This window comes from Leptonotus elevatus, chromosome 1 (assembly GCF_054856555.1).
Source record: "Leptonotus elevatus isolate MCC_2025b chromosome 1, RoL_Lele_1.0, whole genome shotgun sequence".
Classification (NCBI taxonomy): Eukaryota; Metazoa; Chordata; class Actinopteri; order Syngnathiformes; family Syngnathidae; genus Leptonotus; species Leptonotus elevatus.
In genome coordinates this window covers 50,699,734-50,771,578 of record NC_141239.1, presented here as the reverse complement: position 1 = coordinate 50,771,578, position 71,845 = coordinate 50,699,734, and the positions used below count along the sequence as shown (strand labels likewise).

General features: G+C 39.9%; 4 protein-coding genes and 1 non-coding gene across 9 annotated transcripts; 1 reads left to right on the top strand and 4 right to left on the bottom strand.

Moving 5' to 3' along the window:
* Window positions 1-13,806: 13,806 nt before the first annotated feature.
* Window positions 13,807-15,159, bottom strand: foxd7 (forkhead box D7). Of its 2 annotated transcripts, none has more exons than XM_086080905.1 (2): window positions 14,957-15,159; window positions 13,807-14,868 (listed from the first exon to the last, which is right to left on the bottom strand). In XM_086080905.1, the coding sequence occupies exon 2, from the start codon at window positions 14,853-14,855 to the stop codon at window positions 13,920-13,922; it is 936 nt and encodes a 311-aa protein (XP_085937031.1). In that variant the 5' UTR covers window positions 14,856-14,868; window positions 14,957-15,159; the 3' UTR covers window positions 13,807-13,919. The 2 variants fall into 2 exon arrangements, with proteins under 2 accessions (XP_085937031.1, XP_085937022.1); XM_086080896.1 differs by having other exon boundaries at window positions 14,990-15,159.
* Window positions 15,160-51,477: 36,318 nt separating this feature from the next.
* s1pr5a (sphingosine-1-phosphate receptor 5a) lies at window positions 51,478-55,412 on the top strand. The gene is made up of 3 exons (XM_086067879.1): window positions 51,478-51,610; window positions 51,733-51,943; window positions 52,552-55,412. The coding sequence occupies exon 3, from the start codon at window positions 52,812-52,814 to the stop codon at window positions 54,015-54,017; it is 1,206 nt and encodes a 401-aa protein (XP_085924005.1). The 5' UTR covers window positions 51,478-51,610; window positions 51,733-51,943; window positions 52,552-52,811; the 3' UTR covers window positions 54,018-55,412.
* Window positions 55,413-55,485: 73 nt separating this feature from the next.
* Window positions 55,486-60,096, bottom strand: spc24 (SPC24 component of NDC80 kinetochore complex). 4 transcript variants are annotated; one of them, XM_086079683.1, is made up of 7 exons: window positions 59,951-60,096; window positions 58,200-58,358; window positions 57,844-57,988; window positions 57,573-57,677; window positions 57,384-57,460; window positions 57,214-57,316; window positions 55,486-56,065 (listed from the first exon to the last, which is right to left on the bottom strand). In XM_086079683.1, exons 1-7 carry the CDS (start codon window positions 60,057-60,059, stop codon window positions 56,023-56,025), a joined length of 741 nt encoding a protein of 246 aa, XP_085935809.1. In that variant the 5' UTR covers window positions 60,060-60,096; the 3' UTR covers window positions 55,486-56,022. The 4 variants fall into 4 exon arrangements, with proteins under 4 accessions (XP_085935809.1, XP_085935811.1, XP_085935812.1 ...); XM_086079685.1 differs by lacking the exon at window positions 59,951-60,096 and adding an exon at window positions 59,356-59,644; XM_086079686.1 differs by lacking the exon at window positions 59,951-60,096 and adding an exon at window positions 59,329-59,348.
* Window positions 60,097-61,125: 1,029 nt separating this feature from the next.
* Window positions 61,126-71,386, bottom strand: kri1 (KRI1 homolog). The gene is made up of 18 exons (XM_086067867.1): window positions 71,213-71,386; window positions 71,005-71,081; window positions 70,822-70,924; window positions 70,615-70,714; window positions 70,474-70,531; window positions 70,350-70,399; window positions 70,132-70,228; window positions 69,041-69,118; window positions 67,807-67,922; window positions 67,251-67,479; window positions 66,667-66,837; window positions 65,766-65,841; window positions 65,192-65,298; window positions 64,122-64,281; window positions 63,906-64,036; window positions 62,359-62,423; window positions 61,948-62,043; window positions 61,126-61,864 (listed from the first exon to the last, which is right to left on the bottom strand). The coding sequence occupies exons 1-18, from the start codon at window positions 71,295-71,297 to the stop codon at window positions 61,312-61,314; spliced, it is 2,352 nt and encodes a 783-aa protein (XP_085923993.1). The 5' UTR covers window positions 71,298-71,386; the 3' UTR covers window positions 61,126-61,311.
* Window positions 62,497-62,594, bottom strand: LOC147184306 (Z30 small nucleolar RNA). Its single transcript, XR_015093562.1, has one exon. It is a non-coding gene; the product is annotated as a Z30 small nucleolar RNA (small nucleolar RNA).
* Window positions 71,387-71,845: the final 459 nt, after the last annotated feature.

Sequence of the window (71,845 nt, the reverse complement as noted above, 5' to 3'; positions counted from 1 at the left end):
TGTGAGTGTTTTCTTCCACAGGTCAGTCTGTTAAAGCGTGTGTTATTTTTCCAGGGTGGAGAGATCAGCTGCAATGTAGCCAAGTAGGACCTGAGGTCATCCTGGCACTGAGAGTTCACATCTGTTCAAATAAATCCTCCACTGTGCTATAAGCAGTAAAAACACTCTCGCACAAGCACTGTCAACCCACACAACCACACATGCAAGAAATGGTGGAATGTAGCGCATTTACTTAATATAAGATCATTAAAATCATTTAAACACCGCTATACTTGTATTCATCCACAAAGGCTTAGATGATTGAAAATTCGCATGGCATAATGTTAAAACTGAGAAGAATATATTAAGGTGACAAAACCAAGAAACAATTGGGAAACGTGATGGCTAAAAGAATAAAAGCAGAAAAAAAAATCAAACAATTAAAAATGAATTGGACCATTGGGAAACAACAGTAAGTTGTTCAAGAAATTTAAACTGCGATAAACATCAATTTGTTTAATTAAAGGACATATGTTAAAACACAAATTGGCAAGATTTAACAACCCTGAACAGCAGCATTACAAAATAGCACAATGAACATTAGAATGATCAAACAGTGATGTCACCTGGTCAATAACATGACATCATCATTGTGTCATATTTTGTATGTGTGTTTTTTTCTTCTCCATGTTATGTCTTGTTTTCTTCTGGTTAGTCTCGTTAGGGTTTTGTGTCCACCTGTTCTTGTCAGCCCTTATGTCTACCAATCAGCTGGTGTCTTGTCCAGGTGTTCCTCGTCTTGTCAATTTGTTTGTATTCATGCTGCATTCAAGGAAGGTGGGAAGTCGGTTTTATCCCACTCAGATTTTGCCGTTGCAACCTCAAAGCGTCCTAGACAGTTTTAAAGAACAAAGATAGCTGATTCCAATAGATTGTTTTGCGCTGGTTCACGCAGTCAGTACAAATCACGCTGCGTTACATGAAGCTATTTATTTCAAATGTCTACATTAATATCCTAATAAAAAAGGGAACAAATAGGTTTATAATCATGAAAATTATGTTTTGACATTCACGGCCAGGCTCTCAATGGGGATCACCATTGTTGATTGAAACAGATTTAAGCCGGTTGGTGATGTTGGGATCCACCCCCCCCCCCCCCCCGCCTTCACAACTCAGATCTCTGAGTTCAACAGGGCACTTCCTGCTATGATGTTGGAAAAATATAATTTCCTACTGTCCTCGAATGCAGCATTATTCCCCTGCTTCCTTTCTGTCAATGTTTGGTCATTGCTTCTGCTGGTGTTCCTGTCAGTTCCCATTTGAGTCCATTCTCGTTTTTTGGTTTGCTACTTTTACGTCTTGTTTTTTAGACTTCTATCAATTTGCTGTTTTTGTTTTCATGGTTGCCTTTTTGCTCAAATTATTATTTTTTTTTTTAAAGAAAATAAATATATTTAGTTTTAAGTTCATTCTAAAATCCTGCCTTGCTTCCCTATTGTTTTTAAAAATAACATGATAAAAAACACGAAAGGAAACACATACCCTTTACCCTGTAAAATAGTAATAGCAAGGACAATTTTTTTTTAAATTGTTCTACGTTCTATTCATTTTGCTTATTAGTCAAAAAGCAATAAAAACATACCCCACCCCACAAAATAAAAAAAATCAGAGGAAGTGAATAGCACCAAGATAATATTTCACCTTGCACTTTTTTCCTCCCCACATTCCTGACTTTGGCACCTGTCATCCGTGTGTTTTTTATTTCCCCTTTTTACAAGCTCAGGCTGCTGTTGCAGAGGACACGGCACACGGGAGAAGAGAAATTTACAGAGCGTGTCCTCCCCAGGCCGTGCAGTGTTCACAGGGATCAAATACTCCCAAGGTGCAATATGTGTGAATGTGTCTTTATTACTCCAGCTCCTCTGATGAGAGCACCACCAGAGCTGCCGCCGCAGTCTTTTTACGGAGCTCGCCAACTCGGAGTGCCCTCGGAGCAGCACTTTATGGCTCCCTGTTGGAAAACTCAAAGGAGACAAGAGGAAAAATAATAGAAATGTCAAGATTTTTGGTAGGCTTCTGCTCTGTGAACAAGGGCGGCTGATAGAGGAGCTTGAAATGTCGGCTGCAACATTAGACACAATGTTGCTCCATTTACTGCAGCCCCTGACCTTCAGCTGGCTGGAACACGTTAGTGAAATGCTCAATAGAGGTGAAACAGATGAAGGTGAGAATCGCGGGGGTGAACTTTCCCCCCTTCACACAAGCAAGCCCACTGATGCGAGCCCCTTCCTCTGCAGGAGTCCTGAAGATAAACACAGCGACTTTCACTTCTTCCCTCGAACCTGAGTTCAGCCCTCCTTTCACCCTCCGCACTCCTCTTCGTGGCTTCCTCTCTCCGTCCAGATGTTTGGCCCGGCAGCAGCAGCAGGCGGACGCAGAGGACCTGGGGCCATGCAGTAGGGATCTCCAGCGTGGACTGGAATGCGGACCCTCGATCCATCTCCATCAGCAGAGATGCGTTTGTTTGACTTGTGATGTGATTGTGTTTTTTCTTCCCCACACCTGCAGCTTCCTCTGAACTATGCCCCCCAGCTCTCACCCTTCACCAGCACAAACCATTTTCTCCTATTTGGACTCTCGCTGATCGATTGATTTAGTTTGGAGTAGTACCAATCCTGCTGCTACTACTCATGTTTTCCATTCTCCTGTTGTGTTGCTTTATGGCCAAAGGGTCGAGGAAGGACTTTTTTTCAGCGAGGCATTTTAATCCAGTCATGTTTTGAAATGAAACAGGCGTGCTACATGCGCTGACAGCTTTGCTCTTTTCCTGCTATTCGCTGTCATTTGCGCTGTGATTGACTGCCGGGCTGCGGCGCAGTCACATGGTTATCGCAGGCCACTCTTGACGAATTTGCATAAAATAATAAACCACCTCAGGCTTGTGTTATGATGTCTTGGTCAAAACTTTGCGGTTTCATGCAGTCTCTCTTTTGAATGCATCATAGAGCAAAGCCACTCTCATTCGGCAACTTCGGCAACTTGTAAAAGCCGGTTTGCTGTTCATCGCCGCTACGCGCCGTCCTTATCGGCCTTCTTTGCACACATGGTGGGCTGAAAGTCTCTCAAGCTGTTCCAGAGGTCTGACAACAAGCATGTTTATTTACTGACTTCATTTGGCTTTTACAGCTCCCTCGAGTGATACCAGTTAATGTTGAACTGCTCATTGCTCGTGGCTGTTCTTTCACTTGAAAGAAAAAAAAATGCTCTTAAATATTTAAACACTCAGGTAATGATGTGCTGTGGTGGAAGTGAAAAAACATGTGGGAGGAAAAAACTTCCCTTTCTACTGATTCCCTTTCTTCTCCCCTGGGTAGAAAGAGAAGCACCGAGGTATGAGTGTGAGTAAAGCTCTGTTAATCAAAATGAATGAGCACCTCTTAAGATTCTCTTGTTGACAGCAATCACTCACCATAGAATTTCTCCCTAGTAGACAACAAACTTCCAGATGCTCTCCAGCAGATTGTTGATCTAGTTGCATCTAGTCAGCAGAAAATGAAAGGGAGAAAAAAAACTGACTTCAAGATGACCTTTGTACCACGTATAATTGTTTTGTTTTTTTGAGAAAAAAAACTCGCAAATTTGCCACTTTGCCACTTTATAAAGGGGCAAATTTACAAGTTTTTTTCTCGCAAATTTGCGACTTTATAAAATGATACATTTGCGAGTTTATAAGTTGGCAAATTTGCCATTTTATAAACTCGCACATTTACGCGTTTTTTTCTCACAAATTTGCAACTTTATTAAGTGGCAAATTTGCCACTTAATAAAGTAGCAAATTTGCAACTTTATTAAGTGGCAAATTTGCAAGAAAAAAACTCAAAAACCTACGAGAAATACACGTAGCGTGCTACTCGACTGTTTGTGCCAAAACTTTTTGGTCGGTTTCCAAATAAGCAGATAGTAATTGCTTTAGCATAGATTAGCCATATTATGTTAAGCATTCGCTCTTTGAAGCGTTGTGTACGGCCACTGAAAGACGCCTCGCTTTGCAAAGGGTCCACACACGGACGATCAAGCATTTAAGTTAATTTCTTCAAATGTATATTTACTTGTACATTTATGTTTCCAGAATTATTATATACACGTTAATACATTTTTTTTTTTTGTAGAAGTTTCTAAGTTGATGTGTCGAATCTGCTGCTCTCCGTCATTCACTAGCATTTACCTAAAGTATGCTAGCATCTGATTGGTTAGTGTTAGTCAGTTGATCAGGAAGTGTTGTCACTCTGGCTGCGGTGAATGACGAGTAAAGTTTTAATTTGAGAATGAATCCGTCTCCATCCTGCCTTTTTATTTTATAAACAGTGTCCCATTAACCACCAACGAATCCTCACATGAATAGACTATAGCTACGCTACGTGTATTTCTCGCTAATCTGCCACTATATAAACTCGCAAAATAGCCACTTTATAAAGTTGCAAATTGCGAGAAAAAAACTCGGAAATTTAAAATAGTTTTTTTCTCTGAATATTGCCGCCGCCCTCTAAAAAAATATATTTATACGTGGCCCTAATACGCCGCCAACAGAACACATTTTTTTAACTTAAATTTACCTGTAAGATTTTGAAAAATAAGAAAATAATACTAGGCCCATATCAACCACTGCGGTCTTGAAAATAGTATTTTCAGACTAAAAACAAGTAATGTTGACTTTTTTCAAGCTGTAATAAATAAACAATTTTCTTAAAATACGTTAATTCTTTTTTTACGCTTGGATAACTTAGCCTTAGTGTCAAGCAGGGAGGTAGCAGGTCCCATTTTCTTTGTCATGACCCAGCCAGGAATTGAACCCACAACCTCCAAGTCTGAGGGTAGGCACTCTACCACTAGACCACTAAGCTGGTACTGACACAAGGAAAAATGCTTAGTAAATATAACGAAATGAACCATATTGCACTCGTCTGATTCCATTTATCTTATTACTAGATTATGCTAAATCTTAAAATAAAAAAAAAATAAAAATGAAACCCCAGTTCAGGGCCTTTGATGTTAGTTAGTTGTCATCTTAAAATGTGTGAAATGCTTGTTTTAATCCTCACAGTACTTAAAACTGGCTGTTAACACTCAATGCCAAAACTGCTTGATCAAATAAGATAATTAAGTAATAAGTATCTTAAAATAAGCACAATGAGCTTGCCTGACAATTTCATTTTAAGTAAAAATAACTTGTCAAATCAAAATAAGCAAATTTAGGTTAAATTTAAGAAATTATATATTACTTACTTACAGTGTAAACTATTCATCTAAACTTTTTCTGTATGTCATCTGCATATATCAAACGCTGAGTGAAGTAGGTCAGATACATAATAAGATGCTGAGGTATATGAACTAAGGTCAAAGCTATTTGAAACTCGATGATTATACATTGAATAAACAACCACATTTTCTCAAAACGAGGCCAGAGGTGAGGTAAGGTGCTTATTTAAGTGGGCAACTTGATTTATTTGAGCAGAGGCCTCGACTGAGGAAATGTGGTATCATTGTTGAAAGGGACTTCAAGTGGGCACCTCCAAAAATTATGAAATGCGAATGATAGAAACAAGAAACAATATGTCGACAAGTCATGTCTGGACCCGAGTAATGCCACTGCTGGGTGAAGACAGTCCAATAACAGAGTTATTAAATTCATTGTTTACATTTATAAGTGCTGTACTTGCACATTATTCGCTTGTGCTCACGGGCTTTCTCTAATTAACTCACTAACGTAATCTTATGAGGCAATCCAAACACAGATAAACTATGCATTATTTTGGCTAGGATCGTCTGATTAGATCTGATTAGATTAAACCTTACATGTGCTGACGTGCAATAGAAAAGCAATGAGAGTTGTAAACCCTTTTCATTCTGAGGCTGGTCAGGTTTTGTCTATTCCTTATGGTGTTTTTCTCTAATTTAATTTGGGCCCACTGTCTCTCTCTCTCTCTTTCTCTCTCTCTCCTCTCTTCACTGTTATTCCGGCTGGGTTGCACAGCACGCATTCAACACAGCAGCTTTTTCAAATTTGAGGCTTGCGTCGCTGGGCCAAAAACCACAAATTACCCCCCTCTAGCAGCAGAGAATTAGGAACAATTTTGTGTTAGCTATAAAAAAAAAAGGAAAAAAAAGGAGTGAGGGAGAGAGAAGTGAGGGGAAAATATAGCTTCCAACAGGGACCACCAACAGAGGCAACATGGGATGAAGAGGCCGACTGTTTGGGTGGCAGGGCGGTGCTAGAAAAGCGCCTTCAATCAATCCTATCATATCACATCTACATAGAACGCCACGGCCATTATCAAACACAAAGGCTTGAATGAGCGGATTTATGTTGCTGTTACAGGATGCTTGCACGCCTGTTAACTTTACACTTGCCTGCCTCCCTGCTAACCCCCGGCAACTGAAAGCATCATATCCACAAGCGACATGAGGTGACAATCTGGAATTTCGTTCTCTCTTTCAAACAGGGCGGCAATTTTGATTGACCTCCATATGCGGTTGGTCCTTAAATCTGAACATCAATGTTAAAAGGCTCTTTTTCTTGTTTCTTACAACGCGTGAGGTTTGGCAAGCCCACCTAATCGACAGTACTTCCATTGAGCCGATCCATGTTTTTCCCATTCTGGCACTCTTTCCGCTACACCACTTTCAAAACTATACAACCATACGTTATTGAGGGGAGAAAAGCCAAATGTCATCGTAGAGAGATAATTTGCAGACATGAATAGAGAAAGGGGAGGTTGGCCGTTAACTAGGTACTAATGTCCCCACATCGCCATGACCGTGACTAATGCAGCAGGTAGACCACTTTGTCTTCCTTTGAGATCCGTCAGAAGGTGCAAGCTGTAGCTGGTCAGGGTTCGTGACTCCCATTAGGCCGTACACTGTACAAGTGGAACAACAGCCAGTGTCGTTATACTCTGACCTCACTCTGACACATGTTGATTGTGCTTCCTGTTGCACTTTTGATTAAATGACAGAGTTTAACTTTTTGTTTGTGGGGCTAATGGCTGTTATTTAGTGAAATAAGTGCTTTAGGGGCTGCAGTGTGGGTGACATCACATTCTCACTGCCTTTGATCAGGTGAAGGTCGGGTGGCAAATGTTTCTTGCCGGCTGTTGCCGAGAATGGTGGTTTTCAGAGCGCCACTGCCAGCATGAGGAAGCACTTGTCTCCGTATGAAACTTCCCTCGCAATGATGATTGAATTTTACGACAGAGTTTGAGAATTAGTCCCAAATTGACTTTAGATATACATATGTGTGGTCTAGTCACGTGAGGTTTTGGAATTTGGACCCAACAGCAAGCAGGACACAAAAGAGCATTTGAAGAAGAAGAAAAAGAAGAAAGCTTGACGAAGAAATCTCGATGTTCTGACAAAAGTGTCACTGAGCAACTCCAGCTAGGGCCGAGGGCAATTATATATATGACGGAATTAAGGCCTATATGACAAATACAGGACCATAACAACTGACGACATCACAAAGACCAACAAACCAAAACACAGTCACAACAGGTATATCTATAAATAGATTCACTATTTTCTTCTAAGTTGGCCCATAATACGTTATTATTAATTAGATTGCCTGTAAATATTTATAATTTAAATGCTAAACGAGCTTTTGCCATTGTTCAAGTAGGCTAATTCCCAAGTGAACTGTATTCACCAGATAATAATAACAGCTTTTTGTATAGTGAGTTTCAAGAGATCCAAGACATGCCTAAATCATGGGTGCCTAAATCTGGTCCTTGAAAGACCCTATCCAGCCTGTTTTTCATGTTTCCCTCTTCCGACAGCTCATCAGCAATCTCTGCAGAATCGTGATTTAAAATAATAATAATAATAATCCTGATTGTTTGATACATGTTTGTTGGATGATGGAGACATGAAAATCCGGCTGGATAGGGGCTCTTGAGGACTGGATTTGGGCACCCCTGATTCTAAATATAATGAAGCACAGCAATACATTATCAGCACACTTGGTTGAAAATAAGTACACAGTCCATTTGACGTCGCTGGTTGCTACAACAGCAGTCAACAGTCACTGATGAAAACTGATTGAGTTTTCCACAGGAGATTTGAGCGATTTCTAAAGAAGAAGATCTATCCGCAATATAACCTTGAATGCAATTGTGTTTACTGGAGCGCCGCATTTCCTTTGGGGATTGGCTCGCACACTCAAACCGCACTTTGAGGGTAGGAATATAATGTCGAAGAGGTTTATTTGGAAATTATTGAATTATACTGCATACCAAGTATTTCAAGATGTCATGGACAAATGATTCTTTTCCAATGAAGTGCGTCTTTTCATTTCAGCAGACCATTTACTTGCTTTTTTCTTGAACTCCTTACATGTCTTTTTTTCCACACTTGCCTCCTTTATTGGCTTTTATTGTCCCCTCTAACCCCGTGCTTCAGATCTCCCCTCTCTCGAGTTGCTCCCACTCCCTCTGCGCGCGTGGCTGAGGTGTGAGATCATTCTCCTTCTGGGTGGCTTTCCTGTTATATGTCACTGTCATGTGTTGGCACTGACACTTGAGGGGGGTCCCCTTTTCCCAAAACACGCCACACACTGCTTCACCACCCCGAGCACAATCAATTCCCGGGCATGAGACTGCAGAGCGGCACACCGGCGGAATGGCGCGTTTTAATGGGCTTGGCAGGTTAACACATAGACTGGTGAAAGAGGGAAAGCAGAGGGGGGCAGTAATGAAAGGGGGTCGGGGAATTATAATTGAATAACTCCTGAGAGAATGGCTCAAGTGATTTTCTATGGCAAGCGTGAGTCTTGTGGAGGTTCAGCTTGCATCTGCCTGAGTGGAAATGTGAGGGATTTATTGATGATAACTGCAAAACCACAACACTTTGGATTCACTAAACTCTGATCCTACAAATTCACTTCATGAAACCCTAAACCAAATGTAAACGTTTCAGCCGCAGCGGGATCCTCACATGATAAATATTTGAGCATAACTGATTCCAAATGACACAATTCAACCTCTCGGAAACAATACAGACGCAATGTTTTTCTTACATTGACTCGACTTCCAGGAGTATCCCACAATGCATCACTCTCCCTTTTGACTCAAACCTGTGGAAGCTCAGAGGAGGGAAGGCGGCGACGGCGGCGGTGGTGAGCGCTCCACCAATGAGTTTATTCTGCCTGTTTGGGTTGGCAGAGGCTGGCAGCCTGGTATGGACGCGCAGCTCACTGTGAATGGGACCACGTCGACTCACTTTTCCCTCGGGAACCACCTCCACGTCACTGGGAGGATCACACAGAAATGGGAGCGTCCACGTGGAAGTGGGGGAATCACTGAGGAATCATACATAAAACAGTGGCATTCTTCAAAGAAATGTGTCATTAATGTAAAACATCAATGTACGGGTTCAAAACATTCTTCTCTGGGCCTTAAAGAACACAACAAACATTCAATTATAATAACCCAAATATGATATTTTTTAAGCACTGTTGTTTGCCTGCTTGATGACCAATATTTTATCAAAACTTAAACATATAAATAAACATGACATTCTGTTTAACATTGCGTTTATGGAATATGAGTTAAGCAGCAAAATCTACTCGTTTTTATCCATGTCAGAGGTCGGCCATTTTTCTACTTGCTGTCGACTGAGAATGACATCACAGTTGCTTATGGCTCAGATAAACGACCAATCGCGGCTCAGCTTCAGAAAAGAGGTGAGCCGAGATTGGGCGTTAACTGAGCCTTTAGGCACTGTGGTGTCATCTTCAGTCGACAGCAAGTGACAAAATGGCTGCCCCTGAGATGGCTAAAAACTGGTGGATGAACCCACAATATTAACTCATTCACTGCCATTGACGGCTATAGACGTCAACAATTTATTTTAAGTATTTCTATTAATTTAACATTTTTCCCCCCACTTTTGTTATAAAAAATGTTACTGTACATTTAGAACAGATATAAAATTTGTAATTAACCGTGAGTTAACTAGTGAAGTCATGCGATTAATTATGATTACAAATTTTAATTGCCTGACGCCCCAAATTTTTAATAATGTTTTCTTCTTTTTTTTAAATTCATTCACTACCATTGACAGCTATAGACGTCAAACATTTATTTTAACTATTTCTATTAGTTTAACATTTTTTTCCACTTTTGTTAACAAGAGTATGAAAATCTAGAATTTTTTTATTGTACATTTAGAACAGATATAAAATTTGTGATTAATCGTGAGTTAACTAGTGAAGTCATGTGATTAATTACAATTAAAAATGTCGGCCCTAATTATTATTATTTATTTTTTTAAAGGAATTTATGGCAGTGAATGAGTTAATCAGAACATCCTGTCTCGACTAGTGTGGGCAAATACAACATATTAAAAAAATGTTTTTGCTTGACTTTCCCTTTAAAAGGAAACATCAGCAGCTTTGTGAAGTTAACATAATAGTTTGTTTTCTATTCACAAAATGATTATTAAAGGCAAATGAAAAGGGAAACCATTTGAACAGTCTGAAATATTATGTTTAAAAAATATTTCAAATGTTTTGTTATTGCGTAGACACACCATGATCAGCAGAAAATGCTTAAAGTTGTGTTTGTAATTAAGCTGCTGAAACATCACTCACACTTATATTGTTTCTAACCTTTATTACTGTCCTTGGTACTAATTATTCTCCACACTTTTTTGATGTGTAACTCCCACCTAAATCAGTATTACACTTGATTATTCAATTACATACAATGTCACAGATACTTCCATAACCACAATAGTGCGGTGGTTAAAGCACATAATTAGCTTGTGGACCGTCGGGGTTTGATTTTGGAGTGCATTGTCGTGCAACTTCTATTTTATATGATAATCAATGTCCAATTATTTAAAGCTGCTCAATGTAACAATTTGCATTCCACATGCATTCAAATATTATCATCCAGCATTTATTAGTATTCACCTTTCAGCATTCAGACGCAATTTCTCTAGAAATTGCACATTGTCTCGTTTTATTTAATATTCTCAGCCGTACCATGACATCAACTAGCCTGAAGCTGAGCTGCAATGTCTTTGTTTACACACTTACCATGTGGCTAGTGGACGAGGCAGTTACACTTTTTGTCCCTTCCCAACAATAATAAATCTCCCTATCATATTTCATAGCCTGTACGTATGCATTTGTAATTAACATTTTTACGGCCGGTTCTTGAAAAATTATAGTAAACTTTAATGGATCACATAAAATGACATATAGGCTCGTGTCCTTTGACTTGATACACAGTTGTGCTTTGAACACAACTGCAAAGCTGTACAAAAGCGTCACTTATTGACACAAAAATGTTTAGAATCGTCACAAAAATTCGCTCATTTTCTACTCATGTCAACTTCAACCTCTGAAAATATCAAAACAATTGCCACAGTATTTTGGATTTTATGGGCTTTAGGCTTTTGTCTCACCATGCAATACGCTCATAAGTTTACATAGGGGTGTGTAAACTTATGCAGCAGCAGAACTGTATATTGTTGAAATTCATGACACTTGAGCTGGAGAGCCGGCTGCCTTTTGACGATAATGTCATTATGTTACATTTGGCTAACTGAATATAAAAAGCTCAGCTCTCAATGCAATCCTTCACCAGTTCCACTACAACTTGAAATGCATGGTTATCAACAATGCACAACAGCCTTCTTTAGACAACCACAAAAAAATATTCTCTCTGAAGTTGTACACCACCTAAAGCGATATTATTAGATGAATCCCTTGTTAGCTATTTACATCTATTGGACTTGTGTAGCTAATATTGCAGCTGTATAATGAAAACAAGCTAAAGCTAAATACAGTTTTGAAAACCTGACTCAACCCCCCCCCCCCCCACACACACACACACTCATAAGCCTTGTGTGCCTCGCTTGCTTATTTTATCAGGTGCACCGGCCTCTCTCCCTCCAAACAACAACTCCCATTCCCCTCCCCAGCTGCCAATCAGTCATTGCAACAGTCTTTCGTCTCTTTCCACCACAGCAACCAGCTCATCATCTACGGAAAAAGCCATTCCATGTTTGAGTCATTAATATTAAGATCAGCTGATCACTTGATCACTTGATCTGTCCCAATGCCTGAAAATGATGAGTGACATTTGCTTCCTTTAGTCACCACGTTTGACATGACATTTGCGTCTGACAAGTTTGATCTATGACTCGAAAGACACACATTCTAATCGAAACAACATTAGGCGGTGAATTTATTAGACCTTAAATTTCCAATCAGCAACATTTTGGTTGCAGAAGTGGTTGATGTTAATCGTATAATGGATGCACATAAACCACAGTTCTTCCTTGGCTGTTAAGCATTAACACTACATTAGAAGATATTTGGAAATGACACAAAGAAAAAAATCCCACGAGTATTAAAAACAGATTGGATTAACCTCAATTTAAAACGGTGGTGAAATACAGGAGCACTAACTAAGATATGGAGCCAATGTCCCTTTGGATTATGGGCTCTTTTAATTTATTTTTATTTTTTTTTTAGATACATTTTCAGTCACAGAGGCCTACGCAAAAAAAATAAAAAATTAATGAGGCATTGAAAAGGAGATGAGGATAAAAGAATATTCAGTCTTCTTTCAGAGGCGGGTGGGTTCATAACTCTCCATCAGGTAACAATCTGTTTTATTACTTGTTACAGCTCCGCACAGGGTTCTAAATTCTACTCAACGACTATTATTGGATGTAAAGTGTGAATCATTAGCCCTGTCCAAGATGTTCAGTGTGGCGATCTGTCTAAACAGACTCAGTCCAGCATTAAATAAATATTCCAGTGCTTCAAAATCGATGTTTATTTATAACTCTGCTCCATGTACGGACCTAAATGAACTAAAAATAATAAATGAGCTCGAATGAGCTGTAATCATGAATGTATACAGTACCTGTATGTGTATATACACATGAGAGGAAATGCTGCGTTTATTTTTATAGGACATGTTTATTCATTTAAGCACGCATGCATCATTGGTTAAATTGTGCTGAGTCCAACAAATTGATAATATTTGTATTTTATGTGTAATTGCATTGTATATTAAATTATGGCGCAACTACAAAGTTATTGTGATTTTGCTAATTTCCATTTGATTTGCCCTGGAAATGTTTGCTTATAAATGACATGGGTCAACACAACAATTATGCATTAAAAATAAAATAAAATACAAGAATGAATAACGTTATAATCATTGCATTTTCACAGTTCAAAATTTTGAAGGTACCTTTTCCTTTCCCCTTTCATTTTAGGCCTATCACAAAAGAACACTGTGTCATATTTTTCTGTGCTGTACCTCTATAATTTCATCATAATTTCGGTACTATCATAAATATCTGTACCTTGATCTTTTTCGACTTATCATGTGAGTGTGTTAGACCGACATAAAGTCAAGCAGCTTCATTTTCATTTTAGCAAAAATAAATATCCCTTAATAATCTAAAGGGTAGCATCAGATCATCCAACGTGCATGATGCAAAATTTTAACGTCTGTAAAAATAAATCAATAAATCGAATCATTACAACTAATTGGTTAATTTTGCAGACAGTCTATAACACATTCAAATCACATTTAAAGGAGATCATTTGCTTTAAATCGGTGCTGTCAGCTTGCCATAGTTACCAATTTTCTGACTAAAAACTATCTATAAATGCATAATTTATTTTAACATTTGTAACAAAAAATACAAAGGAATTCAATTTTTTTTAAATATTCTTTTTTATTTATTTCCATGAAAACCTGTCAATTAAACATCCGTCTTATAAAGAAAAGAAGAAGGGGTAGATGCATCATGTAGGCTGTTACAAGTATAAAAAAATAAAACGACATTTTTATGGATTGTCGAAAATGTCTTTGTTACCTGAGAAAATTCAAAGTCCTGTATGCGCACCCAAGAGTCTATTCATTGTCACGGTCCCCGACGTGTTTAGCTGCCGGCTCAGGAGTTCCACGCTGAGTGTGTAACTTGTGATACTCCTGGTGTAAGGTGACCAGGTGAGGCGAGGACACAGCTGCAGGGTGGAAAAGCGCCGGGGATGTGAAAGCGGTCCCGGGAGTCATCGGGTAGGCGGTGCAGTGAGCCGCCGAGAAGGCTTCGATGGCTGGTTGGGACTGCAGGAAGGCCTTGGCTGTGATGGCACTCCGGGAGAAGAAGCTCGAAAGAGCCGGTAGGATGCTGCTGACAGGTGGGATGGGTGCGTGATGGTGGTGTTGATGCATGTAAGGGTAAATATCCAGAGTGGGAAGCTGGAGGGCGGGTGTCCCCAGTCCGTAGTGCCCATGGGGGAAGGCGTGTAGTGCACCGGGCTGCACGTGATGGTGCTCCTTGTAGCGGAAATGTTGCCGCTTGAAGCGCTTCCTCCTGCGCAAAAAGCTGCCGTTCTCAAACATATCAGAGGAGTTCGGATCGAGGGTCCAATAGTTGCCCTTCCCGGGGTTGCCAGGCTCTCTGGGCATCTTTATAAAGCAGTCGTTGAGCGACAAGTTGTGCCGTATTGAGTTCTGCCAAGCGGGGAACTTCTCGCGGTAATAGACGAAGCGGTGGCTGATAAAGTCGCAGATCTCGCTGAGGGTGAGGCGTTTTTTGGGACTCTGCAGGATGGCCATGGTGATGAGGGCGATGTACGAGTACGGAGGCTTCACCGACGCGGGACCTTTCGTTTTAGCGGGACTCGCTTGCGGAGGGCTGCACGAGCCGGAGTCGCGCTCCTCCCTGTGAGGTGTCACAACATCCGCGGTGCGCTCTGGTTCGAGCGGCTCCCCGGCGTTATCTCGGAGTCCTTCTCCCACCACGTCGATAACAATATCCTCCATGATATCCGAGCCTAATGTCATAGTAGATATCCACCTGCAAACGGATGGTAACAAAGTGACATGCAGCTTTAAAAAAAACAACAACAACAAAAAACAACCAGAGACGTCCGATTTTTACGCACGACTCATCTCCATTCACAAAAAGGAGAGCGCACCATCTCTGAGATCCTCACAAGCTCCACAAACTCCTAAACCCCATTCCAAACGTTCTGCCTATAAAAAGGGGGAATACATGTGCGTAAAAGTGCGTGCGCCCTCTGAATGTGTCCGGCAACATCTGTAGTCCGCTGCAGGCTCTCCGTCGCGTCGGGTGCTGGAGATGATGTCACGCTTCAGGCCAAGGAAGATGATTCTGACCAATGAAAAGAACGCAAAGGTATAACAAGGATGCCTGGACCAGTTAGAAAGAAGCACTCGCATCATTTGTCCTTCCATGCCAAATGGCTGTTTGCGTCATTGGTTCATTCAGAAAAGCAGCCCAAAACAAGGGGGAAACATTACATATTTTTTTCAAATCCCATATTGGCATCAAAAACAGATTTCGTTTTCTCCAACTTCCCTTCCGACTAAATGAAGTTTGTCATACACCGACTAGGGACAACTTGAGCTACAATTTTCCATGATAGACCTATAGGCCTATACGTAAATATTATGATCTTCAGTACCGTTAACTTAAAAAAAAGAAATATAATAATAATAATAATCATCATCATCACAATAATCATCATAATAATAATCATCATCATAATAATAAAATACTTAACAGTGTAGCTTTCTCCATCCCTGAGTTTCGTATTTTTTTATAATGCATAGATAGATGATCGATAAATAGATAGATAGAAAGAGAGAGAGAGAGAGACAGACAGACAGACAGAGTGGGCCGTGGTTTTAATGAAACAATATGAAAAATGCCTATACGTGGAAATAAACAGAAATAGGCCTATAAAAGAACACCATATTTCTTTCTATATTACAAAAAAAATAACCTGCACCGGCTTTGTCTTACTGTAGCCTATTGTGTGAAAAGTTTAACAGCCTGCATCTTCAGCATGTCCATTTCAACGCAAACGTAAGGGTTTGTGTGCTCATCAATTTAGGCACATCAAGTGATTTTTATTTATTTATTAAATATATAATTTAAGAATGAAGCCGTGCTTGGAGTGTTAAAAAAAAGTCTGCAGGTTTTTAATCTTCACTGCAGTGCAAATGGTGAGATTTGAAGGCTTGCGCAATAATTTTTTTGCGCCAAATTGTGTAAGTACTCAGTCAACTTATCGGGTTTAATAAAGGGCGACTGAAACAGAGTGCCTGAGTTGAGAGAAAAGTGGTAGATTTGCACCAGCTCTGACATAAAAGTGCACCCGGCAGAGGCGGGCGCTTTTTTGGTATATTGTAGGAGGCCTCTGGTTGTTTGGGTTTAATGATGGAAGCCTTTGTTGGGATTCTCACATTTCCTGCCTCTAATCGTATTGATACCTCAGGGCAGAAAAGGGACCGGGTCCGGGCTGGGTGGGCTATTCAAGACCAGCTAAGCTGTAGATGATTTCCAAAATTCATCACGCATGTCTGTAGATTGTAACCAGGCCCTCGGTGCACTTTTGTGCTTTCAATATGAAGCAGCGGACCCCTAAAAATAAAACAAAAGCTCCTCAATAATGTGGCATCTAAATTCCGAAGGCAAATTTACTTCTTCTTTAAAAAAAAAAAAAATTCTGATAATTTTCAATTAATGTCTGACTGAACTGGCTTTTATTTTTCAAACATGCTTTTCAAAATTAGGATGTGCATACGCAGTGCCAGAGATGCTTATGAACGTAAGAGTGTTTAGACTGCAGGGAGAACGCACTGGATTATAATGAGGCTCTACCGTGGTGAGGTTGAAGCAATTATAATATGGATGGTTATGGGCCACTTCAGTTGAAATGTTTTTTGTTTTGTTTTAGTCTTTTTTTTCTTTTCTTTTTTTACTTCAAGCTTAAATCCGTCCGCGAGATTTGGAGAGTACAATACAAAGCGCATTTATCATCATCAGTCGTTGAATTTGCTTGAAAGAGCTACGTGAGGTTATTTTCAGACACAATTAAGCGGATGATAATACAAATATGAAATTAAATTAAAATATGAAAATGCGTGGGCATATGGAAAACGAAATGTATGCTTTGTAATAATGCCTTGTATTCCATTTCCAATTATTTCACATTATTATCAGTGATACAAATATAAAAATGATATTTATGCCTACTTATAATCGAATTCTTCAATAATTACTGACAGATTGTTGGGTAGATGTCACGTTCCGTCAACCTGTTGACGCCAGCGCAGATACTGGCGAGCAAATATCGACACCTTGTGGCGAAAAAGGCACTTGTCTCCTTTTGAAGGCGATCACTTGAGTTTAAATAAGAAGCCTAACAACGACATATAGTTATTAAAGTATTGCTCTCTAAATGTATGTTTTAGTAGGTTCGGATAATGGAGAACACATGTTTCACGTCATTGATTTTCAATTCCTGTGATGATGATGATGATGATGGTGATGAAGAAACTTGATGTCTTGCATCGAACGAGTGCTCACTCACTTCATCTGGCATCATTTGCTGGAGTGACGTAACAATATTATATTATTAATAGCCTACTGTGTTATTCTATACCATACTAAAGAGCGTTGAAATGTTTGCAATAGTTGTTTTTCATTTCCTTTTCTTTTCTATTTTTCTTTCTTTTTTTGTGGTTGGGGCAAATGTACAACATCAATATAAAGGTATTTGGGTAATCAAATGTTAGCAATAACTCTCAATTTGATGCAGTGTATTTCTTCACCACTTCAAACTACAAGTGCAATAATGACATCTGTCAGAATGAGTTATACTGAGCATTGCTACATTTATTAAGAATATTTTTTTTTCCAGTGGAACCTTCTCTTTTTTTCCCTTGGAGTTGAATTTTTCTCAGGTGGCTGGTGGGTGAATATTTGACTGACAATCCTCTGGATATTCACTAGAGGGAGCTTTAACACCAAAAATCGTGTTTTATGTTTTAATTCTGGCGTAGAGACACACGATCATTTGTTTATATCAAACGATTTCCAAAACCACAATATTGTCTTGTGTATACACTTGAGAACTTGTAAAACGATGATCAAATTAACATTTACAGCAAATTGCATCGGTCACACTTGAGGGGTTTAGACTCAAGAATGCTAGCTGGATCATGATTCATGCTGGAAGACCTTTGTTATGTTATTTCCTTGTCATGAACAAGGCCAATGAATAATAAATAATACAATTTTAGACCACTCAGAGCAATACACTCACGTGTACACTTGAGGTCACTACTAAAACTTTCCACTTACAGTTTTTTTGGTTGTTGTTTTTTTTGCAGCCCCAGATGGTTATTTTTTCCTCGATGACTGTGCTGTGTGATGCATATGTCATACAATCATGAACAAAGGAGCAATTCAATAAAACTAATCCCTTGTCAAGAGTTTGTTTATTGATGTATCCCTTGGGAAATTGAATAAGTTGCAAGTTTGTGTGATGTTAGTGAGTGGGTGTATTTGGACAAAGAGGTAGTGAATAAACGCACTGCGGCCAAATTCAGCAAGCTTTCCAAAGTTTTTAATGTGAGAAATCTCAGAGGGCAGTGGGAAACAGACCACCTTGGATAGAGGATACCCCTAAAACATACGAAAGCCTAACTTCAATATTTGGATACGATTTTATTGTGCCATTTTGTTGGTACAATAAAAAAGTAACATAGTCACACAAACTATTTTTTGTCAAGGTGTAACAACATGAGGGCAAAAACACAATAAATCATTCCCTGACATCTGACACAAGTGTTGTGGTCACATGCTTTGGCCCCCACCCCCTGGACCAACTGGTCCCTGAATACACTGGGGTCATGACCCCTTAGGTCTCTGGTGTGTATTTAGACTTCAGACTGCTACTCTCAACTCCAGGTCTTCTCTCAACACGGGCCCCCCTCATGATCCGTCACAACTCCGTAACAAAAAGAAACCTGTTTATTTTTCTTAAGACCTGGAAACTGTTTTTTAATGTGGGCGCTACTTTGGACTAGTGGATAATTGGCCCTTCAATGACATCATGGAAAACTAATGGAAGCAACTGGACATCCGTTTTGTCACAGAAACCTCTTTCTTGAGCTTCCTTGGGGCTCCCCACGACAATAAATCTCACACGCTTGTGACACCGGGCCAACCAAGTGATCCTTGTAACACCTTCAGCTGTGACGTTAAACCCATTCCACGGGCGATTCCCTCTGGACGTGGGCAAAAGCTGACAGCTACATTCCTGCACACACAAACATACTGTCACAAATCCACCTGGTCTAATTTGTTAACATTCTGCCTGTCGGCCCCGTTGTCCATGAGGCAGCTGCCATCCGCAGACAATATTCACAGCAATAATTTAAACCTGTATATGGGAACTGGGTAGCTTTAATGAGATTGTGGTAAGAATTGTGTCTAAAAAGCTACCACACTGGTTTTTGTCAGTGATGTCTCCCAGACGTCTTTTTGTTGGAATGTGACAGTTTGTCCCTGTGATGACATTTGGGCCCAGTTTTAATTCTACTCTGCGGTGAATTTATGACAAGCCTAATGTGCTCTGCCAAAGTCTCTTTCACAGAAGAAGGTGCACATTACATGCATCATGTAAAGCAACTCAAACAGACAGGAGCATACACTTGTCAAGCTTGCTTTCAATGTGGTAAAAAGCTTCAAACCCATAACCACAAATCTGAATTAATATATGCACGAAGCATTTGGGAATTTGCCTGACCATGCCGTGTGTTATATTCATATACACATAAACGGGTCCGCCATATAAAATGTCTCACGCAAATGCACGTCGGACCCAAATCAAAATGCCTTACTCTTAAATATAGGGTACATGTCAAGCATTACACTGGATTTCCTGCTTTGTTGTGTCATGAACCACAAACCACATACTGCAGCTTCACTCAAACTAAACATCTTTGTTCAGATGATATTTAACACCTAAAAAAAGCACAAGTACGAGTGTTCATGTGGAACTAAGAGTAGTGCAAGTCAACGCAAAAATTGTATTTACATTAATATATGGTATGCGTAGCCCCACTAGTCTAACTATGGAATATGAATAATATTGTGTTTGTGGAATATGAATTTATTTTTTATCCACCTCAGGCGGCGGCCATTTTGCCACTTGCTGTCGACTAAAAGTGACATCACAGTTGCTCAAGGCTCAGGTAACGACCAATCACGGCTCTTGGCTTCAGAATAACAGCTGAGCCGTGATTGGTCGTTACCTATGTAACACGCAATCACGGCTCAGCAACCGTGATGGCATTTTCAGTTGACAGCAAGTGGCAAAATGGCCGACCCCTGAGATGGATGAAAAAAGGTGAAATTTTCTGCTTAACTCATATTCTACAAATGCACTCGTGAGGCTGCATAGAGCAATTTTTGGGTGACTTACCCTTTATCATAATGTCCTTAAAAAAAAAATCCTTGTATTAATGAGATCATATAACACCCAACATTAAGTACAAGCCCGTTATAATATGATAATGTCTCATAGTTTCAATGATAAGTAACATTTGATCAAATAAAAAAAGCCTGTAGTTAATGTATTATGTAGTATTGATTTATTTCCTATAATTTAATTTAGCAGGGCATACAAGAAAAATGGAAAATTACATTTTTTTTATTTAAAAGTGTGTCAAAAACCTTTGTCATGTAACACAGCGTTCACAGCACCCATTGATGACCTCACTGACTTCTGAAACACTGAAAAAGCCGCACATCATTTCTTGCGAAAACAAAGTCGGAGCAGGTGTGCGTGTTGGGGTGGTTTAAGTTGTCATAAATGAATGTTGCTGACATTCTTTATTACAAACCAGCTGATCACGGACCTGCTTTAGGACATGCAGGTTGTCACCTGCTCACTCAGGACCCCACAAGTGTTCATCCAGCCCTGGAGGGCACACATTGAAACGTGCATTTGCCCCAACTGTTGACTGCTGTAAATGCTGGAGTCATGCAAATGTTAGGACCTCTAAAACCTGAACAGGATATTAAAAACTTTTTTGTGACAAATCTGCCTGAAGCCACAAGTCATTTGCACTCACCGTAATCTCAGTCAGATACTGTAGCAAAAGGAAAACAGGTTCTAACATGTTGGCACCTTGGCTCAGCATTAATACCCCTGGGACATTTTCAACTGTCATTTGCACAATGAACAAAAAAGGCCAGTCGGAGCAGTTTATTGAAAGTAGGCTTTAGCGACATAATGCTTAGCTACCCGCGCGTGTGGGAAAACGACAAACTCGAGCATGAAAATGACCAAAGACATTCCAGTTATGAGCAGCATGAACACGAGGCCGCAATATCAGTGCTTATTGTTATCTATTTAACTTAGCGAGGAGCCAAGAAAAACATAAATGAAAGGAAAGAACTCTTATCTTTGGTGTCTTTCCCAGCTGTGGAAGCATCTGGCGCGCCAACAGTTTCCTATTTTTCTTTTGGATCCGCTCAATTAAAATCAAGTTAACCTTGTTCACACATTGCAAGACATATTGCTAGCATATGGACCGAGCGCTTCTGATTTTTGATCATTTATAGAGCACATATCCAAAGTAATAGTAAGCAACTATGTGTTGCATCATCGCAAGTGCTACCTCCTGAGTGGCACTTACAAAGTATTTGGAATAACATTCAGACAATAGAAAAATATTTAGTGGGGCAAAAATTAAGCATAAGCTGGTCGGCATTGTTTTTAAGTGGAACAGACAATACAATAACATTCCATGCACTAATCAGTGTGTGTTGGCCTACCGATTGCATTCACGCTCACATCGAAGTACACAGTGAAGACAATCATCATCAAGTGGAGGAAATATGGCAGTGACATTACCAAGAAAAAGAAGAAGAAAAATGGTCACGGAGACTGCTAACAGCAAGAATCTTCAGGAATTTCCGGCAAGTACTGGCTGTTTATTACATGTGACAACAATCTCCTGTCTTACTCATAAGCCTGTTACAATGAAAGACATCAAAACCAACAACATTTTTGCAAAAACACACGTGAAATTTCCAAAGTGCAAGTCCAATGAAATCAAGGTTGAACTTTTCGGCCATAATTTGAAAATGCTACACTACTCATCATAAACAAAATAACACCATACCTAAAGTTTAGCACGGTGATGGCAGCGTCATGCTTCGGGGCTGGGGAGGGGGTGAGGAACAGTTAGCAGTTCAGTTTTAGCACAAACCCTTCAGGCTTCTGCTCCAAAGCAAAACCAATATCAGGAAAAGCCTATGTGAACATTCCAAACTTTATCTGGTGGGAATCAGAAGCACCTTAAATGGTGGCAGGTGTGTAATGACTCCCATTTAACATGTGTTTGTCAAAGTTAAAGCGTTAACTCATTGATTAATCATGAAAAAATATTGCACTAACCATGTATTAATGCAGATTAATCACACCTTTAATTTTGACCGCAGATGGTTACATTTAAGGTAGCGCATGTTGGGTTTGGGCAATAAACATAACTACATGCATTAAAATAAAGCGTTTAAATAAATATCTATGTATGACATTAAGAATATTTGTTCTTTTTTTTTTTTTTTAAAGAAAAAAAAATGTGTTAATGTCAAAAATATTGGGCTCAATTAAATTACGCAAAGTAATTAAATGACTAGAAAAAGAGGAGGATGAGTGCATTCAGTGGATCCAAACATGTTGAAGACGTCCTCTTAACATTAAATGTAGAAAGAACACATAACAGGGGCTCTTTAAATTTGGCTTGCAAAAAAATGTTGACGAAAAAGCCTTTTTAAAAAGGTAATATTAAAGCTTTTTCTACATCATGCATACTCCACCAATGCCCAAATGAGTACGAAGAGACCTGACCGTTTTACTCTGACTGCACCTATCAGCTTTTAACTTCCCTTTATAGTAGTGTGCGCACCCGCACACTCCACAGTATCTTTGGGCAGGGGAGGGGCGGAGTTTTTCTGACCTCATTTGAAGTCATGTCTTCGATTTGTCAACTGTGGCTGTCGCTTTAAGATCGTGCACGAACGAGCCCGACACAAATGCTGCAGTTACGCTTTGGGCCAGAGGTGACAGTCGTGAGTAAAAAAAAACAAAAAGTGACAAACTGCACAAAGATCCTTTAAATGATTCATCATGATTCAACAAAATTTTAAAATGTGATCAATCTGATTTGAAATTCATCGTTTGACAGCTTTACTGTAGTTTGAACAGGATTACTGAATTATGAACATAGTTGCATTCTCAGTTATAAAAGGGTGTGTACACTTGTGCAACCACATTATCTCATTTGTTTATTTTTACTTTCCCTCTCAAAATGATGTATTGTTTCTTTCCGTAGGGTTGTCCAGATTACAGGTCACATTAACTCATTTACTGCCTGACTGACGGCTATAGATGTCAAAAATTCATTTGAACTATTTCTATTAGTTTAATATTTTTTTCCCCTTTTGTTAACAAGAGTATGAAAACCTAGAAAAATGTTTTATTGTACATTTACAACAGATATAAAATTTGTGATTAATCGTGAGTTAACTATTGAAGTCATGCAGTTCATTTAGGCTTCTAAAGCTGCCCATACAGTCCAAGTCTGTTCGCACTGTGTTAATTCAATCACGTCTAATGTGTTTGGATATTTATCACGTCAGCCCATTTTGTGTGCCTGGTGTGACATTTTTAATCCCTTTATGGAAGGGAATTTGCAATGTTATCCCGCACATGTGATTACAGGACAATGAAAACATTGAATGGACTGATGATCCGCTTGCACCCCCAAGTCTGTTGGTACAGAGGGAATTTTTTAAAGGCTTTTTTTCCCCCCCTTGAAAGGACGTGAGAAAAGAATAAAAACGTCAGAAGAATAGAAGAATAACCACTGGACATTGCAATGAAGTAAGTGGACAAGGTGGAAAATTTAGCACTTGAAATGTAAAGTGCATTATTAATTCAATGTATTATCATTATTATTATTTTTGTAGGCAGTGCATTTGCTCTGGAGGGCATGCCAATGTATCCTGACTTTTGTAGCTGTGCAATGTTTACTAATTCGGGAATTTAGTACGTGCCACATGAAAGCAACTCTTTTGATTGGCCGTGAATGAAGTCAGCCTTTACAAGTCCCACACCGGCGCAGCCCTGCCTTTTGCAATCTTGCTGGCCTGCACCTGTCTGCAAAATTACCAGCATCGAGTCTAACCCGCCTCTGCATAGTTATGCCACACACCACACTGTAAATGAGGTAATTCTCTCCATGTCACAGAGCTTTATTAGTGAAACGAGTCAAGACAAGGTCACGAAGAATTAGGCTGCAGAGGTCTATAGTAGAAACTACTGTCGTTCTGGCAAAGACTATGGAAGGAGGTGCTTTAGGGAAGCAGAACTCCTGAATCTCAAGATAATGTCTCTGACAGACCAAATATATCAAGTTCAACAATGTAATTTCATTTGTGTTTGATCTTGAAATGTTAGCTACATGAAGACAAAAAAGTCTTAAATCTTAGTGGCCTTGACAAACGAACCAAATTAATATGTTTGGTTTGAGCTTCTTCCCCCTTTCTGTGCTTGGCAGCAGTTGCAATCACAGGATGCTAAAATCCCTCACACACTGCATCAGCTACACGGGATCGAGCACTTTTCTACAGAATGCTTTCTTTTGTCAAAAGCAAGAGTTTTTAAAAAGCAAAAAGTTATTTTCCCTCTTTTTGAGCTTGGGATGTAATGAGAGGCGTCATGTGAGAGGAAAACTACAAGTTCAAAAAAGCCAAATGTATTTGAAGGGTGAGCGGCTATAAATCACCTTGTCAAGCCAATCCATTTGCTCAGACCACACTTTTGAGAGGCATGTATGTGATGTTTCAATCTCACTGCTCGATTAAAAGTCCTTTGCTCTGTCTCGCACTCAGTCTGTCATTGAAGTGGCTCAAATTTTATTGGCCAAGTTTGCAAGAATGTGAACACATCTGTGTGTGTGTGCGTGTGTGCGTGTTTCACACCATCCATTTCAAAGCTAATTTCACTGGTACCTTAGCAGTTTACTGTAATCACATACGAGGTGTAATGAATTGCTATCAATTCATAAAGTCTTATCACATGCATCTATATTCGTAGTATATGTGCAATTTATGTAGACTATTTATATCACACTTTTCAACTGTGATTTTGCCAAAAGCTATGGCATGTATTGTTGTTTTGATCGTTTCCATGGGAAAAGGAACACAAGAGCCCTTATTTATTTATTTATTTATTTATTTATTTATTTATTTATTTCTTTCTGGTTACAACAGCATATTTAGTGACAGCAGCACCTCTAAGAATAAACACAATGTTTTGGACACTGGATTCATATTGCAAATTTCACCTCCAGTCACTGATTTCATGACTTGTGATTTGACTAAAAGACTCAAGACTTGACTTGTGAGTGACTTCACTTGCGACACCATGAACTTGACAGAACCAGACAGTCTATTTAAAATGAGATGAATTTCAGCAAAAAACAAACAAACAATCATTTAAGAATACAAATAAAAAGATGATGTAATGAGGTGACTTCACTTGATTTATCATAAGATTTGACTTGAGATAACTTTGTGACTTGGCTTACCCTATAGACAAAATGACTCGGGCCTGGCTTGAGACTTGAAGGTTTAGACTTGAGACTTACTTGGGAATGACACACGTGTGACCTGATCCCAACTGCGGGTGCAGCTTGTTGACAAATGCCTGGAGATATTGTTAAAAGACAAACGAGAAGTGTAACCCTGTGCCTGAAAGTCTAGTTATGTAGATCAGTACACTAGTAGTGCCAATTTTTACAATCCAAGTCCACACCAAAACGCTGGTTTCTTTATTTTGACCATCCAGTTTGTGCGTTAAATGAGCTTAACATCCAGACAAACCATCCAACAAACTTAAATGAAACCTGCCTTTGTGCTTGGTGTAGGTTGTAAAAGTAGCACTAAGTAATCAGACAGAAAGACAAAAAGTTAGCAGCACCATAAGTTCTGCCAGGACGTCGCTTTGAGCAAAGACAGACGACCAAATGAGACAGTGGTGATATCAAACAGGCAGGAAATGAAACTGATTGGACTCAAATCCAGACCTGAATGAAAATGAAAGAAAACAAAGAAATGGACAAAGTCCTTAAAATACTGTCAATCATGTATAGTTGGAAACATATTTCCTGCGAATAGTGTGTACATTATGTGTTAACTGTCCGGAATGTGTGTTTTATTGTTTGCACATGTACAGTACATGCTTTTTTCGGTCTGTTGGCAAGTGAGGCGTGATTAGAGGGTGGCACCGCAGTGTTCCCCTCAGGCCAACACGCCCTGTTATTTTCCCCGCCAGCTCGTGCTCTCAATGGGGAGGGTGGGTCCGCGACCTCCCTCCCACGCACAACCGCGGGAGAGGCGAGAGAGGGAGGCGCCCCCTTTTAAACAAACCCCATAAGTGTCTACATTAAAGATGCTGGATTTGCAGGCCTTTTTCTCATCAAGCCAAATTTGACAAATCTCTCAGGACTCTATGCTGGATCCTCACGTTCTCATCTAAACTAACTTTGATCGTTTTAAGAGATGTTTGCAAAATGGAGTAGAGAGACAAAATATGATATTATCATCTTCGGATCCTGGATGAACGTACGGACATAACATAACATAGTAAACAGTTGAAACAGAAGTTCAGCACGTACACAAGTGTCATACTGGGTTTCTAATTTTTCCTGTTAATACAGTACCCGGACCACAGTCTTCCGAAAACACAATATGAAACTAAGCTAACTACGCATGTCACACTCTAAGAAAACCACCGAGCCAGGTGGCCTCCTGTCTGTATTATGACGGAGGATTGTGGGTGTGTGTACATGCATGGAAATGATGACAACAGTAATATTGGTGCGCTCACTTCAGTTGTGTGAACACAAGAGAGCTTTGAGTAGTGCCATGGCGGCACGCTGTCATTTCAGCTTCGATGATGTACAGCATTCTCAGAGTGGATGGTGACTTCATTGCACGCATAGCAATCATATACTTTCAAGGTTGAAGAAAGACCAGCTATTTTCCGCTGGTGGGTCGTGACCCTAAGTAGAAGAAGTTTGCGTCTCAACTATAAGCATTTGATCGGCGTTACTGTGCTGATATTTGAAGTCAAAATGACTGTCAAGCGTTGGAGCGATCATGTGGTAAAATCAGGGCATCAACGATGATTTTAGCCTTCTTCTCGTCCACCGTAGTGGGAAGCATCAGTCCAAAAGCAGATGTTACGTGAGGAAAATTGTCAGAGTTAGAATGAATGGGTGCCATAACTTCCATTTCAGCAGATAGGTTGATGGAAGAAAAAAAATATGGTGGGAATCCGGGCATAATTAATACGAGTGACTAGCAAAGTAATGTACTTGGTTGACAATGAAATTGATAGCATGCTGTTTTAGCAGGTTAGCCATTATTTTTTGCCAAATTACTCAGGCAACCACCTAATCACACATTTTTTACCTACCAATGAGAAAATACCTTCCACAGACTCAATGCTGGAGGTTTCGTTTTCAACCTATCCCTTTAGAATTGACTCCTATTTCAATCTTCTCTGTACAGTATTTTACAACTGCTCGATTTGTCACCTTTGCCAACAGGTAGGTTCTGCTGGATTCCTTTTTATTATTATTATTTAAATGAAAATAACTTAAACCTAAATAAAAGAAACACAAACCTTTGGGGTATTCTTGACGGCACAACCCCATATACAAATGTCAAGCTTTGCTATTTGATTGGTGGAAATGGGCCCAAACGCAGGGAGGCAAAGAAGGAGTACTCACAAAAAAGGAATTTCATTTTAAAAGAAGCAAAAGGCAAACAAGACACATGGAATCAAAAAGTACCATAACATAACAACTAAAGTCAATAAATGAGATACAAAGTAACACACCAAATTTGGGAATAAACGGAAACAAGACTTCAATTGGAAAATCGTGACTGACAGAGACCGTAACAGACAGTGAAGTTATTGAACCGACAAAAACTAAAAGAAACCTAAATACAAACAAAATGATGAGACGAGGAAACTAGGGCCCCGTCCAGACGGAAGCAGAGCCGGCGTCGTTCCTCAAACAAATCTCGTACACACAGAAGCATTTCCAGACTTGCGTGTGTCACAAAAAAGACGCTGAGGACGTTTAACGGCTGTAATGTATATGCCAAGTCTGGAGTGGCGCTGTAGCGCAGCCACAGGGAGTTAACGGAAAGCGTAGAAGAAGAATCAGCAAAGAAGACAAACGCTTTTTTTTTCTAACTTTATTGCAATCTACAGAACAAACATGGCTTTGCATGTATCGAAACAACATGAAAAAGACAAACACAGGAGAAGTGACAATGGCGGGTGATTCAAGTACAAGACCGCTTGTTGAACGTGGGAATAAAGAAGCAAAATATTTAGCTACAAAAGCATAAGCAAGCTAAGGAGAAGTCTGTGCCTTCCCTCTACCCAACCAACCTTCCACAGAAGGCCACAGCTGCATCCCACAGTGCACAAAGGTCAAACAGGTTTGCAGTCGGATATGTGCAGGTTGTCACGCCAAAGTTGAACTTTAAGCGCAGTTCTTGTCCTGTGCTCCTTGTGTCTTGTGTGAGGGTTTGGGGAACTTGAACACATTTATATCTACATCTGGAAGGTCGGCTTTCCTTTGGGACAATGCGAGGATATGAGTTTTCGATGACAAGTTGTGATAACGGTCCTTGTGTGTGCACGAGCACGCCCCCTTTTTCTTGTGGCCACTGTTGTTTCAGATCATTTCACCTTTTTCAAAGTGCGGAGAGCATTAACAAAACAACAGCTCACTTTGTGATTTGATAATCAATGTCGAGACACTGTGTGTACATGTTTACATGCAGTGGAGTTAATCCGTTATGATGCATGTAATACAATGTGGTGTGGTCAAAATTAAGAATGCAGTCTTGTAATGTATAATTGGGCTTTTAATAACAAAGGAAATAGTTTAATGAAAGGATGATGCAAGCTTCAGACAGTGATGTTATTGGAGAGTTATAGTGTTGTTATTATCACAGCTGGGGCTTGGCCTGATGTGCACAGGAAGCATAAGTGCTGTGAGAATGGCAGGATAGGTCAAAATCAGGACAGAATCTGATATTCAGGCTGGGTTGAAAATGCGAAAATGGTTTACAGTAAAATTCACAACTTTTTGGACTATAATAACAGACTTTACTTACTTCGCATCATATGTAATAACTATCACAACCCCCTATGGCCCACCCGTGGTCAAAGCATTAGAAAGTTGCCATGACTGCAGGCACAATTACCACATGTTAAACTCTGATAATTAATCCCTCATCTTGCAGGCCTGACCAGCGCTTACAGTATGTACCTGCCCTTTTTCCTGCCTAATCACGGGAAATCGACTCATCGGTGGTCAGTAAGTCCATGTGTGTTTCCTGAGGTGCCTTCAGTAATGCGCAAGCACACATCCTTCTGGGGGGATTTTATCTGCTCCCAGAGTCCACATCAAGGCCAGGGACTGTCTTCCCAACAATGGGCTCAGGAATCTCACTCTCTGCTCGACTTAAAACAAAAAAAAAATCAGGTAGTCATTTAGATAGCTCTATCTCTCTGTCTAGACAAACAGGGCATGTCACTTGTTGAAACAATGCAGTGCTAATTGCAATTCAAGAGAATCTGAGTTGAACAACAAACACTGTGTAAAGATAGCGAACGTGAACATTGTTTAAAGGGATTTATAGGCCAGGTTAACTCCTTATTTTGTTTTAGAGCTGAACCCCCCATCTTTTGTATCTATTTAGTAGGGGTGTGCCAAAAAATCTATTCTCATAAGAAACGATTCAGAATCTATTTAAAATGTCCCAAAATCGATTTTATTTAAATTAATTCATACTGTCTTGCCTTTGTCTGTGTGTGCCTTTATTTGGAGCGCTGTTCATGTTGTACCCGGTTTGGCCACTGAGGGGCAGTGTGGTTCCACACGGTCTAATACACTGTTAAGTTGTAGCCACATTAGAGAGTAGAAGGAAAAAGTCACGATCAAGTTATTCCAATAAAAGTTTTTTTTTTTTTGCAGTGTGGAGCCGTTCTTTTGAGTGATAAAAGTGCCGCGAGTAGCGCGTTAATTAGCATTAGCAAGTCAGACTGGAGTAGATCATTACAATTCCTTGCACATCTATAGATTGAAGAAAAAATCTTTGTCAATCAAATCATTTTGAATCAAAAATCTTTCTTAATCAAAAATCGATCCTGAATCGCAGGCCATAAATTGGAATCGAATCGAATCGTGAGACATTCAAGTATTCCCACCCCTACTATTTAGAATAAAGTTGAAATTGAAGGACAGTAGTGCTCATATTTAGTAACTCAAGTGAACATTTTCATTGAGAAAAACACTATTTTGTGAGCATAATATTGTAAAATTCAGTTAAATAAGTCATGGAAGAATAGTCGTAATAATAATTACAAGAAAATAGCTGTTCTAATATGAGAATTAATTAATGATTTGATGTCAGAATTCTCTGAGACCAGACATTGCTTTTTCTCTCTAAACACTTTCATTTCTTTGTTGGTAATATTGTAAAATATTTGTTAAAAACACTGCTGGTTGATGATTGGATAATACCAATATTGCGATTTTAAGCCAAGACATCTTATCATATTTATAAAGCACTTTCTAACAGTCGTAGTACATAAAACATAAAAGATTCACAATAATACAATCATAACAAACCAACAAATCTTTTTTTCCCATTCCTACACACAGTAAAATCACATTAATTTGTTTTTACTGATGGTGGTGTTGATGGATCAGAATCTTGCTAGCTATAAAATTGTAGACAAGCTACTCAACAATCAATTTAGAAAAAAACTAACTCATTCACTGCCACTGACAGCTATTGCGGTCAAAGATGCATTGTCTTAACTGGGCTGGCAGTGAATGAGTTTTAAAAGTCTTATGAAGGGTTAAGACTAAGAAAGAGAAGCAACTTTCTTTGTGTGGGGACAATGGAGGCTAAGCACCAAATCTGCAAGGTCAAGAAACAGCTCACTCTGTTGCTACTCTTCACAGACAGAGCAAAACGTGTAAATAATAACTTCCTGTGAAAATGCGTCGCAAGAAGTGTTACAACTTCCTTTCTTACCCTTCTCATCTTTCATCTTGGCTCGGAAGAATTCCAGTGGGCATTGTGCGAAATTCCACGGGTTGTAATTGGTCCTGACTTTTTGGCCCCTCGTGAGTGGCAGAGAAATTAAAAGGGGTTGGGGGTGGGGGCATAAAACGGAGGTGGAATTACAGAGCATGCATGCATTCACTTCCTGGCCTCTCTTAACCACAAAAGGACTGCGAAACTTAATGAGATTCAGTATAAATTGCTGTATTAAACCTAGATGTACAAAAGGTAATTGTAACAATTTGATTGACATTGTGGGCATAGTTTGCAGCAGTGTACAGCTGTTCCTAATATTTTGCCACTCATGTCAAATGACCACACCAAATAACTAAAGTGCAAAAATAATCATATTGTTACACCAAGCGTCAATCAAAAGTGAGCATTGCTTTCCCCTTCTTTTGGGTCTCATTACATTTTTCAAGTGTACCTAATAAAGTGTCTGCTCAAGGAAGCAGTTAATCGCAGTGTTGGACAGCAGCTTCTGCAAAGTGATTTCAACTCAACCGTCGCAGGAAAAGCATGCACTTTTTCAACAGTGGAATTCTCAAACACAATGAGAGCAAATAATGACGGCCCCTGCGGTGAAATGGAAAGGCACTCCAACAACAGGAAATGTGGTGAGACATATTTATGTTCATATTTAGGCGTCATCAGGAAATTTCAACAATGTGAGAAAGTGGAGGATGACATGAACAGAGTTTGCCACAATTAGTTTAATTCTTGAACAAGTTTGAGACAAGACATATATGATTTTTATTATGGCTGATTTTAGCGATTGAGCCCAAGTCTTTCTTTCTTTCTTTCTTTCTTTTTTTTTTGGGGGGGGGGGGGTTCATATGATCTAGTTGAATATAGTTTCACTTTACAAAAATAAAACATGCTTACCAGAACCTTGAAATGCACAATGAGGTGTGATGTTTTGTGGCATGCAAAGAAAAAACACCTACTCCACCCAAAAGCCGACCTAGTGACTGAATTGATATTTTTATCGTAAAGTAACTTAGCCACATAATACGATGAAATGATAAATTCAAGCCATTGTTTCTATTGATGGGCTACTGCTCTGCCTAACGTAGCCTAAACAAGTTTACCATTCATAGAATTTTTTTTTTTTTAATTGGACACAGACAAATAAAAACAAACAAGAGTACAAGGTGCCTCTTTGTTTTTCGTCATTGGCCTGATTCACTCTGCTTTCGGTCAGCCATTTCTCATCCCGCTGGTTTTCCCGTCATTAGGCTTTCATGCTCACATTAGTGTCTCTTTCATTGTCTGTGCTCAACGGCACAACGGTGCCAACCTTTCGTGACTCAGTGGCAATGATTGTCTGTTGCTGAAAAGGATGTGCTTGCGTGCAAGTGTACAAGTATGTGCATAAGTATATGCGTGTGCAGCCATTCTTCTGTGTGATGTTGGGACCCTCAGGAGGGATTCAGTTCTCTGGATTCTCCCTTGACTTTGAGACCTCAATTACTCACGGAAACATAGACGATTTGATTGCTGTGTTTTCTTTTTTATGCTTTTGAAATTAAATTTTTGAGTAAATTCATATTCCACATATTTGTCTGACCACTTTATTTTTTTGCTTGACATAATTAGCATGAAGGGATTACAATAATAAAGCAATCACACGACGTGCCATCACAGCAGCCACATGTTGACTACTGAGCGCACCAAATTCCCTGCGGCACAGATAGGCCAAGCAATGTAGCGTGATCACTTGCAATCGATGATGGCCAAGCGGGACAAATCATCATGAATCATTTCAGTCTGGTGTGTGTCCTGACCACCGCAGAACCTCAGAGACTGACTCACCAAACCCCTGGGATTCGATCAAACCCGGGTTAAGAACCACTGGAGTAGACCTCCCCGTCTCTGTATGTACTGTAACATGTAAACAAGCAATGCCTACACTTAGCTTGGTTTTAAGTCAAAGTAATTGCAAAGGCCTCGACCTTGTGGCTAAATATAAGAAACAACCAGTATCCTTTGGATAAATTAGATTAAGTTGGGTGCAGTGGGAGAGAGAGGCTGGTTTCCTAATTGTTTTGGAAATGCAAGAATTCTACCTGCCTCCAGCGAACACACACCCAAGTTTGTCCCTTCAAGCCCCCCTGGGTCTAAGGTAGTTCATCAGTATTTTTTGTTTTTGTTTTTTTAGAGCTCAGCACTATTCATTTGGCAGCCTTCCCAAGTCAACATGTCATCATTATCGCTCGTGTGTGTGCGTGTGCGTGTGAGGTTGTGCTCTTTAATTCACCTGAAACCTGTTTTTTAACATCCCAAACCTTTCACCTTAACCAGATACTTCAGAGTCCTACCAGAGTCGAGGAGTTGTCAGGAGACCAGAGGAAGGATCAGAGGAAAGAAAGATGAAACTAAGCGAAATCCAGCACCAACCAGACACCCACCCACAGAGTTACAAAACCAGAATCATTCACCAACCCCAGAAACATCTAAATTCCAACAGATTAGGGAGACATCAAGAGACCAAAGGAAAGACTAAAGAAAGGAAGAAAGGATAGATGAAGCAGAGTGAGATCAGCCTCCACCGATTCAGCGACCAGAGCAAGAAGCAGATTGTGTTTGAATTTCGGTAGATGCTGATGTGGTAGATCTGGCATGCATGAGAACCTCCACCAAAGAGGGGAGCTGTCCTCGGCTCGACAAGGCAAGGACAGCCTCCCAGGGGCCCCCAGGCCACGGCAGCACCAGGGCACAGCGAAATGGGGCACGGCAGGCCCACGCGGCACCTCACCGGCTCACAGCCTCCGCTCCCAGCCCCAAAAAACGCCATACACCCACCCCAGCACCCCCCACCCAGCCACCCGTTTATCAGTATTTTCTGCCACACCTTCAAACCTTCCGGGAAGGATTCGTCTGGCATCTTCTGCTGCTCCATTGTCACCGCCGTCCTCATGTCATTTATGTTTTTCAAAAGAATCCCCTTGATGGCCCCTTGAGCTTGGGAAAGGGGGGGGGGGGGAAGTCAACACATCGCCTGCTTGTGTGAGGAGGTTGTCTAGCACAGCAACATTCTTCTTGGCCAGGATGCTCACAGGGCACGTTGTCATGGTGACGCAGACCTCGTCTTGCACACAGAACGAGCCAAATGCAGCAGGATCTTTGTGTCAACATGCTGGTTGATTGCCTGCCCCGTTGCAAGAACTCAGAGCGGACAATGCCTTTCATATCCAATAATATGTCTTGCTTTACTTGTCCTTGGCAATGGTGGACTCTTCCACTGAACGCTCTTGCATTTGGTTTCCAGGTCATAATCAAAAATCATACTCATTACCTGTTAAGACACTCCCTAGCTATCATCGGCCTCATCATTAATCCTCATTGGTTTGATGACCTCACACAGAGGTTGTGTATATAAAGCGTGAGAGAAAAGAAAGTTTAATGGATGCAAAGAGTTGAAGTCATAGTTATAAACTCCAGGGTGATTATACATTGAAGGGGGAAACTCATCGTCTCATCTTTTGGTCTCATGGTTCGAATAGCAAATCTAAATGGGTGAAATATTTATGGAGCAGGACAAAGATGAAGAGTCCACACGCAAACAAAAGCCGCTTGTGGGACAAGGTCTTGGGAGAATCCCGACCAATGACCTTGCCACTTCATCCCTATTACTCCCCACTATTCACTGCCTCAATGGAGCAGGCTCGTCTCCTCCCTACATATGTCATCCAGACGTTGCTCTTTGCTGCTGTCTCTTGTCAACCACAACATTTTCATCCTAACAACGCACATATACAGGCGGGGGCTTGGACTCAGGAACATCCTTACAGCTGCTGGAATTCAAAGGAAAGGGAAAAGCAACCTCAGCTCCCTGTCGTTCTGGCTCAGTTCAAGCATCTGCCTTAGGGTTTTCCAAAAAAGACTTCCTTTTTAAACAAAAACCATCACATCTGATGCCGAAACCTCAGTTTGAAACCTGTAATGATCTGTTTGGTTATCAGGGGAGGCCTCGGCCTAACACCAGTGTGGGGGGGGGGGGGGGGACTCGTGCATAAACATGTGACTCAATCGAGAGGGAGAAAGGACAGAGGGGAAGGAATTAGGGGATAATTGGAGTGAATTGATGCAAGACGAGGACACTGGTGCCGTTTTCAATGAGAATCAGGCGAAAAAACAAAGAATCTCACAATCTAATCATGATCGCAACAGCAACCATATGTTCAAACAAATTACCTTTCTCGACAGTGACACATCTTTCCGTTCCCTTTTGACAGCTCATCAAAAATAAACACCAGGGCAGATGCCAGCTCTCAAGAAATATCAACAAATATGTAATAGAGTATGATTATTTGGAGCTGCCATGTGTACAGATGAGGTCGATTTTGGCTCACTTGGAGCCGCAAAGTCAACCAAGATCGACCCAGCAACGTTACAGCCCCAAGGCTGAGGCTGGAGAGGCCAACTCCTGTTTAGTATTTATGGTCAAATAGCTCACATAGCTTCACGTCCAAGCAACACAACCACAAGTGAGGAGTGTCCTCCGTGGCCCTTAACCCGTCTTGTGTGTTTGGACGTGGCGCCATTATAGTACTCAATTGTCACTGACAGCAACTGGGATCCAACAACAACTGTTCCGAAGAGTTTCACATCCTGTCTGTGTCTAGACCAGTGGCTCCTTAGCCTTGTTGGAGATACTGAAGCCCACAAACATATTCACTGAACTCTTCGCAATTGGAGAAGGTGAAAATATGTTTGTTTTGTTCAAAGTCAAAACAGGTGTATCATTTATTTGTTCACAAAATTAAACAGCTATCAGTTACAGCCTCACTGTTTCTCAAAGAACAAAACCAACTAAACCTGTGTTTCACATCATTCGATTCGGCCTCTTAATGACTTGAGCTAGGCCGTTGTGTCGCTGTGACCTGTCCTGGCTCGGCGCCTTTCTATCTATCTGCACTCTGTTGCGCTTTTCTGGTTCAAACCAGTTAAGACTATCAGGTTACACATTTTCTCAGAGGCTAGGCTGAGCCACCCCCCATGTGGGTGGACAAAACAGTGTAAGAGTAGAAACCATTTTGAATAGATTAGACCTTCTTGCGCATTCAGCAGAAAAGGCTCCACAGCTGTGTACTCGATCTTTCTGGCATCCAGTAAATAGTCCCACTGAGAATATGCAGTCTCCTGGTTGTTATTATTAGTATAGCAAGCGATCAAGATAAAAGAAACGATGAATGTTCCCATCAGAACTTTACAACGCACAAAACAAAAAAATCAAAAAAAAACTGACCGCTTTCATGCGTACTTTCCTCGACAAGGTTGAGACTGTCGTCCAGAAAGGTCGAGGGTGCTGTTTTTCGGACGTGTTCGGGCCTTTCCACATTACACTTGATTTTCTTGGCGTTCACCGCAGGGCAGGGTGCAGGGACCGATGCCATAGAAAGCAAAGTCTGGACAGTGACATGCGGAGGCACCATATTGTCACCCAGCTTGACGTAACGCACTATGCATAGCAAAGCAATTGCCTATGTCCAAAATTGGGATATTGTCCACAGAAACCTGACATTAATATGTTAATCCGAGATTATCATCATCATGCAACAAACCCACTAGCGGCTAATAGTTGCTAGCTACTAGTAGCAAAGCAAGTTGCAGTGGAGGCGTCCAACTTGCCATTCGCTCACTCCATGCGCCACATGTGGCATAACACCCTAACATGCTTTTCTTTTTTTATATACTGTAGCTGCTTTGCTAACTGCATATTATAGCGATAGAAATGGGCCAAGATTTTTAAATAAATAAATAAAATGCATTTTAAATATTTACAAATTCCGAAAATGACTTTACAGAGTCTTTGATTTGGGTATTATTATGTAGACCAGTGAAGTGCAGATATGTCTGCTGCGACAACTAAATTACAGTTCGTCACTATGAATCAAGTTCAACAAGTCAGCTCTCACATTGTGTCACACAAGTTGTGTTTTCCTACGTGTAAACAGTGCGTGCCTGTGTGAGCATGCAAACGGTCTTATTAAGTGTGCACGGTGGCTGTGTGCGCACACCAAGCTAAGCTGGTTTTAATCGTTTCCAGAGTTTGGGCATGTACGAGCCAATAAAAGTACAAACCCTACAAAACGTTGAGTAATTCATCCCGTGGACCGTCTGGGTTATCAACACGACGAACGCCAAAGACAAACGACCTGTTCCGCTGGTTATTGTAACGAGGTTCATACTTTCACACGCTTTTCTTTATTTATTTTTTTAACGCTTCAGTCACAGGAAATGACATAGTAAGGGAAAAATCTCAGCAACTAAACACATCTTCAAATGATTAGTGATTTAAAACCATGAAACCAGAAAGGAAAAAGCAACCAACCCATTAATTAAAAAAAAAAATCCTTACGTCATGTAGCTTCCTTCTATGGTGACAAGAATGATTTAATCCTGTTTAAAAATAAACCACTGAAGCACATCGAAATGTTTCATCCAAGTGCTTCTTGATGGGCCTTGTGTTCCCTTTCTTCTTCTCTTCCTCTTGTTTATATGGGAAACATTTAAGTAACCAGATAGTGAATAACAATACTTTTGGTTTGGCTTAAGTACAGGATCAGTTTGGTTGATGCTGGGATGGTGTGGCTGAGCCAAAGCGGCTGCCAGTTTCCCCTTTGTGGGCCCACGTCGCATTCACAGGGCAAGCTCACAATGAAGGGGGCCCGCTTGGATTCTTGGAACCCCCTCTGGAATGGCATACATTGTACTTGCTTCACAAAACGAAGCTTAAACAGAACAGAGTTCCATTATAAGAGGATTGCAAATTTATTGATGCCTCTTTGTATATTCGGGGGTTTTGCTACATGGCAGAACATCCTGGATTTGTATTTTTGTGTTCTGTTATCCTGCAATAAAATTGCTACTTACGTGCAATGTAAACAGTACTGCAATATGTTCTAAATAAGTAAAAAGTCAGTCATTTGTACACATGCAGCTGTGTGGAATCCCAAAATACATTGAAAATGGTCACGGGAACTGAATTCACCACAATCTTTGCAAAATACAGCCAGATTTAACCCTGGCGTAACACATGGACACATGGAAGAACTCATGGATTCACTCATGGACAGCGAAAGCTGCCGTAGCTTATCTAGTCTTACATTTAATAGCAAGTTAACTAAGTTAACCCTCACTAAGTCTTGACCAAAACCTGATTTGTTTTCGTTTTTTCACACTCAGTAGAAACACTATTGGCCCTTTTCTACATGTGCTCTATACGTCTTGGGAGTGTTTTCATTTTCTAATCCAGCACGTTACTTTCATGTTAGAGTCACAAAATATTTGTTGACCACCATTTTACATGGAAGCGAGTGACGTAGCGTAATCAGTCTTAAGGAGGACTGGCTACCCAATATGGCTTTGTTTTCTTAACTTATCAGCTTGCCTGTGTTTGGCTGTATTATTCTCAGAAAAGTCTTCCTGATAGGAAATCTGCCTTGGCCAGTGAGGTGTTTGTGTGTGTGTGCGTGTTTGCGTGCGAGTGTGTGAAATTTTCAACAGCTATGCTAAGTATCCTAAAATCACTTTGACATCATTTCCTTCATCACTAATCGTCTCCAGTGATAATATTCCCTAGGTTAATATCCGTATCATTTCCTGAATTTGTATTAGATTGCTATTGTTTGACTTATCTGCAGCCCTCGAGGCTTTTGTTCATTAACCAGCGTGTTAGTGGAAGTTATTCATCACTTTGTTGTGTAGAGGGTCGTAAATTTAAGTTTCGCAAATGTGGTTTCTGTTTTCTTTTCTTTTTTTTAATAACATGATGCTTCATTTTCCCAACATCACAATAAAAAAATTATAAGACTTCAGGTCTGCATGGCCCTCTGAGAAGAAAAGAAGGCCTTTGCAGAAATCTCCTCGATCTCTCTGCTTCTCATGACCCTATACCCACCCCCACCGCACAGCCTTTATCCCTGCCTGAATCTCCTCCCTTTGCCCGATGCGAGAACTCCTGTTTTTTTTCCTTTTCTTTTTTGCCTTCAGACTCATCCCAAAGTTCTGCTGTATGAACAAAACATGCTTTCATCAAAACTAACTGTTCAAATGTCAATCCAACAATTAAGTGTGGGAGAAAAATGCATGACCAAACTAGTGAGTGACCCCCACTGTGACACCTGCATGCCTACAAACTGTAACCAACACTATATGCAGGCCTTATCAGACAATGTAGGAGGGGGTCAAAGGTGAAGGGTTGACGGTGAAATGTTCAAATGTGGCAGAAATGTGGGAAAACCCCAACATGCATCGATACAAAGCCACTATAGAGGAACATATGACCGATGTTGGTCACACACGGGATCTGCTGCATGAAAAGACAATGACATCACAAGTTAACATATGCGGGCAAGTTTTACTCCAATGTCGTCATTCAAATAAAACTATAACGGCTTGCCTATGGGGAAAAGGGCACTTGCTTTGGTTAATCAAATGAACCTTCCTAATTGTGTTACAGTATGTATACATTCTTGTTTGAATACAGTAACAATGGAATCCATTCTATTTAACTTAAAGGGGCCAAAATACCATTTTATGTGCAAATTGTAACAATCCGCAGTGTGGCACCGCACCACAGGGTGGCGCCTCCTTGTTTTTGTTGTGCCTATAGAACCTTTTCGTTTTAGCCATCAATGGTTCCGTGGATACGTTGATTTGTAAGACATGCGTCATCTCCTGTCTCCTGCGTCACTCTCCTCTATGACACAGCGCTTCCCCCTCCTCCACACATGAAAATCTGCTAGCTACCGTAATATATGTGGTATCCACGTAAAGCTCCGCTTCTTTACTTTCAGAAGCCGTTAGAATTACGTTGCTAGTGCTAGTGGTTCAGGAATTACGGTGATTTGAAAAACAAGTGTGTTGTCCTGTCCCCGCCGACAGTTTTGGATTTGAAGGGTTTTAACAAAGTAAGACTGTAGACTTCCAGTTCCTTTGTTGCTCTGCAGTTTTTGCTAACCAGCTGCGCCGTCCATGGCTGATCAGCCACCGCGTGTTACAAAATGGATGAAAAAATACTTGTCAATCGCATTTTTGAGTTTTGAAAGAAAATATTTGTGTCTCAGGGTGGAGCCAAGTGGTGTCAGTGTTTACATATGATTACGCTTAGGGTTTTTAGCTGTTAGCGAATAAGTGCATTAGCTGAAACTGACAAAAGCAAAGAAACAGCAAAGAAAAAGGCATTATCGAGGAAATTGAATTTAGCTAAACATACTTATTTTGAGTATGTTGGGCAATGTGTGTATAAATATGTGTGCATTTTATTTCATAAACCTGTGGATGGTGTATCATAAATAACAATGTCTCGGCTATGCTCGCTGTGTAGCCAAGATTGAACCTTGAAATTGTGAGGCTACATGTTCCTGAAAACTAAAGTGTTATAATTTCTATGTAAGCAGCAGCTTATGTCTCAGGGAAAACAAAAATGACAGAATACAGCATAGCGGTATAGTTAGTGCTTATCTGATCTTATAGCATATTATGTGTACTGCATGCATATTACAGCATTTCCAGTGGTTTTTGCAGCTCTATACATACGTTAGCCTCTATACTCAAGGTCTGTAATTTTCATGTCCTGACATACTGTAGGAATGCTTCGGAGGTAGAGTTTGCGGCATGCTATGCAAGAAGGACTTAGTATGTACCAAATGAAAGCATATAATATGTTCACAACCATTTTCTTTAGTAGAACTCTGTTAAATGTCACATTTTAGCCCAAAAGAAACTAGAAAAACATACACTGTAGTTTAAAATGGAGATGCTAAGCTAAATTGAAGATAATTGTGGCTTAAAAAAACAATGTTTACCATAAAACTTTTGTGCCGTCTGTGAATTCATTTGCTGACGTCTCATGCTCTGTACTTTCTTTTCATTGAACTTACACAGAAAGATGAGATTTTTTTTTAACCAACACATTCAAAATGCTTCCAGAACTGCTGGTTTTGAAGGAAGGCCAAATAAATTCTCAATGCAGACGCGGCAGAAATCTTTGCAACAGCTGCTTTTTTGGTCAACATTAAACTGTGTATGAATTATACAGTACATACATATTATAAATCGACAACAAAATAGCAGCTCATGATAATAGCTTCAATTTAAAGAGGATTATTAACTAAAAAGACAGACAGGCAATTTATAACCCATTTTATTTCATCAATATTTAGGGAATTAATGCATTCACTTTAAGGGGCAGAGTATTTTGTTTCCCCCCATTTCTTGCCATTACACAAAACTTTGCTGTGCAACTTTTCACAAGTCCGAAGGCTCAGAACAAGGTTATAAGGCAATGCTGAAAACTTTCTGGTGCGTCATTTTACAAGATAAAGTTCATATGAAATAGATGAAAACAGATTGTGTGGTATTTTGTATCCGGATGAGACGCTTGAGCGTAAATGCATCTTTCTGTTCATTCCATGTCAAGGTGAGTTGATTGTGTTGACGATATATAGCGATATAGAGAGGGAGAAGAGTCTTTAGTTTAGTTTCTTTCTTATTCTTTCCCTTATAACTGAATAATGGACCATAAAAATTGCTGACTCAATTTTTTTTCTATCATGCCATTAATTTTCTTACATTTTCATTACTACATAAGCTGCTTAAGATTTGACCAAAAGGGCTCGCACTCACAGTAACTGCTTGAGCTCAAACAACTGGCCAGTTTGAGGGTGAGAACTAATGAACGTTGACAATGGACATAAGGATGTTTGTGTTTGCATATAGACACAACTGCCATTCACATACACTCAGTGTATGTCTAATGAAAATGTTCCCAAGAGGAAGTCATTTCCTGTGTTTATTAGTGCCCTGAAATCCCCACTAAGTTTAGCAATAAGCACCCCCCATACCCCTTGTTAAAAATGCACTTGAGGAGTTATTTATTTTGAATTTTTCAGTTTGTTTAATCGAGTGGAAAATAATACTGTCATTTTTAATCTATGCAAAAACTTCACTCAAAACGTGTAGAATTTATATGGGCTCACGTTGCAAAGCACACTATGCAAACATCATTCTCATAATGGGAAGTGAATTTATTTTTGTCATCAAATAAGAAGCAAAAGAAGGCCCCATTCCAACTGTGTGTCCATTCCCTGCTGTTGTATGGATTTGTAGTCCTCAGGGGAATTAATGTAAAAACACAATCCAACATTTTCCCATATACTTCCTTTCTGCCCATATTAGGAGCTCAAACTGAGGTCAGTGACCAAACGCAGCTGCACATGAAAAAGTGCGGCAGACAAAAGCTGACTTGGGCGCTCTATTTCCAGGATTCCCATAAATCTCTGGGAGCCACTACAACGACTTGGTCCGAGTTTAAATATAACTCACTGGGATCTTTCGAGATTATGATTTTCTTTTCTTCCTATATGGATCCTCTCTCTCACTTGTACAACACAACAACTGTCACGCCAAATCACAAGTGTTTTGATATATTGATGAACATGTTTAAATGTAAAATGAATGCTTCTAGTGCCATTGATTAAAAGTAAAACATTAGGAATCCTAATGTGAATGTTTATATTTTGTTCTGTTGTAATTTTATGTGATTCGTGTATAGTGGAAGTAGACTGTATAGGATAGGCAAGGATCAGCTTGGTGCTGGTTAATTGATTTGCTCGAAAGGATGATTGTGTTTTCTTTTGTGTGTAATGTAGGGAGACCGGGGCTAGTTGTATCACTTTTTATACTTTATATATTTATTGGAATCAATACATCATATGTAAACAAAATGTATACCAGATAAAAGACCAAAGTTTTAGGTATATTTTTTTTATTCATGTCATTTTCATACTTTGTGTCAGTGCAGTCATAAGCCATCAAACAGAGGGAGTGAACATGTGACATGTTACCCCACCAATGGGTAAGTTGTCACACTATATGGGGTATATATACTGTCTTCTTCTTCTTTTCCCTTCGGCTTTTCCCTTCAGGGGTCGCCGCAGCGAATCAGTTGCCTCCGTCTAACCCTGTCCTCTGCATCCTCTGCTCTCACACCAACTACCTTCATGTCCTCTTTAACTACATCCATAAACCTCCTCGTTGGTCTTCCTCTAGACCGTATGTGTCAAACTCCGGCCCTTGTGTTGGAAGGTTTCCCTCTTCCAACACAAGCTGATTCCAATCAGCAGGATTGTTATCAGGATTATGCAGAGCTTTCTGGTGAGCTGATCATATATCAGCTGTGTTGGAGAACGGAAACATCCAAAACCTGCAGGACTGCGGCCCTCCAGGACCGGAGTTTAACACCTATGCAGTCTAGACCTTCTGCCTGGCATTTGGAAACTCAGCATCCTTCGGCCAATATACTGACTATCTCTCCTCTGGACATGTCCAAACCATCTCAGTCTGGCCTCTCTGACTTTCTCTCCAAAACATATGCTGTCCTTCTGAGGTACTCATTCCTGATTCTATCCATCCTGGTCACTCTCAAAGAGAACCTCAGCATCTTCATCTCTGCCATTAAAGTTTGATCATATTCACGACAGCCATTTCCATTCTTTTTGCAACGTCAACCACCATCTGTCCTTCTGCGTTCCTCTCCTGGATACCAAACTTGCCCATCACCTCCTCATCACCTCTGTTTCCTGCACCAACGTGTCCATTGAAGTCTGCACCATTGACAACTCTCTCACTTCTAGGGATGCTCTGCATCATTTCATCGAGGTCCAACCAAAGGTTCTCCTTCTCCTCCAGCTCACATCCTACCTGTGGCGCATACTAACTAACAACATTGATCATCTCACCTTTGATTCCTAGCTTCAGGTTCAACACTCTATTTGACACTCTTTTTACCCCCAGGACGTTCCCGACAAACTCCTCCTTCACGATAACTCTACTCCATTTCTCTTCCTATCTACACCATGATAGAATAACTTGAACCCTGCTTCTAAACTTCTAGCTTTGCTCCCTTTCCACCTGGCCTCCTGAACACACAGTATGTCCACCTTCCTCCTCTGCATCATGTCAACCAGCTCTCTCCTTTTTCCTGTCATAGTTCCAACATTCAAAGTTCCTACTCTCAGTCCTAGACTCTTGGTGGTCCTCTTCTCTTTCTTCCTACAAACACACCTTCCTCCTCTCCTTCGACCAACCGTAGTCCAGTTTCCAACGGCACCCTGTAGGTCAACAGCACCGATGGCGGTCATTGTTAACCCGGGCTTCGACCGAGCCGGTATGGAAGTCATATATTTGATTCGCATTTTTGATTTGACCAAAGTTTTTACGTCGGATGCCCTTCCTGACACAACCCTCTGTATTTATCCGGGCTTGGGACCGGCACAAGAAGACACTGGCTTGTGCCTCCTTGCGGCTACATTATTGGGTATATATACTGTACACATAATAAAACAAGGAATAACAAAATTATTCTTGTTCTCTTGTTTTGTTTTTGTTTGTTTTTACAGCCAGAGAAATTGTTCATCATTGATCTTGAAAATTTTCCAAATGTCATTGATCAAACTTTAGCATAAAATATTATGAACTAGATTAAAGTCCGTAGGAACTACTAGCATGTAAGTCATAGCTCTCAGCCTCAAATGGCTGTTTTGCTTCCTTTAAACTAGAAATTTGAGATTAAATTGAATTTAAAAAAATAAAGCATTTTGGTTCCTGGATAGATGGTTCATCTTGAAATTTAAACCAGTCCTGACATGTGGGCATACTATAGTTCCAACAACCGGAAAATCCATTTTTAAACAATGAAACAAAACCTGGCAAACTATTTTCCTCACTCTTCGGACTCATCATCAGAAGAACAATTCTGGCATACGAAAACTGTTTCCAGAGGTGCAATTTTCATTAGCCCATTCTTTGCATATGTGACAACAAACCCCAAAATGACTGAGACAAGTTGCCCTAAACTACCATGTTGGCTAATACTTGCTCTAGTTTAAAGTTAGCTTAAAACAGATCAGTGACTGAGGCATGACAAGATGCCTGAATGTCTCCTCTAACGAGTCCACATGATTTGCTGCAAGAATTTGTCTATGTACGGCGCCTGTTTCAAAATATATGAAGCTGAAATATTTTACTTTGGGTTGTGCAAAACAGATAACTGGCACTCATCTCAGCTCACAATGTGCAATTCTCTTTTCACAACCCCTGGCCTTTTATATGAAGAAAACACGTATTCCTCTTTTTTGTTGCGCCCTGTGGTGGAGAAGAAAATTGCAATGTGACAACTTACCCGTGCCACGGTCTCCCTATAAAGCCGAAACAAACTACTCACTATTCATGAACCTTTGGTGTATTTAGATCGTTTTATCAAAGTTTTGTTGCATGAAAGCACAATTGAAGGATCAAGAGTGTAATTGTTTGCTGCTATGTAAACTGCCACACTATGCGGTTGACCTGAAGACGGCAGTGTGACGGCTCGGATTTGTGTATGCACATTACGTTGAAAGTCAAACAGACATAAAGAGTTCATTTTGTGGCACTGACTGACAATTTAATATTAATATTTCAAAGTCAATTTCGCAAAGAATGGCGTCTCGATGCAGAAAAGGTTTCACGTCATGCATCCTTTTGCAGTTCTGTGGATATGGCAATCATTTTTAGTGTTGACGTCTGTACATTAAACATGTTTTAACAACAACTGAAGAAAAACAAGAAATAACATTTCTGGTGAAAAAGGACATTTAGAAATCTGTGTACTTCTCAGTGGCCTAATTATTCAACTCATGACACCTTTTCTACGTTATAGCGTCCAAATTGTGTTAAGCTGCGAGTGTGAATGCGTTCAATTGAAATAACTTGAAAGTGGATGCTGTGTGTTGAGGTGTGAACCTCATTTTAAGGTGTGACTTTGCGTCATATGGCTGCCCACTAACAACTTAAAGAGAAAAAAAAAAGTTGAGTGCTTTCGGAGCATGTCGTAGTGTACAGCAATCAACCTCAATATGAAATTCTAATTTCACTTTTCAATAGTGGTAACATAATGAAATAAACGACCCCCCTTTTCCCAAATGAAAACCACTCAATCACTTTACACACACGACACACAACATAAGCAGACTTCCTTTCTGCAAGCTGGCTTACGTCACAGGAAAGAAATCACCCGCAGCCAGGCAGGAGTGTTGGACAGAACATGAATACAGAGACCCTCGCCCTCCCCCAGGCAGACTGGGTGTGCCTGCGTTGTGCTCCTAGCTTTGTGGCCCGAGGGCCAAGGCAGCAGTGACGGAGCAGATCCCTACTGTGGGAACCAAAATGGCGAGAGCAGCAAGTCCTGCCAGCGCGTCTTTGTGTGTTAACTAATCAGAGGCCCCACACTGGGAGCTTGTCACTGTGACACAGCAGGGGGGGTCAATTGCCATCTTACTAACAGGCCTCGTGAAGAGAATTCAAACCCGGTTATCACTTGGGTGGGGGGCAGTCTAGGAGAGATGAGGCAAGGCAGAACAACAAGAGACCAGAACTGAATGTAGACAAGGAGCAGGTGTTATTTTAAGAAAACTAAGAAAAATGTTTGAGAGGACATTTAATGAGGCAAAAAGGGAGGAAAAAAACAAAATCCAGGTGTGGAAATGAGTAGTTGTGGACTTGAATTACTCCACGTCATTCTAAAGTGACGCATTAGTTCCACTTGTGTATGAGTCAAATCCCACCAATGACCTCATGCGCGTTCTCACAAGGATATCCCTCTCTCTTCCAGGCACAATGCGGCAGCTTCCTGTTTAGAGAAGCGACACTCACCCTCGTCCCCGGCTTACGTAACTTCCTCGTCCTTCAGTCTAACCCTCACCAGCACTGGTGGATTCGGATGACCTTCGGCCATTAGTGACCTTCGTTATTGTGCAGGGAAATATTTGGCTTTACATCGCTGGCCAGAAAATTAGGTACACCTCCACAATTTAAGAAAAGCAGTCAATTCTGTTTGCGCTCTCTGGGCCAATACCGATATCGATTACTAGTAGTCAAGGAGGCCGCTAATTTGCAGTAAAGGAGGAAATATTATTGTCAAAATTTTAAAAAATAATTTAATGCCATTAACTATAAACGTCAAAAATGTATTTGAACTATTTCTATTAGTTTCACATTTTTTTCCACTTTTGTTAACAAGAGTATGAAAACCTAGAAAAAATGTATTGTACATTTAGAACAGACATAAAATGTGATTAGTCATGAGTTAACTATTGAAGTCATGCGATTAATTACAAATACAAAAATGTATCGTCTGGCGCATCTAATTTTTTAATAATATTTTCTTTTTTATTTAATTACTTAATTATTTAAACTCAAGATTAATCACACATTTTATATCTGTTCTAAACATACAATAAAAAAATGTTTAGGTTTCCATACTCTTGTTAACAAAAGTGGAAAAAAATGTTAAACTACTAAAAATTGTTCAAATGAATTTTTTACGTCTATAGCCGTCAATGGCAGTGAATTAGTTAAGGATGTTTGTTAAAACAACGTTGCACATTTTTAACACACGTTTTTCTTTTAATTTTAAACATATAAGGAATAGACAGCTTTGTTTAAAATTTTTGATGGAAATTGCAGGCCGCTTCCAGGGTCATCACCATGTCTTAAGCTAAATTAAAAACGAAGCAAATAGCTCCCTAAAGTTTTCTACTGTAAATAAAGTTTTCCAAAATTTCAACATAATTTATTTTTCTTTTTTAAATTATTATTATTATTATTATTTTTTCTAAATAAAAAGTATAGGGAGTTCTCAGTGTCAGCATCATCTTTTATAAAGTAAAGTGGAAATTTAAATGAATGAAAAGTTAGCTGTATCTTACTGAGGGACAAATGCATGCGAATGTAGCTAATTTTGTCAGGGTTCATAAAATGTTTCAAAAGATCTTCTCAGACAGTGAAAAATTGTCTGAACATGTTCACAATTTCTTTGTGACAAGTAAAAACTGTCTGTGAACATCTTACAAATCCTGATGAAACCTCAAAATTTGCTACGTTCACAAATATTCTCCGCCCAGTGAGAGACCTTGGGTCTATTTCACAAAGCAGGTTTAATGAGAACCCTGGGTCAAGAAACCCTGAAATGTGGGAAACTCTGCGTCTTCTGTTTCAGAAAGGGAGGTAACTGAAACCAGAGGAAAAGAGCTAACTCTAGCCTGTTTCATAAAAAGAGGTAATTTAAGCTCTTGGTCAATTACCGTAGTAACATTTTCCATGAACCAAACCTGGTCGGTTGCAGGTTTATCACAATAAACCTCGAGTTTTTCCCTGTACCCGCCTCCTTTCAGCCACACATCACGACATTTCATTTCCTCATTCATTCAGTCAGGCTGCGGCAAGTTTTTGCGTAAATACGCCTTTAGTCTATAGCGTAAACTCCACTTTAGTCACAAACATGGCATGTCCTTTTGACAATGACCCTATTGATGAAGGTGCCGTAATATTGCGTAGGGAATTAGATATTTGTCGCAAGATTGTTATAATGCTGGCATTTCCGGACAGTTATCTTTTTGAGCGGTACCGTTTTCACATCACAGTCCATCATCTACATACACAACTTAATCTGTCCTTACATTTGCAACATTACCGGCGCCGTAGTCATGCGCTCACATCACATCATATATTGTGTGTTGCGCTCCGTTTTTTCTTCTTCTTATAACCGTTTGAATAATGCTTTTATATTTCATTTTAAGTCACGTGCGCTTCTCCCCCGCAGAATTGCACCCAAATGAAATGAATTAATGAGCTACCATTCAACAGGTTTCCCCTGTAATATTATTGTGATTGCAAATGACTACATTTAAATGTACGCATTGACCCGACACCCGAGCAGCAACGTTCTCCCACGCCTTCCTCTTCTATGGGGAGCCGCTGCGCTGTTGCACTTTTTTTCTAAAGACATGTTCAAATTCGCCATATAATCGCATTAAGATTTTTAGTTGAGAGGTGTAAAAAAAATGCGGAAGCAAAGGGCGGCGTTTCCTCTCTCAGTTGTCGCTGAACTCAGTGTTCAGTCTACTTTATTTAGCGTGGTGAGTGACATGAATATGTATTTTATTGAATGTATAGTAAGTTAAAAGCGGAAATGACATTATTTACATAATTACGTTGTCTGCGCATCGCGGTTCGAATGGGATATTCCAATCAAGCACAGATGACTATGTAAACAAGTCCGCCACGCATGTAAATGTGTTACCTCAATTTTTTCAGAAACCGTAATTCTGACCTTTACCCGAATATTGACTGCATGTAAACGTTGTCAGTCTCTGCTCTAGTTCATTCCAAATTGTTTGTTATTGTTAAGGTGAGGGCTCCATCAAACTCATCCTATGTATTGTGCATTGGGGCACTGCATTGTCATGCAGGAACAAGTTGGAAGGTCATCATCAGCATCATCATCATCAGGCTTGGGGAGTAACGGAATACATGTACCGCCGTTACTTAATCAGATTCCCAAAAAAGAGAGAGAAAGAGAGAGAGAGAGATCACAGCAATTTACTCTAAGCGAAAGATGTCACACATCGTCATCCTCATTGGATGACTATCTATCTATCTATCTATCTATCTATCTATCTATCTATCTATCTATCTATCTATCTATCTATCTATCTATCTATCTATCTATCTATCTATCTATCTATCTATCTATCTATCTATCTATCTATCTATCTATCTATCTATCTATCTATCTATCTATCTATCTATCCATCCATCCATCCATCCATCCATCTATCTATCTATCTATCTATCTATCTATCTATCTCTGTGTGGTTGCTTTCAGTGACAGTTCAAAAACAGCATATGGCCTTCAATCAATCAATCATTCAATCAATCAATAGCCTACATGCTTTTTAATTACACAAGGATTTTTGCTATTTGTCAGCTGCCCGGGTCCCTATCACCCGCAAATAGTAGGGGCACATTGTATAGAATATATATTGTGGTGATATTTATTTTTATTTTGTCTTCATGAGCATACTCGGTATTGGAGTAATCTAAAAGTAATCCAAAGTAATCAAGTTACATTACTTTAATATTATGGTACTTGGATTACGTTACTAACTACATTTTTAGCAGGTAACTTGCAACATTTTAAAAGTAACCCTCCCAACCCTGATCATCATCATCCTGGTGGTGCAATGATTTAAATACATTAAAATAATGAATAATGCCTGCATGGCCTTTAAAGCGTCTTGTCCCTTGGACCATTGCAGTCTCCCTCACTTGGCTATGACAATAGTGAGCACAGTTGGAGAGATCCAGATAACAAACGCATACATGAAGACTACTGCAATTAGTACTTCATTTTTTTTTCTTTGCGTGGTTTAATTTACATTACTGTAAACGTGAATATCTTTAAGAACAATAACATTGTTACATAAAACAAGACACTGGATACCCTTTGGCACCAAACGCTTTTTGTTTATGTAAAATAGCTAATTTTAATATTAAAATAAACAACAATTAAAACTTCTAATAAATGTAATTGACATTCATTCACCAATTAATAATTAGGGAGCTTTTTTGGAGGGGGGGGGGTTGCTAGAATAAAGTGTAATTGCACATCTAATATTTATTTTATCGGATAATTTGTTTTGTTTTTATATCTGTACTTTCTACTCATTTCTTATTCAAATCTTTCTATCTATCTTTACTTTTGTCACCTTTATGTCATAACGTAAAAAAAAGTAAAATAGCGAGAGGTTTGGTCCACCATGGTTGCAATTTGAGATTTTAGGTACTTAAAAGGCCTTTAAAAAAAGGGGGGGGGGCAGAGAAGCATTCCCCATCCATAATGCTAATGCATAAAACCATAAGCTTTTGATGTTCAAAGATTTACCATCTAACCAGAAAAAAAACACCTTCCAAAAAGCCTATTTTCCATTTTTAACATTAGCCAATTTAGCTTCTTTTTTTTGTCATTGTTGTTGTTGGTCAGTTCAAAATGCTAGCAAAGCTATCAGAACATATTGTTTTGATAGTCAAGAAGCCTGAGCCTGTATAAAACCCCAATGCTGGCAAGCTCTTCTTGATTTATAAAAAGGTGTAAAATAGGTGTTCCGGGCATCGGTTGGATCCCGCTGGAGGAGCTGGTTGAAGTGGCTGGGAAGAGGGAAGTCTGGGCTTGGATGGATGAATGGATGGATGGATAGTTTGTGATTACTTTTGCCACCTCTCCATGTTGAGCTTTTCCTAATATTTTGTTTCCCCTGTTCAGCTACAGGAGAGGGTCTAAAATGTGAGAAATTGACCCTGAAATGGCAAACTGGCAGAAGAGCAACATGAAGTTGCAAACATTCACGTCACATTTGTGCTGTTGGAGGACTCATGTTGATTGTTTACGTTTGAACTCAGCTTGTCGTGAATGACGTCATGCACGCTGTGATCCCAAAGCTTTCAACTGTTGAGAGTGAGACGCTCATGTCTTTCATCTATAGCAGTCACGGGATTTGAATGCAGTGGATTTTGTTAGGAAATGTATGATTATATTGTGTGTGTGCGTGTGTGTGTGTGTGTGTGTGTGTATGCTTTGTGTTGTATGCAGTTTGTTGTATATGTAAGCTTATGTGCTTGTATTTGGTCTTGTTTGATATCGTTCTGCACCCAGGTGAGCATCGACAATCTGTTTTTAATTGCCTTACCTGGATAAAGATTACACACATGAATAAAATAAACAACATTCAACCTATTAATCTGATGGCATCGCTTTCTTTCCCGAAATCCATTCAGACAGTTGAAAACAACTCGTACAAGGGTCAAGGCGGGGAGGGAGCCGAATGACTGCAGGGCACCGTGGAACAGCCCACTCACCGTGGACTGCTGGCCCGGGCAGCGTCATTCACACTCACGTTGCTGTCGTGCGAGGAGCTCATCACTGGCTGCCTCCGATGCTACTTGTCAACTTCTTGCTGGAGTTCCAACGTATCCCCCCATTTTACGGGTACGTGAAAACTTGAAAACTGTTTTGATCGGACTTGGATTGTACATGGCGTTGTGTCATCGCGGTTGAGTCACGCTCGTGTTCGCTATTTATGCAAATTTGACTGGCCGTTCTCATTAGGAATGTAACAAATAGTTTTGTCTGCGGTAGCACAAAAAAACCCACCTCGATTTAAATATTAGTCTGTGCAAATGAGCCATTTAATGCGCGATTTCTTTATTGTATTCTAATACCAGATACGTGTACAGGTATTACTTTTTGTGATAATGAGTGGGAATTTCACAAAGAATCATCTAAAAGTATAATATTTTAAATGTATTATATTTTTTGGCGTGTGTTTCAGTTTCTTGACTCTCATTCAGACTGCTTTTTTTTCACCCGCAACAAGCTGCTTTTGCCAGCTATGTTGATTTATTATTGTGGGTAGCTGTCACTTTTAAATTGCGGTGACTTTTTCCATCTCTTATTAAGTGTTCTTAGTGTGACATTGTTAAAACTGAGTTATAGACATATATTTTTTAAAGAAAGCATGAAATGTGTTTCCTTGGCTTTAATGTTAATATTCGTTGTAAAAATTTGATTTTCTCTTTCTCTGTTGACCTGTGCAGGTTGACTTGCATCGCCCCCTTGTGTACAGTCGAGGAACTGAAAAATGTGATTTAAGCAGGAACTTTCTCAAACCGCAGGAAATCCGACTTGATCAAAGCATCAAAGGAAACACTTACATACCACAGTTGGACACACTTTTTTTCCATTTAAATTTTTTTTACAAAGAGGAGAACAATGAGGACTCTATGACTCCACATCTGAGGATTTAATTTTCAGAACTTTTTGAAAAAGGCTTGAAGTAAAGCGACAAACCAGCAACATGTCGACAGATTCTTTCCACGCTGCTTACGCTGCGTCCGCTCCATCCGAGATGGGCATCTCCCCGTCAACAGGAAAACTGCTTCGGATGTTTCGGGAGTACCAGAGTAATGCGGTCATCCTCGAGCACTACAACTTCACAGGCAAGCTGAAGGAGAACAAATACAAGGAAGGACTCAAGCCGGAGGCCATCGCCTTTCTGTTGGTCTGCCTGCTTATCGTTTTGGAAAACACCGTGGTGCTCGTGGCCATCTGGAAGAACAAGAAGTTCCATCTGCCCATGTACTATTTACTGGGCAACCTGACTCTCTCCGACCTGCTGGCAGGATTCACCTACATGGTCAACCTCATGACGTCCGGTGCCAACACATTAAGCATGACCCCTGTGTTGTGGTTCCTACGGGAAGGGGGCGTTTTCATCATGCTGGCGGCGTCGGTCATCAGTCTCCTGGCCATCGCTATCGAGCGCCACGTTACCATGGTGAGGATGAAGCCGTACCAGGGCGACAAGCAGGGCCGAATGTTCGCTCTGATCGGAGCCAGTTGGGTGCTGTCGGTGCTGCTGGGCATCCTGCCCGTCCTGGGTTGGAACTGTATGGGTCAGCTGGACCAGTGCTCCACCGTCCTGCCGCTCTACGCCAAGAGTTACATCCTCTTCTGCGTCACCGTCTTCATCGCCATCCTCATGTCCATCGTGGTGCTCTACGTGCGCATCTTCCGCATCGTCAAGTCCAACACCAAGCGTCTCGGCTCAGGCCCGCAGAGGAAAGGCCTGTCCCGGAAGTCCCAGAAGTACATGGCCCTGCTCAAGACCGTCACCATCGTACTGGGAGTTTTTATCGCGTGCTGGTTGCCCCTTTTTATCCTCCTGCTCCTCGACTTCTTCTGCCCGACCAAACGCTGCCAAGTGCTCTTCAAGGCTGACTATTTCCTGGGCATCGCCATGTTCAACTCCCTCCTCAATCCCATCATCTACACCCTGACCAGCAAGGACATGAGGAGGGCCATCCTGCGGCTGCTCTGCAGTCGCTGCCTTTTGACCAAAGACGGACAAGTGAAGAAGATCGGGATGCCCTTCCTGGACTGCAGCACAAGTAAGACGGACGCTGCTTCGCACAGACTGGAGGGACTGGAGACCACCGTTTCTTCTGGGAATTTTACACCTTCTACGATAAAAGCTATCTTCCCCAAGCTGTCCAAGACATGACACTGACTTTGTATGAGAGCAAGGGTTAGAATAAACATGACCACTGACTGACGCATGTTTTCAAACCGAACCATGTCAGGAGTTACAACTATGAATGTGATAGTGAGGTTAGCGTACCTTGAATTTTGTTTTGCCATTCTCCTACTGTATGCCGTTGCGCATCCCTCGGTTTATTTACAAACATGGCAGTTATATTGTCTGTTGTACAGCTTAGCTTACCGCAGTATGGTTTACAGTAAACTATCTGTAACAGCTCTGTTAATAGAATGACATCATGCCAGCACAAAACGTAGCTCGCTGTTGAGCACAAGAACAGGCACAGTAATGGAAGACACCTCACATTTCATGACATGTAGCGCTGTATTACAACAAGAAAAGTTGACAAAAGGTGTGTTGTGTTTGTCCATTTCTAACCCTTTTGTCACATGAATGACTTCAGTGGCTAGTTAGCTAGCGCTAAGTTGCTAGCTAGCTGGGTCTACTCTTTTGGCACCATAGCACGACAGAAGAAGACAAAAATGTTATTTTGGTCTCCAAACCTTTTGACAGTTGAAATGTTAAACCATTGTAAGCAACTCAGAAAGGTCCTTCGGCCTCCCTCCACAAGGCCATTGTTAATCAACTTTCTGGTGGAGCGCCATTTCATCTCACCACTGTTTACTTTTGAACAAAAACTGAAATGGAAGAGAGTTCAACGTTGTCCAGATGTTTCACATAAATTACAGCCAATTATGCTGTCCATCCAAAAGATTGTAACCAAAGCCAGAGCCATGAGACTTAGCCGTATCTCTGCTCCCTGTGCAGCAGATAATGATATGTTGTTGCAAACATGGAGCATCCACACCCAATCTCTGCAGCCAAAAAGCATGTAATTTCTGCCATCTGAGTTTTGGTCAGGAGAAATGCAGGGTAGAGCCCCCCGCCACAGACAACATCAGAGAGCGAGCGGGCAGCCCTGAGGCGCACTGAAGACGTCATATGGTTCTCTTGGGTGGGTTTCAGCTTTGGGGGTCCTTCTAACATATTGCGATGGATGACGCAGGGCTGAAAGGAATGATGATAGACAGTCTTAAGAACTTTGTTAATGGAGAAAGTTCAAATTGATGGTGTTGCCTGATTTAGACGGTCTATTTCCCCCCCCTGCAACAGGACGCAATGTCCGACACGACAGTAATCTGCACTGTTAACATGTAGACGCATTTCATTGTAGCAACAGAAAAGTGAGCATTTTGTTGAGCATGTATATGTGTAAAGAGAAAACATTTTGCAGTTATATATATTTTTTGTAAATATGTAGCTTCTGGTGAGTTTATCAGAACTGTTTCTAATGTAAAAAATATTAAGTTATGTTAATTTTTGTGTGTGCACTGAATAAACTATTTGTATTAACATTTGTATATGGTGTTGGAGTGAATGAGTCAAGTTTTGATTTTTGAAGTGAGGTTTTCCCTGATTAATAAAACAACAATTATACAATAGGCAAGGCAAGTTTATTTGTACAGCACATTTCATGTACAAGACAATTCAAAGTGCTTTACATAAAAAAATCAAAGTATTATAGAAAGAGAAACAAAATACCATTCAGACATTGCAAAAATCATTTAAAAAAATCATCGGATTAAAATGATTACAACCAAGCATTAGACAAGATAAATGAAAATTTAGCAAGCAAACGAGGATTGAAACGACAATAAAAGATAGGTTTACTAGAATTCTGCAGTAGACAATATTTCAGCCCTGATTTAAATGAGCATTAACGCAAGACGTAACATATAGACCAACAATAACGTATGTACAACATGCAGCATGTGCATCTGCTCACTAGTGATACTTCCTGTCAGATGATTGAACTACAACCTCTTTGACAGTGTCAAGAAAAAGGGTGTTTTATTAAAATGCAGCTCTTTTATTGGATTACATGAGATGCTGGACGTGATCCTCGAAAAGCATTTTGACATGTAAAGGTTCTAGATAGAAGACACTCAGGTTCACAAAAAAAAACTTTTCATATCATTGATTGCTTTTCTTCAGGTGGAGGAGCAATCAAACTGAAAGGGAAAATTTTCAAGAAGCGGCATTACAGGCTAGCTAGAGAACAGAATATGAATGAATTGCAGAATAAAGTACAATAGTAAATAAGCAAGAACAATGAGCAATACAGAACTACTAGTTCACAATGACAAAAATATCAACAAACTGCATATTATAAAGACACAGCGACATCTAGTGGCTCACATTGATCTTGAATTAAATATTCAAGTAAATGACACCAGGTTTGACAAGGGGCAGTCAAAGTTATGAGTCCTGTTTAGTTCACTCTATATATTGCTTGTATTTTTTCTAGAATTTTTTTTTGTCCAAAAAATAAAATAAAATACGGTAAACGCGACTGTTTGTATGCTTGACATTAATATTATCCAAATTATTGTTGTTGAGTTACATTCTATAATTAGCACATCTATGTCACATAAATTTTGGTTGCAATCAGTCACTTTTTTTTTTTTAACATAGAGTGACATAATGTTCTGTGTCTACGAGGCAAGGAGTGGAGCTAACGTTACAACGTGAGTAGAATAAATAAAAAATAGCTCAAGTTTCGTTCTAATATTTTCAGACTATGATTAGCATGTGTGTGTATGTACTCATAAATTTGGGGGACAATCAGTCAACATTTTCATATACATGGTACCGAGTTAAGGACCGATTGTACACCGCACATGTCGCACCAGTCATTTCCGCAAATGTTTTCTTGAAGAATATGAAACCGAAGATGGTAGTTGTGCCTTCTAAATTATGGCAATACTTAACGCCATACGCATTTTTTTATAGCACAAGAGACCAGGAAACAAGTCCAAAATGTACAGTGCTGTGTATACGCATGGAATATCCAATCTGATGATGTGGACTGGACAAAAATATCCATATTTGGCAGCATACATTGTGATACTTTAATCGGCTTAAACTTTTTTTTCAGGGAATCAGATGCCATTGATATTTGCACTTTTAATGTTCATACACGGTCTCATAGAATGAGGAAAAAGGAACACTGAGCAGTCTCTTTAAATTATTTTTTTTAACAGTTATTATTTAAAGGAGTATCTTAACTACACACTGTTGAATTTGTATTTTGTGCCTTTGTGTGTGTGAACGTTGCTCACTGATAAGCAAAGTTGCACAAATGCATCCATTTATTTACCAGTCATCGCCCACAAGGCTCCACAACTGGTCAGCGATGTCACTCTGGGATTTTACAGACGTGTCAATGTGGATGGGAGTTGCCAAATCTTGCCCATAATGCGCTGCAAGCAAAGAAACTTGGTTATATACACTTTGACTTCGTCCCCAAAAGGCGGCGCAAGATAATACCTCCTTTCAGGATGTGCGGTTTTGCATTATATTCCCACTTGATCCTCGTAATTGCGTGGTACAGCTTAACAACATGTCTGTTGAGCAAAGATTAAAAAAACAAAAACATAATAGGAGACAAATCTTAAGTAAGAATGAATGTGGTAACTGAAGGACAGGCGGCGTGATGACTGAAAAGTGCAAACCCACATTGTCGACGGGATGACCTCGGTGGTGTCTTCTTCCACCTCCTTCTGCAAAGTTGCGAGCTCGTTGTCAGGGCTCCTCAGTCGTTCCAACTCGCTCCGCAGGTATCTGAGTTAGGGCTTCAGGATGCTAACAAAGAAAACGCTTGTGGAATTCATGATTGATCTCACAATGCAGCACTAGTCAGATGACAGTTGAAGATAGCTTTTAGAGCCAGGTGTGTGTAGCCACAAATTAAGTGTAGGTAGCAAAAACCTGCCGTGTTGAAGGATACTGTAATTCGGAGTCGGACAGTTGATTTTTGGCCGTGCATTGCCTCAGCTGCTCATCCAAGCTCTCCATTTTTTTCGACTGTAGCAGCTTCTTCTCCTCCATTGCAGCAAGCCGGTGGGCCGCGCACTCCTCTTGCTGAACCATATCTGAGAGAGAAAAGGAATTGTAATAAAGAGCTGCCCCCCAAATTGCCTGACGATCAAATCAAAATAGATGCATGCCGACTACAGTCAGAGCCACAACAGAAGATATTTGGTTGCTGAAGACGGAAGCTGGAGTCCGATATGGTACAAATCAGAAGATGGCAATTAAGAGCATTTAGAAAATAAAGTCATTACAATTTGTATGAATCCATGCCTTTCAAAATCTGCGCCACTGTCCCTCTTGTCTCCATGTATCGATTAAAAAAGGCCTGCTGCTCCTTCCCCATTCGAGTTAGTGACTCAGGTTGACTGCTGCTGAAGTCCAGCAGTGTATCCAGAGACTCTTGAAATTCCTCGAATTTATCCATTAACACTGCGCAAAAGGAAAGAAAGCACAAACAACTATTATTGGTGGGAACTGAAGTACCAAGAACCTAACCGTCATACACATATGCTTTTATTGTACTATATTACTTCCTTTGACTTTTTTCAATTTCCGTGGATGATTAAAGAAAAATTTAATTGCAGTCGAGATCATGAACTTAATAGATGGGGGTTGGGGGTGCAACCAGTCGACTCACCACATTCAGAGCATCATTTATTTTTTATTTGATTTGATTACACTCAAGTACATTTCAGAGTTTATGCTTTTGCATAATGTGTTAAACCAGCACTTCTGAAGTTTCTTTCTTCTTCTTCTTTTTTGGGGTAAGGGTTAATGGTCATTTTGCCGTGACCGGAGCGGCAACTCGCACTTAGTGTTAATTTGGCTAGGAAACAAAGATGATGAAATTTGCTGTAATGTAATTCTCTGTCTTTCAAAGTTTTTTTGTTCATAAGAATAGGATTTTAAAATCATCTCACAAATGTGTTGTTTTTTCTAAGCAAATTCAGTTTACATTTGAAATCTCTGAAATTCGTAAACGATACCAAAGCACAAAAATATATATGGATATTTAAAATAATTCCCTACTGAATTGTGTAATGTCTAAGATCAAAATGTATTTTCTTCCCTTGTGTGTTATTTTCATTTCATTTTAATTTTTTTGTTTGCATATCTCTGTAATTTGTAATTCCTTATTAGGCTATTGATGCTTTTGTAATTCTATTATTGATCAATCTTTTCATTTTTGTGATGTTAAATCATATTTGTATTGATTTGATTTGATGTTCCTTTTGGCAATCTCTCCATGTTGTTTACATACATGCAAAAATAACTTTACTGTTGCCAAGTTTGTTTTGTAAATTGCAACAAAGTAAAAAATTTTTTTTAAAAACTAGCGGTAATTTCCCGTGAATTACGTAAGCACTACAAATACAAAACAGCGCCAATAGATGCGTACCAGTCACGGACTTGCATATTTACATACTTCGACACGGGTCTCAATTAATGACGATTTTACAACACTGCAGAGGTTCTGAGTTTCCGTTGACGGGCGTCACGGCGAGTGGAGGCAGGCTTCTTCTTTTTTTACAGCGAAAGTTGACGTGCCTTTGCGATGCTAATTGCAAGTGCTCCAAAGGCGTGATCGTCTCCACAAAGCGGCTTACGGCTATTGACCAATCAGGGCCGTTTACGGCAAAAATAACGCTAGCAGGAGCGTTGCCGGTCACGGCAAAATAACCACTGCCTTGTACGGGCGACGTACTTGTGCCACTTGTAACAATAACAGTTACGGTACATAAATGTTCACAGAGTAAACTGTAACCTCAAACGTTTATCTATTCTAGGTAAGCATTTTTTTTGTTATTATGGAAAACTTAAACGCCATCGATGGAAAAGACCCTCTCCACCAGGCACATTTAAACGCATGTTTCTATCGTCGTGGTTAATCGTTACGGTGATGCTTAAACTATGATCAACCACAAATGTCGCAGTCGTCACGCCTCTGCCTTTATGTATGACGAGTGAAAATGTTAACTTGAGTATTTTAGAGTAAAACGACCAACTAGTAGACTACCTACCGTGTTGTTTCTTGTTTTGATTCAAAATAGGCGCCCGCGACCTTTCTTCTTTACTGCGCTCTGCTGGAAGTTGGACGGCCTGCTGTCCTGCTGTCGCCCTCTGTTGCATAGGAGTGAGCAGGCACAGGTACTGACAGTACGAAATTCCAATTGGGAATGTCGTGTCTAATTGCGTGATGCAAGTCAACGAAAAGACAAATATATGACATGCAAATTAATTATGGTAACTTAATGAAGCTTTTGTGAAGCATTGAACCGCTTGGACGAATAGCTTTGAAAATGGTATGAGTTTTTGAAGCTTCAGTTATAGGGTCCTCTGCTGGAGAAAAGCAAGACTGCAGTGGATTTAAAACGTCTTCGCTTTGAAAACTTTGACGCACAAACACACACGCATACACTGAATAACTTCTTTAAAAAAAAATTAAGATTGGTGAATGTCTGTATTGGGTTACTGATTCGACAGTCCTGGGGAAATATTTCATAGGTTGAATGAGCCAAAATTGGTTATGTGGGAAGGGAAACACTCAAATGAGGCACATTATTTCTTTCTCTCGTCTAATCTAGTCTAAATCGTCTAAATCGCGTGACCTGACATGGAGTGACAGATGAAGCTTGAAGCTATATCAAATTGGTGCACACAAAGTCCCCTGGTGGCCGAAATTTAAAGTGTAACTTGAACTACTCTGCCTTTTTGCTGTCTGCTGTTGAGGAACAATTATAAACACAAATTGGCAACTAAAGCATGTATATTTAATTATTGAGTAGTATTTGTTTTGTGTATGACTAATTTGGGTATTGTTTTCATTGGGTGTTTTTAGGAGCGTCAAAATTAGTGTGTTCATTTTTAGCTGATTTAAAGTTCTTTTAACACCACAAATTTTTTTAATGTACGATTAATGACCACCCCTTACTTGGAAAACTTGTACTGGGGGAATTCCAGTCGTAACGCAGCAGACACGTCCACGTCAAAATTTAGTAGTAATAAATGTGATAAAAATGCATATATTTGTGAGGACTGGGGTAAAGTTGTATTTTACAGTTTTAAAAATGTGCAGAATTTCACAAGTTACTTCATGTTAAAGATTAGATTTAAAAAAAAATGCACTGAGCTGTCACCGTCTTACAAATGCAATTATGCCATCTAGTGGCAGAAATATGACCAACACAAATCAATATCACACTCGTTTTTTTACAGTACATCTTTTTAATTTTAACTTAATTATATGAATTATGAAATTACTGTATCAGTGACTAAAAGATGCAGCCATATTTCTATTAGTTAAAAAAAAAATCTACTTTTGTGTCAACAAGAGTAGAAAACTTAGACAAAAACATTTTAGGCTACTGCCGCAGTGCAGTAACTAGTGACTCTGTTTGGCAGTCTTCTTCTTCTCTTGATCTTTCCGTTTTTGCCTTCCCAGCTGTCTGAAGAATAGTCTCTTGGGATTCAAACCGTATGCCTTCAGTCTCTGCTTACTAAACTCCTGGCCTCCAATTTTAACCCCAACTGCTCCTTGTTTGCTGTGTCCACCTGATAGCTTGTGCTTCTTCTTGGCCCATTTTGTCTTCGCCTTGTCTTGAACCTGAACCTCTTTTTCAGTAGAGAGTTGCTGGGGTTCCTCTTCTAGTTCGATCTTTTTATCGGGAAATTCATTTCTGACCTGAACCTCTTCATTAGTAGGAAGGGGCTGGGGTTTCTCTTCTAGTTTGATCTTTTTTGTGAGAAACTCATCTTCTGGTTCCTCTACATCCGAGCCAAACTGCTGAAGAGCTTGTGCAGCCTCGTCCGATGTGTCCATCATAGAGGCCGTGCCGCTGTCCTCGACTTCTCCGTTGTGCCTTTCAGCATTTTTCACACAGTCGCGGCGCTTCTTTCCCATCATGGGTTTCGTATGTGCCACCTCATTATCCTTTCTGGTGGTCCGTAGGAGATAAAGATGCCACAAATGTCATCAGCCATACATGAGGGTAGAAAAATAGAAATGTGTTCAACTCACTCAGAATACAAAGAAATCAGTATTTCTCTTTTCTTCTTATCATTCTTTGATTTCATTTTGTAGTTCCTCAAATCATTCATCTCTTCCTGGTCAGATCTGGTGGGAACAAAATAATTGATCATCACTGAGCTGACGCATATATCTAAGAGCTGCAAATTACAGTAAATAACTGTAGCGGGGGAGCCATCAGGGCCAGCAAGGCGAAGGCCTAAACACTATGCATGACTTTGTACAAATTGATGTTTATCGTATAAATATTGACTTTGAACTGCGCCATATGACGCATGTGGAAGAGTTGCGTTATTGTATAGTACTGACTTTTATAATTGCAAGGTATTAAGAGGTTGATTAAGACAGGTGTATTAACACCCTATTACCGAATGCATGGACTGTTACTGTAAGACACAATACCTGTGCATGCAGGTCTTCTTCAGAGAGCACCATCGATTGAGATCCTTATCATCAGCATTTAAGATCTGTGGAATTTAGAGAGTCCATCATCAAGTGTAACGAAGCATTTGTGAGTCACGTAGTTAGACATTCTATGGTCTGCTCAGAGAGAAGATTGAAGTTTACAATCATTCCCTGGTCAGAGCTCTCCCATTAAGGAGGCAATACCAGGTCATCTAGAAGGCTCATCACTGCAGATTCATGTTGACCCCCACCGGCATGACCATTGGGACCATCAACCATTCTGGAAACTTTTTAGTGGAAGTCACATTTGTCTCATCTTACACTGCTAATAGCATATTTTAACACAATATTTTGAAGTCTGTTTGCTATGTGAAAAACATGTAAAAAAAATTTTTTAATTTTCTGTGTTTTTACGTTTCTGGGATGTCTGCATTCAGTTTCATCCTAAAAACTATATATATATTTTTTTAAATAACTAAATGACGAAAACGGACATAAGTGTTTTTCACATAGCAGCAACGATATGTAACATAATATCAGATGTTAAAATGACTAAATATCCAAGGTCTGAGCCTGGGAGTACGAGGGGCTGTGAAAGACAATGGCAGCAAATGAAGAAGAAGAAAAATGTCATCTACAGTGGAACCTCGGAGTTTGAACGTCTCAGAACTCGTACAATTCGGACTTCAACCCAAAAATCTGAGTAAAACATGCCTCGGCATTTGAACTCATTTTCGGAGTTCGAACACCCAAGCAAGCTAAGCCGAACATACCTTGAAAACGGGAAAACGGGTAGCTGAGCGAAGCCGAATGCTCACGTTGCGGTAGTTAGATCGTTAATACTCCCGGAGGTGATCCATACTCGCGAGTGCATTTGGATTTTTCCACGACAATTTTCTTTGCCATGGGCCCAAAGAAAGACAACAGCGCCAGTGGCAGCAAAGAAAAACATACAGTGCTACGAACCACAGTGGAATTAGGAAGGAGATTATCGCGCAGTTATGACTACCGTGACTACTTCTGTAAATACAGGCACGAGGACCCCTCCTTAGCTGTTCAACAACGTGCCTGACGTTAAACAACGCACGCAAGGACCGCTTAGTATTCTAACAATATGCCCAATGTAAAATACACAACCTCAGCACTGAACTAAAGCGAGCATTAACATAGCAATTATCATCCACTGATGCCATCACACCACAACAGGTAAGGTAAAGTATTTTTATTGTTTGATTACTGTACTGTACTGTAAATGTAAAAAACAAATAGAAATTAAAATAGGAATTTTCTGTTTTTGGAGCTTGGGAACGGATTAATTTCATTTACATTATTTCCTATGGGAAAAAATGTTTCGGAGGTTGAACAATTCGGACTTCGAACACTTCGCAGAAACGAATTATGTTCAAACTTCGAGGTACCACTGTATATTTGAACGAGTCTTTTGAGACAGTGTGTGGCATTATAAGATCAGCTTCTGTTGAGGACTTTGAGAAGTCCGCACTTGACTGTGCCTTTCTAGACAGCCGAAGTGTTTCTATGCCTACCTCATCAGTGGACAGACCAAAGTCATTGGACAGGACCTGCCTGTAACGAAACCTGCATGGGATGTCGTCGATGATGTCCTCATAGTCCAGTTTATAGTATTCATCCAGGTACTGCTCAAAGCTTTTCTCCTCTGAAATTACAAAAATATTCATTCAGACAAACGCAACATTCAAATTGTCAAGTGATATGTGCGTGATGGAAAGCCTAACACTTACGTGGATCAAACAAAGGTTTGCTTTTTGTGACCACTTCTGCAAAGTGAGACTTCCTTTTCTTCTTGCCCATTTGAGGTATATCGGCCTTCTTCATTTTGCTCTTCTCCTTTTTATTCTTTTTAGACACACTGTGCTGGCTGGGGTCGTAGTCAGCATCCATCTGTTTCAATATATGGGAAGATGTCTCACACATTTATAGTAGACCTCTCACTAAAGCCTAAGGCAAAACTCAGACTGGCTGTGGAAGTTATTGGTACTACACATGCAAATACTAGAGGTCTTGCGAGGAATAATCAACAACACGTACATTGGGTTTGGCTAAAGTTAGAAGCAGTTAGCTGAAGCTTTGGAAGAGCGGTGGACCTCAAGAGTCATACTCAAGTACTCCACACTTACTATTTACATGCCCCCCCCCCCCCCAAAAGACAGAATCCGTCTTATCCATACTTAGTCCGTATCCGTCATCCCCCTCTGTGTGCCTTAAAACCAGAGCACGCAAAACATGATGGGCAAGACTGTCTGCCGTTTCCTGAGCTTGCTCTTGTATCTCACGTTTTGCTTTTTTTTGTCTTAGGCACCATTTTAACTGAAACTTTTCAATTACAGTCAAAAGACGAAGGCCTTTTCCACCCAATCCAAACAAGTGTAAGTAGGGCTATTAAATGTTTTTAAATTGAGAACTCTCCCATAAATTGATTTTGCAATATTAAACGCTTTAACAGTATTAAAAACTGCTTAAACCGTTTTGTAATCAATTTAATCATTGCAGCTCTACAACAGGTGTGACTGACGTGCATCAAAAGCACAATGCATGCTAGCACATAAAAAAGATTAACCAAATGCCTAACGGAAGTCAGTTGTGCTACCTAAACATGACAAGTACATTGCCCACAAACTTTCCTCCAGGTTCAAAGTAACCATGCAGCAGCCCTGTTTCAAGCTACCAAATCCACCCGCACGCGTTCCAAACACTTGGGGCAGGTTGTGAGTGAGCCATGAGCTACATATGACAGACAGAGTATGATGACTATGATAGTGGTGGGGCTTCTGGTAACCATAGATTCACTTACAATGAAATCCTGGTCATCACAGTGCGGCTCTGAGGCGTCATAGCCAGCCTCGTCTTCAAATGTTTCTTCTTGCTCTTTTCCAGTCCACATATCCCAGTTCCAGTGCTCTGTTTTACATAGACAACAAAACACCGTAATTATGAAGACTTGGATTAAATTAAGATATCCACATAGACCTAACGCTTCACTTTTTAGTCACAGGTACATATGAAATTATAAGTATAGCTTAGTATTTAATGAATCCATTTATCTCGATATATTATGGGCTGTATATCACTTGGTATGCACAAATATAATTAAATGATATAACCTGTCATTTTGATTGGCTGAGAGTGTTCCTAAAACTGGTACAACAAACATTTGGAATAATAGCCAAACTAGTTGCAGTACTCCCACATACTCAATTTTCAGTGCCTGACTGGCCAGCTGGCTATGATATTAATTGAGATTCCTAAAGAAACTGCAACAACAGTGTTTGAATGCTTATCTTTTGATTTCCAGCAGACGGGCCACATTTAGTACATTGCTGCCCCCACCCCATCAACTGGTTAAGTGATGAATTAGCAGACTTTACCCTCAACTTTATCGTCGTCCTCAAACTGAGGCTTCTCATCTTCTTGCTCTTCATAGTAATTATCTCCAAAGAACTTCTGCAAATACAGAGAAGGTTCCTTTAAAGCGTTAAGATATTCAACCAACAGCTTAACATGTGAGGCATTCACTTTCTGATAGGACACAACAAGGTGCTCATCATTTGATCATAAAGTCCAGTTCATTAGTCAATTAGACAAATAAAATATACCTGCAGGGGGGCTGATTCTTCCCTATTCCCACCCAAAAAAGGATGACCTGAGGCCTTTCAGTGCAATAGTGCTCTAAGCAAATGCATTACAAAACTCAATGGTAGCCACAACTGACTGCTATGGCTTGCACTACTGTAGCATTTAGAAACAACCCAGACATATTCTATTCAGCTTCTCCTCATTAGGGTAGTGGGTACTAACAGGTGAGCAGGATCGATCGATCAATCTATAGATAATGATCGGTCTTCATTGATACAATAAGAAAGGCATTCATTAAATAATACTGAATATAACTACTGTAATTACTTAACATAAATGAGTACTGTGCACCCATTGAGAAAGTAAGCTTTTTAATCAATATTTAAAATTTTGATGACTAGATTAGGACTGACTTTGAATTCAAATCTACGTCATTACATGTACGAACCAACAAGAGGCCGTTAATACAAGCCTTCGTGGTGTAAACAAAACATCCTTGTTGCTAGGCTGGAAGGCTGCTTCTGATTGGTCATGTGGCCCCTTTTTAAATTGATCCGACGCTAACTAGTACAAAACTGATTCTAAAAATAATAACACTTCAAAGCGCTGGCTGTCAAGTACAAAAGTGTTCAGGGTCCAAAACAATGTTCCAAAATGTAGAGTTTGTGCCTTCATGTACGATTGTGCACCCACCTGCATGAGTTGGTCATGATGTTGTGGATCAAAGTCTCCTTCCAGATCAGCCTGACTAAAAGCCAGATCATCATTGCCAGTAAGCGTCTGAAGCGTCTTCAGCTTCTCCATGATCTCGTTTCGTTTCAAGTTCTTCAGTTGCTTTAGCTGCTCCTGTTTTTGCTGCTTCTCCTATAACGAGGATGGCGTACTGTGTCATGAATAACATTTGCCCTCTTATCAAATTCTTACTTTTCGCTTATTTTACCCACTTGAATATTTAAGATCATCAAACTAAATTAAGGCAAAGTTAACCTAAGTCCCAAGTAAACATAAAATACAGTTTTTAAAATGGTGATTTTATTTACCAATTATCAGGGTTAGGGGCTTTGAATATTTAAATAATGCCACTTTGTGCTGTTTCACTATAATTTATTTCCTGTATAAGATACTTTTTTTTTTTTTTTTTTTTTACTTACTGTCATATTTGTATGTTTCATGTGCGGCTTGTGTGTGAAAACACTTTAAAAAAAAGACTTGAATGTGGCTTATATACTCCTGCGCTCAAAGGACCACCCTGTCTTGCAGTACTTTTATTTACATACCATTTTCTTCCTTTCTTTCACTTCATCCCTTTTGCACTTTCTGCGATCGTCTTTGGAGCGCACCGAAGTGGCAATGTTGCGAGGGTAAGTCTTGATCTGATGAGCATCGGGCTCCTCAAAACGGAAGTTGTAGCTTCTCTCAAAGCTCTGCTGTTGCTCCAAGAAACTCTCGCCTTCCTCTTCGGAATCCTCTTCATCCTCCTGAACCACCTCCTCATAGGTTGGGATCCTCCAAACAATAAGTTGCATTGTGTGATTGTTCATACATATTTTTACTACATACTGTAGTTGTCGGAGCTGCCGTTTTGCCCAGCTTAAATAAATATATAAGTAAATAAATAAATAAAAGAAGGCAGACTCCACTCTTGACTGGTTGCCCGTCAATCACACGGCACATGCAGATACAGATAGCCATTCACCCTCAAACTCATACAGTCACTGAGAGGAAAGTGAGCCATGCTGCACAGAAATCAGACAAGTGAACCACTACATACTGCCAGTGACTAATAGGAAGACAAATCAAGGGAAATAAATATAAAACATAAATACATCCTACCTCTCGTCATCATCATCGCCATCTTCATCTTTGTAGCGTTTGTTTAGAACATAGTCTCGGAGGAAACATTCTTTTTCATCCAGTTCTGGGTCATTCCAGTAGTCTCGTAGGTATTTCTGTCACAACATTAACAAACCACTTTGTTTCATTATCAAAGCATTTAAAAAAAAAAAAAAGGGGGGGGGGCATCTGAGCGTGTACACACTAAAAGTCATTTTCAGAGGTGTTGTTGCCGTGCATCCTTTTTGTATTATTATTAGTGTGGCCACGCGTACTGTTCAGAACAGGGTAGACTTGTCTTGATCTCCATCAGTTGCTTGACATTTACAATAAAAGTAGAATGTAACTCAGAACACGGCAGGGAGCGCGGCATCCCTCGGGCAAATGACGATCAGCTTCTCCACATTAACAGAGGGTCCTTGGTTTAGGGCAGATCCAACTCAAAATATATCAAGGTTATGAAAAGTTTGCACTGAACTTAGTATACCCAGCAGCGCAAGTATAGGTGGTGACATGGCACAAGAAGTCACCGTTCATTACAATACTTATGATACATTTTATGTGGACAATGATTTCTTTCAATCATGGAGACAGCCAATCAGTGTGGTCAAGTAGCGCACACACTTCGACGCCCCCCAATTATTAAGTTACCCGTCCACGCCAGAAAACAACAAGGCTAACATGCGTAGCTTAGCAAAATAAATAAATAAATAGTCTGTGTTGCATTCAAGGCCCGTTCAGACCATAGGAAACTACATAACCCGTGATCCACTCACAAGGGTTGTTAACTGGTTACAGTATTGACCTTTATTTAATAAAAGGTGCTTTTTACTTAGCAGTGTTTTAACTTTGTGTTTACATGCTCCTCTTTTCTCTCTTTTTTTAACATGACTTTATACCAGCCAAGTTGTGTGCACTTTAAGACATTCGCTATTTTGGATACAGTAACACTGCTTGAAAACAGAACTGTGACTTTTGTTATTGTTTTGCTGCTTTATATTCATATTTTTTGTTACAAAGGGTATTTATTATTACAGTGCTCATTTTCACAAACTAAGTATTTATTCAATACTACTCTAATTTAATTTCTATTTCATCGTAACTAAAAAAAAATGTGATAAAATCAAAATTGTGATTGTATCATTAAAAAAATCCTGATATCCAATTTTTGCAAGATTCGACAGCATCTAAATGCTTGTGTCTATGTCAGTTCTGTTAAACTGCATTTACTCACCATGTCCTTCACTTCCTCAGATGCATCAAAATCCGCCTGCCCTTTCAGCCACTCCAAATAGTCGGCCTCCTCTCTGTCCTATAAACACATGAACATGTTGAGATGTTTATGGGGCTTTTGTTCACATTTCGGGACTGTTATGACTGAGGTCTTAAAAGCGAAGTGTGCAGAATTTTCCAACGTCAATTAATAAAAAAATAAAAAAACACTATTCATTTCAGTAATATGTAATATGTCCTATCACATCAACGTGCATTTTTTAAATATAATCGTAGGTCTAGTAATCACTAATTATTTTACATAGGTCGAGCTGCACCTTACAGGAGGCTGGTATGTTTCACTGCCATCTTTCTGCTATGGATACCTGCAGGAAAAGAAGTTCGCGAACGTAATAATTGATGGCAGGATTGCGAAATGCGCATGCTTCAAAATGCAAGCACTTCAAAATCAGGTTGTTGCATTCTACTAGATTACGATGGCAATAAATTCCACTCACTACGCCTTTGAGTGTTTTGTTATTCAGTTCAAGCAGTTATGCATGATGTATTTTCCTGCTTTCTTTTTAAAGACAGATTAGTTGGTAAATTGAAATGCAGGACAAACATTGCGTCGTAACAGCGAATCGGTATCAACAATGTTTGTCTTCACATATCTATTTAGGACAAATTTTTATTGAACTTTTATGTGGAATACTTTTTAATGCATTCATTAATTATTTTTCCATCTTTTTTAAAGCACAGTGTTAATGTTTGAACTGAAACCTATGTCTTGTTTTTGATGAACACCTAGGTCTACTACACTTCTGCATTATAATGTTGGTCATTCTGGTTTTACTTGGAGAGCAACCATTTTTATAGGTGGTATTTAGTGTCAAACGTTTGACAACCACTGTCCTATAAGTATTTTGGTTAATTGTAGAATGCATGTTAAATACCATCTATCCTTATTGTGTAAATAAATGATTTTATCTTACATACAGAGCTGAGTGTCACGTTAGCTTGAGGGACTTGGGGACCACATTTCACGTTATTTCCTGGACACCGCTAGACAGGGTATAACAGTACAACTTCTGACACATTCTCCGCTCTGACCTTTTCTTCCTGCGTTTTCATCCTCCTCGTTAGCAGCCCTTCTTCCCCCCTGCCACTGTTGTCGTCATCATCACTGTCTTGGACGAACTTTTGGAAACTGAAAGAAATCGTTGTGATCAGGGTTTATGTTAGCTGCTTTTATTAACACATGTGGTTGGCTTGTTTTAAAAAAACAAGCGTTGACTTGATTTATTTGACCTCAAAAACATGGGTGGTACCTTTCTTTCAACTGCTTTTGCTCATGAATGTAGCTGGGTGAAGAGGCCCTCTGAGGAAGGAAAAGAAATATTACAAACATGTCCAAACTGCTTGGCAGAAATCTTAGTTCATGACAATGCCCACCTGTTGTCTTTTGGCCGCCTCATCATCATCACTGTCACTATCCTCGTCATCATATTTTCTGAAGAATCAAATACACACATGCAATCCCTGAGAGTGCTGCATTCAAATAGTATAGGTAATTACATTTAGTAGGTCACATACCCTTCCTTCTCCAGTATGACTTTACGCTCATAGTCCTTCAGGTACATGGGCTTCACTTTTGACTTCGAGGTGGATGGTTTCACATCAGTGTTGGGTGCGTCTGCGAGAAAGAAACATAAATCGCTTAGTAAGGAGTAAAGTCAGGGAGAATACCCAATATATGAAAATTAGGATTAAAGACAAACTAAACAAAAATTATTTTAGCACCTTCTGAGTAGAATTTCACATGTTTCTGATAGATTTTCGGGTCTTTCTTCTTCAAGAGTGACAGTGTCCTGTAGAAGTCCCTTTCAACGTCTGGATCCAACTCCTAGAGAGTCGACTTACAGTTAACCACAATGATTTACTTAACTCTTGTTGACAACGCGTTAAGGGGAAAGCGATGCTTACCACATCACTGTCGTCTGAACTAGACTCGGACGATTCGGATTCATAGTCCACTTCTCGGTCTCCAAATCGATCCTTTACTGCACAACAATACACAAAGTAAAAGTCAAAGATTGCACATCTTCGAGAAATAGCAACCAGCTAGCTTCTTTCTACGTTAGCACACGCCACGATTAATTTAGCCAGCGATAGCTAACATTAACACACTTACGCTTCTGCAGTTCTTCCTTCTGTCTGTATATGTCATATTTCTTTGCGAATTCGGTGTTGATTGTAAACCCTACTTCGTCAGACATGATACGGTTTGGCTTTAGGACGTGTTTATAATCCAGAAGCTAGTCAAACTAGCATCACAGTAGACAAGTGCATGTGTAGAGCACGTGGTTTCCGGTGCACGTACCCTAGTGGTCCTGTAGAGGGCGTACTCACATCTGAAGTGACGTTTTTACACTCTTGCTTTGTATGGATAAGATAAGACTTCTGGAAATAAAATCAATTAATCAAATATTATACATTTTATTACTGTTGTATGCTGTTTATTAAAATTTTACATAACATTCACATTTTATTGGAATTTGGGTTTGTACATTTACATCATCAATTCTAATATTTGTTTAGTGACATCGTATGGGGTAGATGCCACGGACTTCCGGGTTTTACACATCAGCGCTGTTTCCGGCCACTGTGGCTGTGTTCCAACACTCGCACCCCCACCCCTGTGCCCCCCATCCGAGCGCTCCCGCTCATCGGCGGGAGGGCTCCTCGACTATCTGAAACAATTCGGACACTGAGACAGACACTACACACTCGCAGCCTCGCACCCGTCGACGGGAACGCGCAACCG

Bases quoted from the DNA above. Each gene is read 5' to 3' on its own strand.
- foxd7 (XM_086080905.1), bottom strand. From the start codon at position 14,855: ATGACATTAGGCTCGGATATCATGGAGGATATTGTTATCGACGTGGTG.
- s1pr5a (XM_086067879.1), top strand. From the start codon at position 52,812: ATGTCGACAGATTCTTTCCACGCTGCTTACGCTGCGTCCGCTCCATCC.
- spc24 (XM_086079683.1), bottom strand. From the start codon at position 60,059: ATGCAACAGAGGGCGACAGCAGGACAGCAGGCCGTCCAACTTCCAGCA. The intron at 58,359-59,950 runs GTAGGTAGTCTA...CCTTTTGCGCAG, and splicing joins TCAAAACAAGAAACAACACG to TGTTAATGGATAAATTCGAG. The intron at 57,678-57,843 runs GTATCCTTCAAC...GCCCTAACTCAG, and splicing joins CTGTCCGACTCCGAATTACA to ATACCTGCGGAGCGAGTTGG.
- kri1 (XM_086067867.1), bottom strand. From the start codon at position 71,297: ATGTCTGACGAAGTAGGGTTTACAATCAACACCGAATTCGCAAAGAAA. The intron at 66,838-67,250 runs GTATGTAAATAA...TCCTCGTTATAG, and splicing joins TGAAAGAAAGGAAGAAAATG to GAGAAGCAGCAAAAACAGGA. The intron at 65,299-65,765 runs GTAAAGTCTGCT...TATGTAAAACAG, and splicing joins GGACGACGATAAAGTTGAGG to AGCACTGGAACTGGGATATG.